The 72,089-nt window shown below is 33.0% G+C and overlaps 3 protein-coding genes, 1 long non-coding RNA gene and 1 pseudogene across 4 annotated transcripts; all 5 read left to right on the forward strand.

Moving 5' to 3' along the window:
- The first annotated feature begins 10,311 nt into the window (after window positions 1–10,311).
- On the forward strand, window positions 10,312–14,034 carry LOC120180868 (annotated as a pseudogene).
- A 6,641-nt stretch (window positions 14,035–20,675) lies between these two features.
- On the forward strand, window positions 20,676–33,334 carry LOC120180926. Its single transcript, XR_005521720.1, has 3 exons — window positions 20,676–20,781; window positions 32,847–32,852; window positions 33,323–33,334. It is a non-coding gene; the product is annotated as an uncharacterized LOC120180926 (long non-coding RNA).
- LOC120180923 (probable glycosyltransferase At5g03795) lies at window positions 20,866–24,302 on the forward strand. The gene is made up of 4 exons (XM_039186195.1): window positions 20,866–21,229; window positions 21,517–21,818; window positions 23,109–23,457; window positions 23,540–24,302. Exons 1-4 carry the CDS (start codon window positions 20,915–20,917, stop codon window positions 24,218–24,220), a joined length of 1,647 nt encoding a protein of 548 aa, XP_039042126.1. The 5' UTR covers window positions 20,866–20,914; the 3' UTR covers window positions 24,221–24,302.
- LOC120180925 (embryonic protein DC-8-like) lies at window positions 27,046–28,601 on the forward strand. Its single transcript, XM_039186197.1, has 3 exons — window positions 27,046–27,195; window positions 27,280–28,251; window positions 28,321–28,601. Exons 1-3 carry the CDS (start codon window positions 27,094–27,096, stop codon window positions 28,588–28,590), a joined length of 1,344 nt encoding a protein of 447 aa, XP_039042128.1. The 5' UTR covers window positions 27,046–27,093; the 3' UTR covers window positions 28,591–28,601.
- On the forward strand, window positions 29,668–31,405 carry LOC120180924 (60S ribosomal protein L24-like). Its single transcript, XM_039186196.1, has 5 exons — window positions 29,668–29,812; window positions 30,304–30,379; window positions 30,466–30,567; window positions 30,817–30,965; window positions 31,068–31,405. Exons 1-5 carry the CDS (start codon window positions 29,802–29,804, stop codon window positions 31,222–31,224), a joined length of 495 nt encoding a protein of 164 aa, XP_039042127.1. The 5' UTR covers window positions 29,668–29,801; the 3' UTR covers window positions 31,225–31,405.
- Window positions 33,335–72,089: the final 38,755 nt, after the last annotated feature.

Here is a 72,089-nt window from a genome sequence, read left to right on the forward strand (position 1 = left end):
AACATTATTGGAATGATAGGGTAGGCTAAATAAACAAGTGGAAGTTGTTATCTACCACTATAGTACTTTTCTATTTTCAGCATCCTGTTTAAACTTGTTTTTTGTTCCTTTCTCCGCCTTTTGTGCAATAAATAAATTTGTGTTGCTTATTAAGGTTATGAGCATTCAGTCAATTTTTCAATCTTGCAGTTCTTTGAATATTAACTGGATTAAAAATCTCTTCATGATTAGAGTTATAATCTTTGACAGAATATCAGGATTGAAAACCAAAAAAACAAGGACCATTGACCTTACCTCAGAAGAAATACACCCAAACACTATCCTATTACAAATATGAGATAGCCTACTCCTATTGAAAGGAATTACAAAAAGGCTTGGTATTTATATATAGGAGCGTACAACATGGGGCATCATTGGTGTATTACATTACAAAACTGACTAGAGTATTTTTCTATTGATGACGTTCAATGATGAACATAATCTTCACAAATAGGTAAATCTAGTTTAAGTCAGTTGCTTGAGAATTGAACTCTAACGAAGAGATTTTCTGAATTCCACCAAAACACCTAGACTATAACAGGTTCTTCTTAACAAGCTTAAGAAATTGGACTTGGATACCCATGTTATATTATTATATACAATAAAGCTTGAGTTGTCCCACTAGAGCAAATGGTTAATCGCCCTGGCTTTATGGATAATATTCAGCTAGTCTATTATACTATTATATGCAATAAAACTGTCCCTCTAGAGCAATTGGTTAATCGCCCCGGCTTTATGGATAAGTTTCAATTAACCTGATAAAGGTGATTATTATATACAATAAAGCTGAATTCAGCTAGCCAAAGTGGCAAATGTGTTAACAAATGGACTAAGGGAGTTACGAAACACATGTTATAGTTAACTTCACACAAGCACTCAGAAATTTCATTTTTAGACCGATATTTTTGCACTATTTGATTAGATGAGTCTAAATGAAAGATTCCAGAGAATTGAAATGGAAGGATTCTAGAAGGTCTAGTGATTGGCAATCCTAGTTGCGTCATTTTGTACACATCCGGTTAAAATACCAAGTCCTCAAAGTGAGACATGTGACAAAGTTCACAAAGAGCGAGAGATGAGTGAAATCTTAAATAGATGTAACCATAGAAAATAGGAAGGCCATCCTGAAACCAAACCAAATCTTGATACTTGTCAAAGAATTATAATTCTCAAACATTACAGAGTTGTTGATTCTTTTTATATTCTTTGAATTCATGCTTATGATTTGATTTTATTGTGAACCTGAGAAGGGCATTACTTTTCAAAATTCTTTCATTCTTCAATAAATAAAGGAGAAAAAACATTTTTAAACATGACAGCCTCAAATGAGAAAGGTCCTTGAAGTAACTATTGCTTATTCTACCTCTGTTGTAGAAAAAGAATGAACGAGGCCAGAATAATGAAGCACTTCACATTTTAAAGGCAAGTGGTCCAAGAAGCCAGAAAATCTGGAGAATTGAACTTGTGACACTCTCTATGATATTATTAGTAGCTCATCAAGAAAGATTATCGTTTATCCCATGCTGAGGACGATAAGCATCACCAGACAGATTATTTTCCCCAACCATCAATTCATGTTCTCTAGAAGATTACATCATAGAGCCATGAACAAGTCACTACCTGCACTCTGGTTATACCATGATGCTGGCTCAAGTCTTGATACAACATTGCTGCCTTTTCCATGCTGATCAATTTCCTTGACAAGATTATATCCATTATGTCCTTCAGAAGATTGCTGAATTTGAATTTGAGGACTTATGGCAAAGAATAAGACATTGGAACAGAATCTACCCTTATAGGTCTTTTATATAGGGTAACATTGGTTACAGAATTCCGAAAGTTGAAGATGACCAGTTTTACTGTTAACTAAACTGTTCCATGATTCAAAAAGAGTGGGATATATTGAAACAGAAGAAGAGACAGTCACTGTAGCAATCATTGCAAGGAAATACACCAACAAAAATCGTCTAGCTCATCTTGATGATGTTTATTTCTTCCAGTAAGGTTGTTACGCTGGATGCCATCGACAACAAGGTCGAATCCACCAAATCTATTCATCAATTGCTCTAATCGATCATCATTCAGTTCTTGCACATCTGTTTTCAAAGATATGCCAAGACAGTAGAAGGCGACCTCTGCATCACTGATTCCAGAGAAAAGAGACAGGACATTGATATCATTGGGGAACTTGTCTCTAGCAGCTCCTCATGTATAGTTTTTAGGGAAACCTAGAAGCATTTCCACCTCATTAGGTTCAAGTGGAGTAACTTTATTCCTTCCAACCCATACTAGATTCCATTTTCAGCACTCATCAAGAACATACTTCTGGACACTCGAATGTAGCTCATCGTCATAAGCTTCAAGAGCCTTACAGATCCTTTCTGTCAATTTGGCACTTCCTGTACATGTTTGTAAACAGTTCAACTTTGTTCTTGGATCCCAGGAATGCCATCATTTCTTTGTCAATGGAAAAATATCACGTATAGTGCGTGGAGAAAACATGATAAGAGAAAATTTGTTCTCAATTGGCAGATTATGAATATAGCCCCTTTTCAGTGTAGTAGCATGAAAATGCTTCGAATCTACAAATTCTGGCTCTACATCGAATAAGTACTGTGATATTCCAGTCCAAACATTAACTGGAGCAAGTACCATGTTCTCGTAGTAGAAATAAGGAGCCCCAATAGCATCTTCTGGAAGTGTTCTTTGAGTTATTTGATCTGGTTTGGTATAAACCCCAAAACCAATCATTGGATTTGAAAGATGAATTTGCTCATAGTAGAAATAAAAAGACCCAATAGCATCTTCTGGAAGTGTTCTTTGAGTTATCTGATCTGGTTTGGTATGAACCCTAAAACCAATCATTAGATTTGAAAGATGAATTTGCTCATAGTAGAAATAAGAAGACCCAATAGCATCTTCTGGAAGTGTTCTTTGAGTTATCTGATTTGATTTGGTATGAACCCTAAAATCAATCATTGGATTTGAAAGATGAATTTGCTCATAGTAGAAATAAGAAGACCCAATAGCATCTTCTGGAAGTATTCTTTGAGTTATCTGATCTGGTTCGGTAGGAACCCCAGAATCAATCATTGGAATTGAAAGATGAACTGCATGATCGTTTTCATTAAGAAGCTTCTTTTCAAGCTTCCTCTGCTTCTTCCTTTTCAAAAATCATAGCCCAAGTTTCGCCTTTGCTTGTAATTGGGATCATTGCATAATGACTTCCTATCTTCTACCATAAGAAGTGCGTCAGTAGCCTTAGCCATTTGAGCAACACATATAAAATCTGTCAACTTTGCAATTGATGAATCCGGACCACATCTCTCCATGGCTATTGAAGCCTCAGCCTCTAAGAATCCCATTTTTTGTCAAGTATAACAGTTTATTCTCCTCATCAGAACCAGAATTCAGGATTTCCTCGGTATCAGAAAGAACTATCAATATCTGTGAAATCATCCTGAAAGATCGCTTCATAATCAGATGAGTTGTTATCAGAATCAACATGTTGCATTGGTGTGGATTTTTCAAGAGCCTGTACCACTGTATGTGTAGTCTTGCCAGTGCATCAGATTACTGTTTGCATAAATTGTTTTCTCCACTACGGAAAAGTATATTTCAGAGATGGCCTTCACTGAAAGATGATAAGCCACTGTGTCAGCCTGGAACGGATTACCAAGCTATTTTTACTGCTCTGTCTGATTAAATCCCTCCAGATACAGAAAATGGTCACCTCATTCAGAAGATACATATCTCAGACGTTTTTGTCAGAATGATTGAGTACTTTTTAAGTTTGTGACAACATGAAGAGAATTTCTCCAGTTACTTGACAAAGCTACTGTTTAGTGACACCAGAATGAGAGTATTCAAGATAAACAAATTTGGGGCACGAATAAAGTTACAAGTACCTACAACAGTTCATTGTCAAAATTGGACCTCGTGGGGATCATGACATTTCAGTCAAACAAACATTGAGAGTGAATCAGACAGATCTAGAGGGATATCTTGAGGGCCCATTTTCAATCAGAAATAGAATATTGGGGCATTTTGAAGGCTCACAACAATATGAATATTTGGGCATTCTTGGAGGCTCATCTCAACAAGAAGTAATGTTAAGCACACTTTTAACATCTGTATCAGCAAAATATTGGGACATTTTAAGGGTTCCTTCAGACAGATCCATGTGGGGCATTTTGAAGGCTCGGATTAACAAGAAGCAAATGACGGGGCATGCTGAAAGCCCATTTCAATCAGAATTAGGACTGTTGATGCATTTTTGAACGATCGTATCAGCAAATGTTGGGGCATGCTGAAGGCCCACATCATCATGTGTTAGAAATCATTGACTTGAGCAGATATTTCCAATGAGACAGAAAAATATGAAGAATGAAAATGGTGAAACAATAACTGTCAATCTGACTACACATAATTGCTTCGTTCATCAGGCAGTTGCATTAGGGTCCTGTTGTTGAACAAATCTTTATTCAGCAAGTATGGTTTCAAATACCCAATCTTCTTAAACCATGTGTCGCATGACAGTGTGTTCTTTGTTAAGCTAAATCATGGTTGCATGAATAAATATGGTCCCTTTATAGACCATTCGATCCAAGGATCAGTTCCTCGAGACCTCGAAATCTGAATTTGGCCTTTTGTGTATCGGTGATAATTGAAAATATTTCTTTGAGATTCCTGTCAGTTAGTTTCAACCATACTGTTGAGGTTACGAAGTTGTTTTTCAGATCAGTTTTGTTTTCTTGATGACATTGAAGAGAGAAGCTCATGTATATTGCTCTTTCCCGATGTTACTGGGGTTATCATTGCCAGCCATGCTGAACTGAATTTTTATCTATTTTGGGTTTTATCATATACGTTTCATCCCCAGCATCAAGAATTCCACGGATATCTTTCTATACATAGATCCTATAGCTGATGTGTTTCTACTTTCTACAATGCTCATTACAGAAGAAAACGTGATCGGTATCACACTTGCCCTTACCTGAGACAATATCAAGATCAATTGGTATCTCTTATTCAATTCATCACTAGCATATCTTGAGAATTTGATCAACTTTTTGGTCACACCAGCATCTCATTTGTATTCCTATTAAGTTTTGTTCTCAAGTGGTCTTGTGACGTCATTCAAAAGCTTTGAACACTAGGCAAAGAGCTTCAATGATTGAGAAATCTTGGCAGAAGCCACAGAGAAGGATGAATGTGTTGTCAAATGTTTTACGAACATCTGAGCTGAAACTACATGAGATGAAGAATATGTTGTCAAATGTTTTACGAACCAGTTATTCTGATGTTGAACCAATGTTGTGATCATATGGTTTCCATTTTTTATCCAAAATGAAGTTTATCTTCTTCAACTTCAAGATTATAAGATGAGATATGATGAAGATTTCTTTCCGCAGATGGAGAGCTGAAATTTTAACCACAATAAACTAGTTAAACGACAGGTTGTGGTTAATCATCTCAACATGATATGGTCCAAGTTGCTTTGTTCGAAAACCAATTAAATGTGGAGACATGAAAGGAATTGAGATAAATTCTCCTTATGATATGTTTCAAGAGTCAAATCAGAACATACTCTACTCTCCTAATTAATCCCTGCTGAGTCAGGCATATCTACATCTACACTCTTCAAAGATGATAGATTCCCTTTTTAAAGATGACAAATTCTCTTTTCAAAGATGAAAGCTTTATCGGATTTCTGCACAAGTCTAAGCAAAGAAAGTTGGTTTTATCCAAGACAAAATGGGGCATCAAGGTCATAGTTCTGACTACGACAAGAGTTCCACAAATGAAACAATTCTTCTGAGACTTTCATGAAGCAAAGAAGACATAAAGATACAAGTTAATCAGATGGTTCTTCAGAAATGCAAGCTTGATAGCATAAGTTACTACACTGATATCCAGAGGTGACCCTGGCAATAAATGATGAAGTGGAGGAAAATCGAGTTCACCATTTTGAAATCAAATGAAGATTGCATCAACATTCATGCATCATATTTAGACATTTGCAAAATAGGAGCATTTTCATTCATTTTATCCATGTTGAATATTTGACAGGAATTTCAAAGATTTTAGCAAAGTTCAAATCTATCATTCAATGGATCAACATTCCAGGTCGAGTTCATAATGAGAAGAACTCATCTGAAGAAGGAAGAATAAGTTCATAATGAGAAGAATTTGTTCAACTTTTCGTTTGAATTCATCATTCGATGGATCAGCATTCCAGGTCGAGTTCATAATGAGAAGAACTCATCTGAAGAAGGAAGAAGAAGTTCATAATGAGAAGAACTTGTTCAACTTTTCACTTGAATTCATCATTCGATGGATCAGCATTGCCAGGTTGAGTTCATAATGAGAAGAACTCATCTGAAGAAGGAAGAAGAAGTTCATAATGAGAAGAACTTGTTCAACTGTTTGCTCGAATTCATCACTCGATGGATCAACTTTTCCAGAGAGAGTTCATAATGAGAAGAACTCATCTGAAGAAGGAAGAAGAAGTTCATAATGAGAAGAACTTGTTCAATCTTTTGCATGATTCTATCACAGAAGGAGATAGATCAACATCAACATTTCCAGATTACATCACAGAAGGAGATGAATTGTCATCCCCGGTGAAAGAGTTCATAAAGAGAAGAACTTGTTCAACATTGCCATCATAATCAAGTGAAGTCAAATGAGAAAAAAAACTTATTGCCTTTTAATCTTTGCCCTATTCTTGTTAACACAAGAATGAACAAAGAGGGGCAGCTGAAGACACTAGTTATTTATTTCATTTGTTTTATTTATTATTATTTTATTATTATTATTATTAATATTATTATTTATTATTAATTTTATTATATTACAGGCCCAAATTACATAAACAGGAGCCCAATTACAAATGGGTCCAGATGACCCAAACTGCCCCAAACCCATAAAAACCCTAAAACCCAACTAGGGTTTTCTGTCCTAGTGCTGCCGCCGTTTTGCTTCTCCACCGTTGGATCTAGCATTGATCCAACGGTTCAGATGGTCCCAGCAGAAACCCTAGGGTTATGATACCCTAGGGCCACATGGCCGCCGTTCGTCAGCCAGTCGACACCTTCAATGCCAGGTGACCCAACCAGCAGCTGCCGAAGCCTTGCTACCTTGACACCACCTCACCAGAATGCTCCAGAAGCATCCCGAGGTCATACACGTCGCTGCTCTAGAGGTGAGTCACCACTGGAAGTTCGGTGACTCACCGAAAGCCTCCTAAGGGACCGGTCCGACGAAAGCCTCGGTGGTGGCTATAAAAGCCACCACACCTGCAAAATAAAAAAAGAGGGAGGAAGAATCAGAGAAAAACGGAGAGCAAGAACAGAGAACAAAAAAACAGAAAGCAAACCAAAAAACAAAAAGAGAAGAGCGAGAGAAACTTACCGGGGAAGACAACACCTCGATCGGAGTCACCACCGGCCTCCAAGCGTCACCAAAAACCTTCGAAAACCAAAGGTATTTTCCTAGATTTGTTCCGATCGGGAGCTATTTAAGAGAAAGGAACACCAGAACCGTCATTAGGACGGTCCGATCTACGTTTTGGTATAAAAATAAAATTTTTCGGCCACCAGATGCGGTGGCCGGCGGTGGGGGATTACGGCGGCAGACGGCTGCCGGCTGATGACCGGCTTCCCTCTGGTGAGGGAAGCTAGAGAGAGGCGAGAGAGAGTTTTATAACTCTCTCTGCTTGAGAGAGAAGAGAAAGGAATAAATGAGAGGCTAGCCCGTAGGGCCAGCCGGTTTCGGGTATCCCAAACGGCGCCGTTTTGGGGAGGGTATTTCTGTAATTTCATAAAGGGTAAACCCCATCCGCAGTGCTCCAAGTTTGTATACCTTGCAATTTAGTCACTGAAAGCAATTTTTGATTATTTTAATTTAGTCTTCTAATTTTATTTTATTTTAATTTAGTACTTATCAGCATATATATATATATATATTTAGGAAAATATCAAATTTAGTCCCTCATAGTTTATTAATTATTATTTTAATCTCGTATTATGAATTATGGTTAAATTACACTTTTAATGCCCATCTTTTATATATTTCGAATTAGTACTCTAGTCTTATAATTTTATATTTTAATCATTCAAATTTCATTTTTGATTATTTTTTTTTAAATATTTTATATTTTAATACTATATGTTTAATTCCTTTTATTTTAATTATTATTTGCAATGTTATTATTACTTTTATTATTATTCTTATTATTTATATAAATAAATATATATATATATAATAAATAATATTTGTTTATTCATTAAAATCTTATATTTCATAAATTACTTTTAATAATCATATTTTAATATATATTTATTTATTTTTCAATATTAAGAAATGACAGTCTTAAAACAACTGGATGTCCATTTTCTGATATTTTTAAATAAATAAATATCCTATTTTTTAAATCATATATTAATTGTTTTAATTATTTATTTATTTTTAATATCGAAGAAAAGAGCTGTCTTAAGGTACCTAGAAGTTCTTTTCTGATATTTCTAAATAAATAAATATTTATAAATATATAAATTAATATTTTCCATAATTATAATTTTGAAATAATAGGATTATAAATTAAATATATTTTGAATTTTTAAATTTCTAATAATAGAGACAATTTATAATTAAAAAGTACCAATTTTGGGCGTTGTAGGGGTGCTAATCCTTCCCTAAACGTAACCGACCATGAATCCCTTTTTATTTCTAAAAAAAATGAATTTTTGGTTAAAACGCAGATCAGTTTATCTTTTAACTGATGTTTTCTTAAAAACTCTTTTAAAAGATAATTTTTTTAGGTATTCGACCTACCTGACCCAAAAGGCCGATGGCGACTCCCAAATTATTTAAAACCATTTATTTACATCACTTTTCCCGCCAAGTAAAAAATTCGTGCCCGGACGAAAACCGGTTACGACAGCTTCTAGACAACCGTCTTTCCTCAGGATGACCTTCAGCTTCAATTTCCACAATGAGAAATTTCTCCCATTGAATTTTTCAATATCAAATTTCGTTGCCATAGCTTCTTTAACGGATAGCTCCCTTTATTTCACTATCGTGAATAGTTCTCTGGAACCTTCAAAGAATGGGTAATAACTTCTTACTTTCTTATGTTGTAGGATCCACCTTTTGGTGGCAACCACAAAGACAATAAGCAAATATTACACACTCTAATCTGGCTCGAATACCAATTGTTGCGGAAGACGGCTATCGAATAGAGCAAAATCGCAACTGATAATTTGAGAAAATAAAATATGAAGATAAAAGAGACACAAAATTTACGTGGAAAACCTCTAAATAATATTGGGTAAAAACCACGGGCAACGGTAAAATAATTTCATTATGAGAAAATAGGAATTACAACTTCTCTCGATCTACCAAGGAGAAAACAATGATAATTCTCTCTTGATAAAAAGGAGAAAACAACTCTCAAGAAACTCTCTAAATTCTCTCTAGTATTGGAAGAAATCTAGAATGCTTTGGGATGGTTTTGAAGCTAAATGGGTTAGGGTATTTATAGTTAAAGCTTAAGGACTAATCTTAAAAATACCCTAAAGTACAATGACTAAATGTGAAATTTTACCATTACCAAAAAATCAATAATTTTGATGAATCATTATGTCAACTAATGCACTTTATCATTGCTGTCAACCAATACACTTTCGGTGCATTATTGAAACTAATTTAGTGCTTGCATGGCTGGCAACTTTCAATAATAGAGGGCGAACATTGGATCTAGTGTTATTAAGCATAAACAAGTCAATTTAACCAACAAAAATAAGTTTATCAATAGCAATAGCCAAGTTAATTTAACCAATAAAAAAGTTTGCCATATCTCCAACCATTAATCTTTTAACGGAAAATGATTAGTTTACAACATAATGAATAATCGGGTGACCACTTTGAAACTTTTAATAGTCGAGGTACTCAACAAAGCAACTCTTTATAGTTAAGAGATAATTTTATAACTTTTAATAGTTTAGAGATTAAAAAAATAATATCTTATAATCGATGAATCATTTATATTTTTTACCCTAAAAAAGTATTGTTTTTTATCTTTTTACTGGCCACGTAGTGATAGATAATTGGCCCGTTTGTCCAGTCCAAAATTGCACCAAGAAAGAACCCTCTCCTATATAATATAAAGCCCCTCCCAAACACTCTTGTATAAGAAAAGGCAGTTTCGATTTTTACACGACTTGTCTCTCATCTTATCTTACCCTTCCGTTTTTTCATTTTTTTTAAAGAAATCGAAAGACGATGGAGGCTCTACGCTTCAAGTCACCTCAGCCGCTGCTGCTCCGCCACAAAGAGGGAGTCCCACAAACATCCTTTTTTGGCCCACACATTTCAAAGAATAGTAACCTCAACCTGCCTTGGATCAGAGCAACCACGTCAAAACCAACGGCAGAGATCTCTTCTCCGGCCGTTACCTCTCGTGAGAACGTTTCCGTTTCGTCTTCTACGTCGAGTGTTTCGGCCGCTCCTGCCGCGTCGCGAAAGAAGGTGGCTAGTAACTCCCTGCAGTATCCGTCAGGGTACTTAGGTGCGTCACCGGAACGTTCGATGGATGAAGGAAATGACGACGTAATAAATGCGATGGAGTATTTAACAAGTATATTGTCGTCCAAGGTTTACGATGTGGCGGTAGAGTCACCGTTACAGTTGGCGACTAAGCTGTCTGAACGCTTGGGCAATCAAGTTTGGCTCAAGAGAGAAGATTTATAGCCTGTTAGAAAAACTCTTCAATTTTTATAGGATTGAAATTTCCTGGGATAGGTTATTGATTTAAGTGATCTTTTTCATTTAAAACTTGCAGCCTCAAAAGATTGTGTTTTTGGTTTTTAGTTTGTATTTATTCGAACGTGATGAATTTTATTGGCTCTGGTTTTCATTTCTAACGATATTTTTTCTAGGAGTGGTGGTTTTTTTTTTCAGATTAGGACTGTTTATACTCTTTGCGTTTTCTTTCTCTTTACTTACATTGAACTTGATAGATTTTTTTCCCCAGCTTGAATTTAGCTCTTTTGTTTGTGATTCATTTACTCTGAGTTACGTTGTTGTTGTGAGTAAATATTTGCATGATTTTTAGTTTTTCTCATTGGAATTTGTTAATGAGTTGGCAGAACGGAAACCCTTTACTTTTATAGTTGACTATAAACTTGAAAGACGAACACTGACATGTTTTTGGGGCGTATTGTTTTTCATATTCATTCTGATGAAGTGCTTTTCAAATTTTCAGGTTTTCTCTTTTAAGCTTCGTGGAGCTAATAGTATGCTGGCAAAGCTCCCCAAGGAACAATTAGAAAGAGGGGTTATTTGCTCATCAGCAGGAAATCATGCCCAAGGGGTTGTATTGTCTGCCAAGAGACTTGGTTGCAATGCTGTTATTGCTATGCCTGTTACCACGCCAGAAATTAAGGTGTTCCTTTTTTGTGATTTTCTTATATTAATTACATCGCTTGCAAGATTTCTCAATATCAGTGGTGGTTTCTTGTTTGCAGTGGCAATCTGTTGAGAGGTTGGGTGCAACCTTTGTTCTTGTTGGAGATTCATATGATGAGGCACAAGCATATGCTAAGAAAAGGGCTAAAGAGGAAGCTCGCACATTTATACCCCCGTTTGACCACCCAGACGTTATTATTGGACAAGGCACTGTTGGGATGGAGATTGTGCGCCAAAACAAGGCCCATTGCATGCAATCTTTGTACCTGTTGGTGGTGGTGGGCTTATAGCTGGCATTGCTGCTGTTTCTTCTTATAAACATCTGCTATTTCATTATGCTGGAGCTTGGCATAGTTCTTAGTATATGACAAGTGCATGCCACATCATGATCCTTGATTTCTTTCCTTGTTTCACACTTTTTAAGTGCATAACTGAAACCTTATGTTATACTTTGCAAAAAAACGTAGTAATTCACTTTCATATTTCATCCACAGCTCTCTGTTGTATTACTTTACAGGTGAAAATTATTGGAGTGGAGCCTTTTGATGCAAATGCAATGGCATTGTCGCTGCATCATGGTGAAAGGGTGATATTGGACCAGGTTGGAGGCTTTGCAGATGGAGTAGCTGTTAAGGAGGTTGGTGAAGAAACCTTCCGCATGTAGGGAATTGGTGGATGGTGTTATTCTTGTTACCGTGATGCTATTTGTGCCTCTATAAAGGTTTGGATGTTTCAACTTTCAAATTTTGCATTGAGTCACTTGGGCTGATTCTTTTTTATCCTCTCAATTGTTAAAAGACTGGACATCACGAATTCACAATCAAACTTTACTTTGGTTGTACTTTTAGTGTTTTTGACCTTGTAAGCAAACATTCTAAATGGTGTCATGAAGTTACATAAATTCTTAATTTGAAACAAATTGCCTAGTTTCTATTTCAAATATATTGTGCATTTGGTTTGGCTTGGATTCTACAGGTAGTATTTTAGGAATTGGGCTGTGCCTTTGGTTCATATGAAGGTAAACAGGTTCTGGTTTGTCTCTCAATTTTTAGGTGTTGAACTTGAATTTTAGATGCAGTTTGCTGGAGTGCTATTAACTGGAAAAACGAGTGATCTGTCAACTTTATAATTTGTTCTCTGATTATTTATTCTCAACCTTAAAGATGTTAGAAGCCCTTTTTATGTTTTATTTTTTTTCCCTCTCATTTTATCTCTTCAGTATGACTAATGCATTCAATTTTCGTCGGATACCTGATGACTTTCTTATAATTAAGCCACGGCTCTTCCGATGCTTAGGGATCTACAACTGTCCTGTTTTTGTTGCAGGATATGTTTGAAGAGAAGAGGAGCATTCTTGAACCAGCAGGTGCACTAGCCCTTGCAGGTGCTGATTGCTGAAGCATATTGCAAATATTACGGCTTCAAGGGGAAGAATGTTGTTGCAGTAACTAGTGGTGCAAACATGAATTTTGATAAGCTTAGAGTGGTTACTGAACTGGCTAATGTGGGTAGGCAACAGGAGGCGGTGCTTGCAACTGTTTTGCCGGAGGAGCCGGGAAGCTTCAAACAGTTCTGTAAACTGGTGTGGCCTATGAATAAGCTTCAACAGGATATGTTGTAGCAATTATCAATTTTTTTCATTTGTATTGCTAAATAATAAGTAAAAATAATAATTTATCATTGGGATTGACAGGTGGGGACAATGAATTTCACTGAGTTCAAGTATAGATGTAGTTCTGATAAAGAAGCCGTAGTTTTGTACAGGTTATCACTACATTTTAGCTTCTAAAAAAATACAAAAAAATCATACACGTTTACTATTGTTCATTCTCATGGCTATTTTTTATACAAGTTTGGTTATTCAGAAATATGTGAACTGAGAGAACTTCATTATTCATCAATGTTGTTTTCAGTGTTGGTGTTCGCACAGTTTCTGAACTTGAAGCAATGAAGCAGAGGATGGAATCTTCTCAACTTAGAACTTTCAACCTTACAGCAAGTGATTTGGTTAAAGATCACTTGCGGTATTTGGTAATTATCATTATTTTTGCTTCTCAGTTTACCTGAATTTTGCCTTTGTTAATCCTTTCTATTCATCTGTTCCAGATGGGAGGCAGAACGAATGTCGAAAACGAGGTTCTATGCCAGTTTATTTTCCCGGAGAGGCCTGGTGCTTTGATGAAGTTCTTGGACACTTTTAGTCCACGCTGGAATATTAGTTTGTTCCATTATCGTGGTCAGGTTAGCATCTGAAGACTCTTTTCATAGTGTTTCTTGATTTAAACAAATCCCAACCCTTATTTATTCCATCCAACAGGGCGAAACAGGAGCGAATGTTTTGGTCGGAATTCAAGTCTCGAAGAGTGAGGAGGAGGAGTTTGTCCGCCGTGCCGATGGTCTCGGATATGACTACGTAGTGGTAAATGATGACAAGAATTTTCAGCTCCTGATGCATTGATTATATTTAGTTCCAACATTATAGCGAGGGGTCAATGCACATGTTAAAGAAAAGCCATCCCGAGGGGCTTCCAATCCTCTTGACCACTACTGGAATAGCATGTTAAAAAGTCAACATACAAACAAAAGAACATATAAATAAACGCTAAATGGATATGTTTGTGAACATATAAGCGAGCATGTTCGGGACTTTTGAATATGAACACATTCAAAAATAAATAAACGAACATGAACATGACATTAAAAATTTAAACGAACAGGAATCGAACATGAACAATTTCAAAAACAAACAAACAAATACGAATACAATTTTATTCGTTCAAGTTCGATTTATTTACGACCCTATATACTATGAGTTATCTTTAATTAATTTGATAAGAGTTTCCCGGTGATATTGATTTCCTTCACGTTTTAAGTGAAGCCTTTTGGTAAGAGTTCATGGCTAGAGGCAGGCATAGCGGTGATGGTGCTTGTTTGTGTCCACTAAAAAATTGAAAAAAAATAAGAATGAGATTGATTTTTGTAGAATGTAAGTAACACGTGAAGAAAAAAAATGAAGTTTGTGTTTTAGTAAAATAATTAAAAACTATTATTTAAAATTCAATTATAAGATAATTGAATCCATATATAAACTATTTATATTAATTCACTTGCAACCATTTAAAAAAATATACATTTCCTTTCTATTACGTTATTGATGTTGCTTATTTTCTTTCAATCTTCTATAAATGAAGTGATAGACGATGCCATGTTTATAGTGTTAAAAGATATATATATATATATATATATATATATATATATATATATATATATATATTATTCGAGTTCTAATAATTTTATTCGTATTATATATGAGTTTATTTGTCAATAAGTGTTGGTACAAGTGGTTGCGATTCAGGAATTTGAGTTTGTAAGATCAAGTTCGAATCCTAACTTCGTCACTCTTAGTGAACAATCTGTAAATTTTTATATAATCTCAATTTAATCTTAAGTATGTCTTGGTCCTGGCGTGGAGATACCCTGACCTAAACTTTCTCTTACAAAAAAAAATGTATATATATATATATTTGAGTTTATTTGAATAAAAAATAAGATAAATATTATCTTTACAACTCGTTTGGTGAGGCTTTTAAAAGTGTTTTTTGGCTTCAAAAAGCACTTTTGGAGCCATAAACAATGCTAAACATGAAGAAAAAATGTGTTTGAAAAGTGTTTTTTCACCCACGAAAAAATTAGAAATTTTAATTTTCACGTTTGAATAGTACTTTTGGAATCAAATAATAATTTTAACCTTTCTTTATTATTATATTGGTGTGTTTATTTTATAATTTATAAACTTATAATTCTTTTATCAAGACAGAATTATATAATTAATAAGTTGTTTATTAATTTAAAATTTGTATATTTTTCCATGTCAAAATTTTTAAATAAAAAATATTTTAAAATTTATATATTTTTATAAATCACGTACAACTATTAAAAAAATATTTGATTTCAATAAATTATATATATTAATTACAATTTAAATGGATATACTTTATAAATTATGACATTAGAAAGTATAAAGATCATTTTTTTAGTACGAACGAAGATATATTAATAGTTAAAAGATGGTTATTGTATTTAAGAGTTTCAAGTTCAAATACCAAAGATTACGATGGTGTTTGAACTTTCAATTGTCAAATGATTATGAATAAAATATGTGAGTTTATTTGAATAAAATTTTAAATTAAGCCTTAATTATAATAAATTAAAAAAAAAAGATTGACGCAACTATGTAATCACGTGGAAGAATGTTCAAAACTGTGGTGGCCCTTTGAATGATTTCAGTATTCCACGACAAATGCCATTTACTATTTACACAAATATTAATAAATTATTTTATTCAAAAGAAGAGAGGAAACTCAAAATGATTTCCTTTTAGAAAAATAAAGTGTTTCATGAAAATATGGAGAGCAATGTAAATATATTCAATTAATTGTTATTTTATATTTAAAAATTATATTTTCCATATTCATATATAATATAAATAAAAGAATCAGAATTAAAAGTGTTAAACAAAGCTAGTATCTATTCAATGGAATTCAAGGCCGGATGCTGTGAATGCGGTGACCGTCCATTTAATTCAATTGAATTTCATTCTCAATATCATTTACATGGTCCTGGTGCATTCATAAATGATCGGTTGTTGGAGGCAATACGAGTTAATAATATCAAAATACTTTGTCCAACTAAGGGAATGGATATATTTGTTTACACCGTAAATTATGTATCTAATTCGAGAAATTTATTAAGGTGAAAATATAGGCCTTGTATTTGAGTGACCGTATTCGATTGAAAATTGAGTTAGTCGAGTTTACGAAAATCATTTAAATTTTATTTTAATTTTTTGAGTAAATCAATTCAAGTTTTTTTAAAGTTCAACTGTAATCATTTATTATATTGATATACTGATTGATTCCAATTAAACGATTCTCTATAATTATATACGATGTATAAATATATTTTCATTTTCTTTGGCATGTGCAAGTAAAATATATAGTGTTATTTGAGGGGTTGTTGAGAATTTAAGAATTTTATGAAGGTATGTTTTAGAAAACTAATGATTTGTTTTTTTAAAAAAAAAAGAAAAGAAAAGAAAAAAATCGAGTGGCTTAAGAAAGTAATAAATCATCGTAATAGCTATTTAGTTGTGAAGAGACAACATGCATTAATTGGAAACATGATATTCCTCCGGTTCATTAGTAGCTGCCTCAAGTGCTGTCCAATTTATATTTGTTATTTACAACACTGGACTTATAGATATAAGGATGATCAAAATATCCAAAACCAACATGGATTGATATAATCCGATCTTATTGAATATGAAAGGTAGGTGGGTAGAGAGAGTCGTCTTCTGAAACTTTAAATTTTTTATATTGATAATATGTTTTAAATTCGCATGTCTAATATAAAATTATACGTCTATTTTTATCCATTTTTAAAAACAAATGTCTAAGCGCAATTTATTCACTCGTTCCAAGTCCTGGGCAATTGAAATTGCAAAATCAAATCTTATTTTTGTATTGAAATTCAAAGCATATAGGAATAAAAAAACATAACATGTGATTTGGGTTCAGAGTATAATTTGGTGCAAAATTAAGTAAGAAATAGCAAAACTTTCAACTTATAAGTAATTAAAGTAATTAGTAGATTGATTTTTAAGTTCAAGTTGAATCTTTTATCTCTAGACTGATATATATATATATATACACACACACGTTGCATATGAAAAATATGAAGAAATATCTATTTATATCATATATGATTAAAAAATTTAAATTGGAATTAAATAATACTATAAATTATAAATATTTAGAATTAAATTTGAATAAAAATTCGAACAATTCAACTCGACTCGAATTTCATAAACTCAAATCAAATCGTAAAATTTTTAATCAAGTTTGAGTTATAAAATAAGAAACGTCTATTTGGACAACTTAAACATTTTTTTATTTAATTCAACTCGATTCGATTGAGTGTTATCGTAATTATAAGTAAAAACCTACATTATCGTGTGGATTTGGCATTGAAGCAGCAGCCACCGAAATTTGCATTTAAAATATTTGGGCGAGCATAAGCTAATTTGTAGCCACTTACCCGTTACCAGATATTCCAAAAACATTCCCAATATACTTTAAACAAATCCCTTAAATAACTCATGTGTTTCAAATAACTCTATTTTCTTCATAAGTGGTAAGCAAACCGAACCTTCATAATCAACTCCATAAACATTCCCAATATACTTTAAACAAAGGGATTTTTATGGGAACAATATCGTTTCTAAAAAAATTATTTAGAGAAATGATTTATATTTTAGTTACGTAAGAATGACTTTCCAAAAACATGTAATTCGTACATTCGTAATCATTCAACTTTCAATGTAATTGCAATTGTCATGTTCGTTGGTACTAGGAGTGTAAACGAGCCGAGTTGAGCTCGAGTATTGCTGAGCTCGACTCGACTCGAAAACTCTGAAATGGAGTTCGACTCGACTCGAAAACTCACGAGTTTAAAATTTTTAAGCTCGACTCGAACTCGAAATCCTGAACTGAAGCTCGTTAGCAGCTCGAAAAGGCTCGAAATGAAAAAAAAAATCTTAAACTTAACAAGATTGAATCCTCAAATTCAAACTCGAACCGGAACCTTAAATACATGAAAGCCTTATTGTATTTTTTAAAAAAATCAACACATAAATGTTAATATTATTAATAATTTATTTTTTAAAAAATAAAATCTTAATATATTATATTTTCGAGTTACTCATGAGCTTTTCGAGTCGAGTATCAAGTAGCTCGTTTCGGCTCGTTAAGAATTCGAGTCGAGATCGAGTTCGAGTCGAGTCCATTCGATCCGAATATTTATCGAGCCTTGACCGAGTCGAGCTCGAGTAGCTCGTGATCTGTCTCGTCTCATTTACAGCCCTAGTTGATACCCCATTTTTAACAATTTGTTCTTCGGGTTAAGCATTAAATTGCGAGTCTGGTTATATGTATTTTTTTCATCCATTTAAGACTAGAGAGATTTTAATTAAGCATACAATTGGATAAGATTTATTCGATTATTCTAATAAAATCATCTTGCAGAGCAAAAAAAAAATGCAAACCTACTAATGCTTTGGTTGCAAGAGCACGCCTTGCCTAACTAAATATAAACAGCCAAGGGATCTAAATCCTACAATAAAAGGGGCTGCTTTAACCTTCAATGGAACATTGATCATACTATACTACATGTATATATAGTTGTTGGGTCGTTTGAGGGAGTGAAGTTCTTCCGGATAAGTAAAGAGTATAGAAAATTTTGTAAATTATCAACTTTGTATGTGATGATAGTCGTGAACATTGCACTCTAAGCTTTCATTTTTTTCATACCTTAATTCTTTTCATGAGTCATTTTATTTTCAAGTGTTTTCATAATTTGTTTGACCACCCAAATAATTTTTTTATAGATTTGATTATGATATAATTTTTAATTTTTAATGTATTTATTTTTAAAAATATTAATAATAAATTTATTATAATGGTTTATTTTAAAGGATTCAAATAGTTATAGATTAAATTTGTGGAGTCTAGGTATTTTTCATGAAACATATTAAATTTGCATTTAAGATGTCAAAAATGAGTGAATTAGGAATTTTGAGGTCCAACTGTTGTCAATGAAGACATCGATGGTGGTCGATGTGATCGACGATGGTGGTGAGAGACGATCGTCGGAAGAGTTTGGTTTAATACATGGTTCAAATTGATATTTTATCTAAAGTTTAACGAATAATATTTTATCTAAAGTTTAAGATTAACTTAAAATTAATCACTTTAATAACGTGTCATGTCATGAAACTAACAAGAATTAACGAATCAATAATTAAAATAAGATAAATCAAAAATAAAAATTATCAAAATATAATTTTTTTTTGAAAACCAATAATAAAAATGAGACATGAAAACATAAATGGTCATCATATAATTTATTGTTTTTAAAATATTACAATAATATCAACTACTAATTAAACTAAGACTTAAAAGTAAAATGTTTTAATTTTTATTTTTTTAATAATCTAGAATGATTATAAGAGACTATCTGTTTTAAAAAAAATAACCATTAATAATATATATATATATACCTTATAAATATAACTACTTAAACTTAAGATGATATCTAAAAATAATTTTTTATTACCTAGATTACTTAATAAATTCTTTAATTAAACTTAAGTTTATCCCAAATAGGGATGCTTTAATGAGTTGAGCATCTAGAACTCGACTTGATTAAAGCTCAACTCAGGTTGACTTGATTCAAACTCGAGTTCGATTCGAGATCTTAACGAGTTGAGTCGATTCTATTTTTAAAAAATTACTAATTTACTAATAGATAATAAAAAATACTAATCTATTAATTTTATAATAATTAATAATTATTATTTTATTACACTCAAAATCAAACCCTAATTATCATTTTAATGTATTTGTGGATTGTTGCTTTATAGTTTAGACTTTAAAATTGTTTCATACACTCTTTTGAATTTTTTGATTAAATCTATTAAATTAAGCTCCATATAATATTAGTATATTTTATCTATAATAAAAGAAACAAGGTAAATTTTTTTATAAGTTTAACGAGCAACGAGCTTAATGAGAAATGAGTTGAGCAATAAGTTTTTTGAACGAGCACGAGTCAAAATTTTTTAATAAATTTAACAAGTAACGATCTAAATCGAATAAAAAAATTTGTTAACAAGTACGAATCAAACATAATCAAAATTAAGTTAGACTCATTCGATAAATACCCTAATCCCAAATTTCCCAACCGTTACCGAAATAAATGAGAGAGGTGAGCTTGCACGCGAAGCTAGTAAATTAATAGCTAAAATACGAAACTACCCTCCGGTCTCCATGAACAGAGGAATAAACAAGCGCTCAACTCAAATTTATCCTGTTGTTGAGGCTCAAGCTCAACTCAAATTTATCTATGGATCTAATTTATCTTAATTAATAATATTTGCGAAGGAAATAAATTAGATTATTAAAATTATTCTTATTTATATAGTATTTGAATTAAATTAATGGATTAATAAATAAAATATCGATTATATATATATATATATATAATATAAGTAGTAAGTTATAACAGACGCAGAGGATCATGTCAAAGTGAAAATAAGAAGGGAAGAAAGAGGCGAATTAAATATAGAATCGGTGATTGGAGAGGGGTGGAATGGGAAGAATGAAAAATTGCATGAAGGAAGGTAGAATAAAGAGGACGCTTGGCAATCGGCATGTCTTGTGTCCACCTGTTTCTTCACCAACACAAAACAACAAACCACCCTCCCCCCCCAAATCAACCCATTTTTCCAGTCATTCTGATGCAAACTGTTAACGCATCGTAAAATCCCTTTGGAGAAACTCGGAAGATGGCCACAACTTGGTTTGCTTGTTGTTTTTCAACACCCCCAACGCCATCTTCTTCATCAAAAATCAAGCTTTTGTTCTTTGCAGTCCCGTTGATCCTGGCATCACTCGTTGTTTTTGTTCTGCTCCCAACAAACTCAACCTGGGATCTCATCTCTACCCTCCCTTCTTCCACCTCTAATAGCAGCGAGAAACTTGCTGCAGCCGCGCCTGCTGAAGAACCAATGGATGTTGGAAGCCGCCCGGGAGAAGCAGCACCGTCGGAAGAGGCTTCGCCGCCACATGCTTTTAAAGCAGTGACGAAAATTCAAGAACTAGTGAGTGATAAATTTATTCTCTTTTCCATTTTCTTTAAAATTGTCATTGTCAGCATATTATACTGCCTGCTGCTGTCTTTGGGATTAATTATAAAACAAATTACTGTTGAAAACTCCGTAGTCATAAAGCTTGCTCCTTTTGGTTGCATGTCTCATATGAGAAAGTAAAGTATTTTATATTATTTTTTTTAAGAAAGAGTTTTAAATCCATTTTGAAGTCTTGGAAATTGTGCCGGCTGGTCATTAGAGTCAAACTTAGCCCATTATTCTGGTCTAATTGTGTGCAGAATGAAACAAAGGAAGAGGGCTTAAATACTACCACTTATTGGGCAGCAAATGGTACGATATTATGCGTACATGAAACCATAGCTCTGCCCTTGAAACGAAATGGTACGATATTATGCGTAAATGAAACCATAGCTCTCCCCTTGAAACGAAGCAGAGGAGTTAGAAGCAAATTAGATAGAGTTGAAGCAGGTTTACAAAGAGCTCGATCGGCCATAAAAGAAGCAAAGAATGGGAGCCAATTACAAGATCCTGACTATGTACCAAATGGTCCTATGTATTGGGATGCCAAGGCCTTCCACAGGTATCTTCTTTTTGTCTATTACTCTAACTGTACTAGACAAAGAAAATGACTTGATGTTGATCAACATAAAGAAGATAATAAAATAGAGAAAAGTAGAAGGACAGGTCATTTAAGAAATTAATGAAGATTTTAGCATGTTGGTGTTGGATTTGCCCTTGTGAATGGGGTGATTAAAAATCAAGCCAACCAGAGTGATTTGCTTAAGATTTTGGGTCTCTGTTATGGAAAAAAATAAATAAAACCAAAACTCCTAAACAGTGTTGAAAGGCGGGCGTACTACTTTGACAAACGACAAGACGTTTGTTTAAGTCCCCCATCAAAAACAACACAAAGCTGAGAGTGAAAAGGACAGGACATATATGAAAGAGTTAATTGTATATCTGATCATGTAATTATAGTTTTATTGATTATTTTAATTTTTAAAATTTATAAAATAATTATCTGATTATTTTAATTTTTTAAATTTATAAAATAATTATTTGATTATTTATATATTTTAAATTTATATTTTTTTATTAAAAATTTGTCAGTCGTTTGAATTGAGATTTAACATTTTTACTGGGATATAATAAAATATCTGATTTCAGAATCGTTTAAGTTGTATTTATGAATCAATTTTCTGTTTATAATATATCGTTAAGCTAATGCTTAAAATATTATGTCGTAGAGTTAATGTTTGAAAACAACGACAATATTAATAGATATCATTAAAATATGAATTATCATATTTCTATCAATATATTAACGTCTAACTCAAATAAGCTTTAACTTTTTAATGGAAAAGGACACTATTAGAACAAATGAATAGTCAAATGATTATTTTATAATTTTTAATAATGTAATACTCAACAAAATAACATCTTATAGTTGAGAATTATTTTATACCTTTTAATAGTCGATGATTCAATTAGTCAGTTCCTAGTTCCCTATAATTAGGAATTATTTGTATACTTTAGTAACTTTACTCCTAATAAAATTGTTAATTATTACATAAATACATGATATGATGTGTTATGAAATGAGAAATATTGTACGAGGTTCCATGAACTCATTATTTAGAATAGAATTAACTGATTATTTGATTTTTTTTATTTTGTTTAAAATTTACATTATTATGTTCCTAATTCTAAAAGTTCGGACCCGAACAGGCCCGGTTAAAGTATGCTTTTATTTAAAAATAATAAAATATAATTCCATATCATATTGATATGTTTATATAATTAGATTTTAAAAATACATTTCTTAAATTATATATAGACTGGGTTTAACTCAAATCTTCGTAATTTATAGGAGCTACCTGGAGATGGAGAAACAATTCAAGGTCTTCGTTTACAAAGAAGGGGAGCCTCCGGTGTTTCATGATGGTCCTTGCAAGAGCATCTATTCCATGGAAGGAAATTTCATTTATCAGATGGATGTTGATTCCAAATTCCAAACCAATGATCCCCTCAAAGCTCATGTTTTTTACCTCCCATTTAGTGTGGCAAAGATGGTCCGATTCGTTTATTCGCGTGACACCCGTGATTTTGGTCCCATACGAAGGACCGTCATTGACTACATCAATCTCGTTGCGCAGAAATACCCTTACTGGAATCGGAGCCACGGTGCTGATCATTTCATGGTCGCCTGTCATGATTGGGTTAGTTTTTTTTATCGTTTCAGCGTCATGACCATAGTTGATGTAGATTCGAGTTTGAGGTTTTTTATGGTTTTATACGCAGGGGCCAGAAGCTAGCTTTTCACTTCCTTACCTAGAAAGGAACTCCATTCGAGCTCTATGCAATGCAAACACATCCGAAAGATTCAACCCGGTCAAGGATGTCTCGATTCCGGAAATCAATCTCCTAACCGATAAATTAACTGGTTTGATCGGTGGACCATCGGCTTCTCGGCGTAGTATCTTGGCATTCTTCGCAGGAGGGGTTCATGGTCCGATAAGACCAATCCTACTCGAGCATTGGGAAGGAAAGGATGAAGACATTAAGGTACATAAATACCTTCCAAGAGGTGGTAATTACCATGAAATGATGAGAAATAGCAAGTATTGCATTTGTCCTAGTGGGTACGAAGTTGCGAGTCCGAGGATCGTCGAGGCATTGTACAACGGATGCGTTCCGGTGCTTATTTCAAAGAGCTATGTGCCACCATTTAGTGATGTTTTGAGATGGAAATCGTTTTCTGTGGTGGTTTCGGTCGACGAGATCCCGAAACTGAAGGAGATATTAACGAGCATATCGACAAGGCAGTATATAAGAATGCAGAGGAGAGTGTTGCAAGTAAGAAGGCATTTTGTGTTCAATTCGCCGCCGAAGCGATTCGATGTGTTTCACATGATACTTCACTCGGTTTGGCTTAGAAGACTCAACGTTAGGATCAGTGAGGATGATTGGAGTCGTGGGTAATTGATGGCAGATTTTAGAAGTAATTAATCATTTCTACTGAATTCGAATTTGGTTGTAGATTTACATGTGTTTTCTGTGTACGGTTTGTAAGGAAATAAAATAATATTTGATAGCCATAAATGGAAATTAATCAAAACTTTATAAATAACTTAGTGTTATTTAATTGACTTAGTGTTATTTAATTGATTTTCGACAATATATATATATATATATTATGATATATTGTTACTCTAATCACAAATTGATTTTATTGGATTCGATTAGTCACGTCTGCAGGGTACATCATCAATAATTCTTTTGTGTTGTATATAGGGTATGTACATTATCAATGGTTCTTTTGTGTTGTATATAGGGTATTATCAATGGTTCTTTTGTGTTGTATAATGGTTCTTTTGTGTTGTATATAGGGTATGTACATTATCAATGGTTCTTTTGTGTTGTATAGATGAAGTCTTACTGGTTGTTTGTTTTTTGTATTGGTTTGGGTATAGCAGTGGGGTATATAGTTATTTGTAATCTGTGAGTATTGTTGGGGTAATGAAATTTATTATTTATTTAAATTATTATATTAATATTATAAATCATTGTATTAATACTATAACTGTCAATAATAACATTAGTTGAGCAAACTATAACATTGATATTTTTTAGATGTAAAAATTGTATTCAACATGCATAAATCAAATGATCTTAAAAGTTAAAAAAATTATTATTATTTTTTGAAATTTTGAATTCGAACACTACGTATGCATAGATATATGAGTATCTAAAAAAAATATAAGAGTCGCATTTTATTTTTTTCTCCAAACTTGAGAATCATTAATCTATAAATAACAAATTAATCCTATATAATTTATATGGAATAAAGTAGCCTCCTCTTTTAAATTTATGTAACTATCATCATTAAACGTTAACTTAAAAAAGCATGAACCAACTGACTCTAATATTTAAAGGACTTATTATTCTCTCTAGAGGTCATGGATTCAAGTATCAGTAGGAGTATGAATATTCATTTTCAATTGATTGATAATTTTTAAATATATATTGTCTTGTATTTACTCACAAGATGTATATAAAAAAAAGTTAACTTAAAAGTTCAATTATTAGATTGATTTATTTGTTTGTTTTTTCTCTTAAAGTTACATTTTATTTGTTTTTGAATTACCTCTCAAGTATTCTAAATATTTTTAAATAATGCAGTAAAATTATAAAAAAAATTATAGGACTCGAAGAGTACGCTGAGCGTCACTAACAATAATTATCATTAATTTAATTTAATAAAAATTTAAAATTATAAAGAACTCAACATATAATTAAAAATTAATTAAAAATCTATAGGTAAATTATTTAAAATAAAAATATTTATTACATTATTTTTCATAATTTTTTAACAATAAAAAATCTAAAAGTAAATTATTTAAAATAAAAAATTAAAATTCTGTGGCGCCTGCCGATGATGGCGTGGACGACCGCCCAAGTTTGAAACAAAATAAAAAAAAACTTACCTTATCGGATTAGCTGCGCGAACAGAGGGAACTGACAGTCAGACTCAAATGGAGGCCAGTAGGGAGGGAGGAACGATGGTGCCTATCTCACCGATGGAAGAGGCTAATGGCAATTTCGATTTCACTGATAAAGAAAAATATTTAAGGTTTTTAATTTAGGGGTTGATATTTGATCCAATTATTATTAAAAAATTTATGGAAAATAATGTAATTAATATTTTATTTTAAATAAGAGTTAATTGTATCATATGTCCTCAAAGTATGATCCTCATTTTAAATTGGTCCATAAACTTTTAAATGTTCCAATTTCATCCCTAAACTATGACTATGATTCTAAATTAGTCCTCAATCTTTAAACATGACAATTTCATCTCCAAACTATGACCTTCATTCTAAATTGGTCCCCAAAGTTTTTGAATATTCCAATTTCATCCCAAACTAAATGTATACACTAATCACATCCCTTGTTAATAAAAGCATTAGGCCAAGTTATATTATTATATGTTTGAAAAAAACAAAATTTAGGTTAAATTATGGTTGAAACTAATTACATATTTGGATAAATTTGGGGATGAAATTGGAATATTCAAAAGTTTGGGGATCAATTTTGAAAAAGAGACATAGTTTAGGGATTAAATTATAATATTCAAAAGTTTAAGGACTAATTTAGAATGTTTGAGGATGAAATTAAAATATTCAAAAGTTTAGAGATAAATTTAAAATGAAGATCATAGTTTGAGAACATATAATATAATTAACTCTTTAAATAATTTATTTTTAAATTTTTAACTAATTTATAATTATAAGTTTAGTTATAAAATTTTAAAATTTTATAAATTAAATCAATAGTATTAATTGAGAGTGATATTCAACGGTACTCGTTTGACAAACTCGTACTAAAAAAAATACGCACATCATTCGATTTTCTTCTTCATATGTATCTAAGGCTTTGCTTTTTCTTTTCCAACACAGAAGGCTTTGCATCTAATTTTAATTATAAAAGTACACGTGGCAAATTATTGGACAGGTGGAAAGATACGGTAATGAAAAACGAAGTTGGCTAAGTTAATGTGAACACACCGACACAGTACACCAATCCATTCCACCGCTCGATGACATTAACACGTCATCCTTTCAAAAGCCTGGAGGGCGCCACTTGTCATCCATAATCTCATGGTTAACACGTGGCAATTAAGCATAGAGAGCACTCTGCCTTGTACGTGTGATGCTCGCAAGACTGCAGCAAATCCTATATATAGATCCATCGCATGCATTTCTCCTTCACCAGCCTAAAGAAAAATATACGAAGATCGAGCCGAGGTTCATTAAACAAATTGTTCCGGTGAGTTCGTGTTTGAGATTTGAACCATGTCGACTAGGCAAGAGAAGGAGCGCAAGGCGGAGGCGGCGGCGACACAAGCGGCTGATGATCTTAAGGATATTAACCGTGGAAGAGAATATGAGGAGAGAGTTGTTTACAAGGAAGAATGGGATCAATCGTCGCCGCCGCAACAACAACAAAGGAGGCCCGAGGAACGTGTTGTGTATAAGGAGGAAAGGGAAACAACACCGCGGCAACAGCAACAGAGCCCTGGAGTTATCGGGACGGTGTTGAGGGCGGTGCAAGGAACATACGAGCATGCCAAAGAAGCCGTCGTGGGTAAAAACCACGAGGCGGCGGAAGTCACGACGGAGAAAGAAAACGAGGGTGCGGAGAAGGCGAAACAGGCAAAGGATGCTACAAAAGAGAAGGCCGGTGAATATACAGATTACGCCTCCCGGAAAACCAAGGAGACGGGAGACTCGGCGGCAGATAAAGCTTCCGAGTATACAGATTATGCATCTCAGAAGGCAAAGGAGGCGAGAGACACTACAGCCCAAAAGACCAAAGAAACCAAAGATTCAGTCACCGGTAAAGCTTCTGAATATACAGATTATACAGCACAGAAATCTAAGGATGCGAAGGATGCTACAATGGGGAAAGCGGCTGAATATAAGGATTACACAGCTGATAAAGCCAAGCAGGCAAGAGATGCCACAGGGCAAAAGGCTTCCTATTATGCAGATTATGCAGCACAGAAAGCTAAGGATACAAAGGATACTACAATGGAGAAAGCGGCTGCATATAAGGACTATGCTGCGGAGAAAGCTAAGGATGCAAAAGATACAACCGCGCAAAAGGCTTCCGAATATACAGATTATGCAGCACAGAAAGCTAAGGATGCAAAGGATGCTACAATAGAGAAAGCGACTGAATATAAGGACTATGCAGCGGAGAAAGGCAAGGAAGCCAAGGACGCGACGGCTGAGAAGACAAAACAAGGTACAGAATATGCAGCAGAGAAAACTAGAGAAGGTAAATATTATACCGCAGAAAAAGCAAAGGAAGGTAAGGATGTTACTGTTAGTAAACTTGGGGAGTTGAAAGATTCTGCTGCTGATGCTGCTAAGAGAGCTATGGATTTCCTCACCGGGAAAACCGAAGAAACACAGCACAAGGCCGCAGAGAATGCAGACAAGACCAAGGTGACGACCGATACACCTTTATTTGTTTCATATTGAAATTGTACTCAAATTTTGCTTAACTTTTTATAGGAGAAGTTGAGTGAAACAACCGAGTCAACAAGACAGAAAATGGAAGAAATGAAGCTGAGAGGTGATGAAGGTGGACGGAAGACTCACAGTGGTGCTGGGAAACGCCAAGGCCGTGAAGGGTTGACGGAGACGATAGTGGTTAAAGTTGAAGAATCCCCAGCAGGAGCCATTGATGCTACCTTGAAATCATCGGATCAAACTTTCAACGATGTCGGGCGTGTTGACGAGGAAGGATTTATACGTGATCGCTCGAGCAAAACCAAAATGTGAAATGGGATCGGACGAGCTATGCATATACCCTTGGTATAGGGTGGCATATTTATGTTACTTTTCATTGTTTTGATTCTGTTTGTTTATGGTTTTGTAATGGAAGTACCTTTTTGTGGGCTGTTCTAAATAAAAAATGGGTATGTATTCCAGAACTACATGTGGGTGCTTTAATCTTGTTATAACCTACAAAAATTTCCAATATGTATTTATTACAAATATTAATATAATAAATAATATAATGATATTGTAGGAAGAGATACGTAATATAATAGAGAAAAATCAATTTTGGGCCCCAACATTGCCACATTTCTATGTCCAAGACCTTTTTCCATTTTTAATATCTAAACAAACAATAATTTGAAACAAAATAGTGTCTATCAGATTAAGATTTGATTAATTTATTTAAAAACCATTGAATGTTTTATAGCACGTTCCAATCTAATGATGTAATGACAATAATACATGTAGAATCTATTCTTAATTTTAAACAAAATGTTGTTTATCGAAATAACCGGGCAAAAAATATTTAATATTCAATTGTTGGAATCATATTCAATAAATTAATGAGAGAAAATAAATGATAAAGGTATTTTGTTGAGTCATTGGATTATTAGAAGTTAGTTTTTTTGAGTAAAATTATAAAATAATCATCCAATTATTCATATGTTTTAAATTTATTTTTTTAATAAAAAATGATGACCGTCTTATATGTTATGAACTCGTGTGAAAAATAATGATCGTCTAAGTTGAATATTATCTATAGTTTGAGATTTTGAGATAATATTTTAGAATCTTTCAGTCAGCAGTTAACGTTCAGCTCAGATTGTAATCAATTTTTTAATGAAAAAAGTAAATTTATTATATGAATAGTCGAATGATTAATCAAGGTACTCAACAAACCAAAATCTTTATAAAGTCATTTTATATCTTTTAATAATTAAAGTATTCAACAATATAACAACGTAATCATTTTGTAATTTTTAATAATAAGAACTAAAAAAATACCGGATTATATATAAATTTTAAATTATTTTTATTTAGGCTTGGTTACAGTTCATTCAGTGACGGGCCAGTCAGAGCTGGTAATTTTGTGAATTTGACACAATATAAGGGTCGTTTTCCATAAACCCTTGATATACATTAGCAACGCCGCTAGGATTTGCAGGGATTCCACAGCCGAGGTCAGATCAACAACCACCGCAGTCGCAGCCATGGTTCTCAAGTAAGTTCTTCATCTCCTCCTCTCTTTGTCGTTATCATCATCTCGAAATGGAATTTCTTTTTATTTTATTTTATTTTATTTCAGCTTGATTGAAATATGACTGTTAATTTTGTGCCAGGAATTGAATTTTCAGCTATCTTTTTTTCAACAATGATGAGATATATATTTTAAATGCCCATTTCCTTGTTATCCAGTGTTGTTCGGAGGAACTCTCTCCGTTGGAAGTTTTGCAAATTTGATTTGTTTAATTTGTAGCATGCATTTTAACTTGCTCACTTCCCCGTATTGGCGCAAATTGCATAAAGAATTATGTGATGTTAATGATGCAATCGTCTGATTGAATGGTTAGATTGATGTATGAACATCTATTGAGTCCGTCAGTTTGAATTCCCTTTGGGAAATTGATATTATCTATTGGGTTTCTTATTTTGTGCTGAAAGTTAGTAGAATTTCTAGACCTTTTACTTGACTGTGTTCTGTTGATGTGTTAGGACGGAGCTTTGCCGGTTTAGTGGTGCCAAGATATACCCAGGGAAAGGCATCAGATTTGTTCGTTCCGATTCTCAGGTGAATTTCCGTCGAATTCTGATTTGAGGTGGTTGATATTATATTGTTCTAGTGGCAATAAAGCTGTGATCTTCATCGATTTTTAGGTCTTCCTATTTTCCAATTCAAAATGCAAGAGGTACTTCCACAACCGTCTGAAGCCATCCAAACTTACATGGACAGCCATGTATAGGAAGCAACACAAGAAGGTGAGTGTGAGGATTGTTACATCAATTTTCTCGTATAAATCCGACATAAAAATCCATCAGTCAGCCGTGTTTTTTGGGGATTGGCTTCTATTACTAAAGATTTTAATGTTTAGCATCTCATTTTATCTTATAAAAGATTTTCCAGATAAGGTGATTAACATGATGGGACTAAAGTAACTATTTTCTATAATTTTGTTGTTCTCATGCCCATTCTCGTATTTGCTTGGTACTGGATGCATATATATTTAGGACATTGCCCAAGAGGCCGTGAAGAAGAGGAGACGTGCCACGAAGAAGCCTTACTCCAGATCAATTGTGGGTGCCACCTTAGAGGTTATCCAGAAGAAGAGGAGTGAGAAACCCGAAGTTCGTGATGCTGCAAGGGAAGCTGCTCTCCGGTGTGTGGCCTTTTCGTTTGACATACAAGTTTGTACTTGCTGATTTTGACATGTAATAGGTTGTGTATTTATGGATATCTTTTTTCTGTTGTATGTTTTCAGAGAAATCAAGGAAAGGATCAAGAAAACGAAGGATGAAAAGAAGGCAAAGAAAGCAGAAGTAGCAGCAAAGCAACAGAAAACACAGGGCAAGAGTAACATCCCGAAGGGTGGTGCGCCGAAAGGTCCCAAGCTCGGTGGGGGTGGCGGAAAGCGATGAGCATGTTCTTACCTAGCCAGCTAAATAGGTAGTATGTTCATTTTGAAGGCATTCGTGTCGACTGAATGACCACTTTGGCCTTATGGTTCCTGCCTTCATGCTTTTATCATATACCTTGAACTCTGTATTGCATTTTGGTTGTAAAGTAATTTTATGGATTTTGATTTTGTTTTTAAACCTACATTTATAAGGATTTGAACTAAATCAGAGATTTAATATTAAACATTATTAGAAAAATATTTCTGCAATTATTTAGATTTGAGTCCATGTAAAATTTTAAAGCTGGAAATCCTCCATTTTCAACCTTTTCAATTCTAGAAAATATTTTTAGAGGAAACAAAGAAAATATCTTTTAAATTTTATTTTATTTTTCACAAATTTTCAATTTCATTCTTTAATAATTATTTTTTTAAATCAATAAAATATGTTTTATTTTGTTCTTTATTCGCTAATAAAATAAAAATAAAAATGACCTATGTTTCCTGAAACTAAACACAGCCTTATGTTTTAGTCGATATGCACATTGAAAAATGTAATTTTATTCTTTTTGAAAAATTTAAAATCAAATTTAATTAAAAAATTTAAATTAATAAAAATATAATCGTTGATTATCAAATTTATCATCATATCAAATTTAAATATTTTAAAATCATATTTAATTTAATTATTTATTATCTTAATTTCTGTTAATGACCATTGATGAAAAAAAAATAAGAGCATTGCAATAAAAGGAAAAATGAACATTAATGATATCAATGAGATTTTATTAAATATGAACTTGCATATCTAACTTGAAAAATATATTATCTTTAACATGTGCTTACATTTATAGTATAATTTAATAAACTTTAACTTGATAATAATTAAAATAACTTACGAATTTATCATTTTATTATTATTTTGCAATTAAAAGAATTTTAAATAATTTTTTTAGCAGTTTAAGGTGATTACAAAGTATTATCTATTCACAATCTTTCTTAATATTGACATCACTACTTAAATCCAAGATTTCTAGAGAGAATAACATTATCTTTTGTCATTGAATTCGTCTTATAGGATTTGAATAAAAAGTTAGAGATGAACATAACGTTCGGTGAACTGTTCATGAACCGTTCGTATAACGTTCATTAAACTAAATAAATGAGTATGAATACTTTTTTTTATGTTCATTTAATAAACAAACGAATTCGAGCAAAGGTGTGTTCGGTTCATTTATGTTCACGAACAAACTCGTTTATGAGCTCATTTATCGACTCGTTCATTTATGTTCATGAACAAGCTCGTTTACCCAGTTCTCCTTTCCGTTTTATTTTTTTTACATTTTAAATATTAGTGAAATCTTGATCAGAGCTAAACCTATATAAGAAATTACCAGCTTGATCAGAGCTGAACCTGCAGAGTCTTCATACCAGATCCCACAGTACCCCGAAGAAATTAGTTTTCAGACAGTATATTACGGTAGCAAAGAAATCAGAGTTCAGACATATCAATTTAGTAGAAACAATATCCAGAGATCATGAATCAGACAAACATGCTTAAAACTTTAGTAACTTAGAAATCTCGGTACAACACATTTCAAAATAGATAAAACAATCATATAACACATAGGGAACACACTAGAGGATCTAGTTATTTTTCAAAAGTAATTGGTAATTATCCAGCGAGGTAAACATGAAACTTCTTCAACTGATCGAACTTGAGGAATAAGATCCATTTTTAAAAAGTTGGATTACTAACAGACTAATCAATCATTAGGAAAGTGATACATTAGTATCGTATATAATATTCGGATATAACCTTAGGATGTGTCATAAACAACTACATTAGAATTATTTAAGATTCATATATTCTCATGGTGATTACGTACATCATATTCACGTAAAGACATTATAGTCATTTAAATTCCTGAGAAATTTTGGTAATTTAGTTTAATAAAGGTAAACAGTGATTTACAATATTTCATATTTCAAGAGTCTTATCCAGTTTCCAAATCCAATCGAACTGATCAGATCCCAATAATGCGGTACTTATCAAGTTTGTGGGTAGAGTAGTCTCACGAATATTCACTTCTTAGTACTAATTGCGCCATAGAGTTGAGTTGAGCTATGCTGAGCACTTTCAAAATTATCATTGAACGAACCTCGAAGAGATGAACAAGTATTTAGTCATTCCATGACTTGGGGGTATCTTAGGTCATTTACACTCCAGAGGCATTTTACAGTTCAAGGGTATTCCAATCCTTTCTTTCCGTCCAGTCTTTCCATTTAATTCAATTTTTTTGAATAATTCAAACATGAATAGTACTTCTGATGTTTTCATCTTTAGGTGCTTATTGATTAATCAATAATTATAGGTCTTGTACATTCTCGAATGTTAGGATCTGATTATCAGCGACTATCCGAGCAAATCAGGAATTTAACAGGTAAATCAGTAGTTTATCGAATTAATTATGAATTCTCAGGGTACTTTCACTATTAGGGTCAGTCCAGACCATTTTTACCTTATAGGGGTAATTTGTAATTTCATAACTAGATAATTTCGGTATTAAAGTTTTTAACGTGACAATTTTTTTTATAGATTCTGAGGTTATTTCCTTTTCTGGATAATCACTGAACTTGAAATCATTTCTTATCAGTCTTCTTCTGTCTATGCATGTAGTCTGAGCCTTATTAAGTTTAATTTACTTTATTTCACATTCAGGTCGAGTTTAGAAATTTTAGCTACACACAAGTAACTATATATATATATATATTCAACCATGCATTTACCAATACCAATATGTTCAATTAAGCATGCATAAGGTAGTAATTTATTACCTCGATTTCCATGCTCCACCGATCTAACATTTAAATTTCATTCGATCACTCTCGAACTTGAATCCAACATACAATAATATCTCAGATATATATATATATATATATATAGAAATTACATCAGAAATGAGGCTTAATTATGATAAACAGATCGAATCGGAAGGTAAAATGCTAAAAAAAGCTTATCGGGTTTGAATTTGGAGAAACAAACTTTGGATTCGGACTCAGAACGTCGAAAAATATAAAATAGACTATTCAGAAAATTTGACTTTTTAGTCAAAGTCAATGGGTTGACTCGGACAAGTTGACTCAGGTAAGTTGAATAAGACAAGTTGACTTACCAAGTTGACTCAGCGGGTTGACTCAGCTTCCAGAATACTCAGTTAACTCGACTGAAACGAAGCCCACGCGCACTAGAGGCGCATGGTAGCGTGTGCAGCGAGCGATAGGGATAGGGGCAACGACCTAATAATCGAAAATCAACTAAACACCAAAAACAAACCACATTCAATCAAAAATTAACCAAGAACCGCAATAAATAACTGAATAAAAGCATTGGAGGCTTACCCATGGCGAGGCGATCAGATTTCGCGAAAAATAGAACTAAGGGGCTAGTGATTTGATGGAATTTGGAGAGCTCCCCATGGTGAACAGAGGCAGATAGCATCGATCGGCCTTAGGGATTTTGGTTGGGCTAGTGAGGTGCATCGATTGGGGTGGTCGATGTCTTTCATTGACGATCAGAGATAGATGAGCAGCGAGGGAGGGGTTCGAATGACTTTGCTCTTGATTTAGGCTTAAATGATAGTCGATTCAGGGAGTTTTCAATTGGGGATGGTTCACCGGAGGACGCTGGATCGACTGGTAATGGCGGTGTACTCAACCGCTATTCGGAGGTAGTTGGCCAGAGGGGCGACGGGAATAGCTTGGGGTGGGTTGCTTTTAGGGGTTCTATTCCTCGACCGGGGGGTTTGGAATAAAAAGGTTATCACCCAACCCAAAAATAATAAAACGTATATTTATTATTATTAAACTAAAACAATGACCTAAGGTAGATAGTATCGGGATGGCTGGCCATACACTAGGTCCTGGGTTTAAACCTGCCCAGTCTCTTATGTCCCATATGTTTTTTCCACTAACCAATAATTTGGGTAAATTCAGGGCTAAGTCCCTTAACTTCTAAACTTTTGAAATTAGCTCGAAAGTTTCATAAACTTACAATTTAATCCCTAAAATCAATTAATTTATTTAATAAATTTTAATTTGAAAATTGGGGGTGTGACAATTCTCCTCCCCTTAAAAGAATTTCGTCCTCGAAATTCACTCAAGTCACTGAAATGCAGGAGTTAAGCTTTCATCAATTCTTCAATACCTTCAGGTAGCTTTTACAGAAGTACGTGTCATCTAGTAATTCTTAACCACTTGAATATACATTCTCGTTATAACTCTCCCTCATCCTAATAAAAGAATCTGAATAGAATTATCCTTGTGGAAACAATTCTACCTTGGCTACAAGGTTAGGTTCATGCAACTGTAACATATTCAATTTCATTTCTGGGGTCAGGTCAGAATTTCTCGGATAAGTAATGTTCGGATTGATGAAACTCAAAGAACAACCGAAAATATTGCCAAAACGGGGAGAATTGGCTTTTTGATAATTTTAGAGAGTAAGGAGATTTAAAGGGATAAAAAATGATGCACAAGGATTTATAGTGGTTCGACTTTCTCAACCAAAGTCTACATCCTCTACCTAAGCTCCTCACTTAGGATTTTCCAACAAATCCACTAATTTGTTTTTTCTTTTTCAAGGACAAAAAGATAACCTTTACAAACTCCTAGCTTTTCAAAGGCTTAGCGAGAACCAAAAACCCTCTTTACAAAAGGAAAAAGGTGTAAACAAAGAAACCTTTAAAAAAGGATGTGTTTACAAATTAAAGCTCATAAAAACACAACTATTTACAAGAGAAAGAAAATAAAGAGTAAAAAAATGTTTCTATTGTGTTTAAATGCTTATATAGGTGTTCTAAACCTTCTTCAACTGTCTTGATCTTGTATTTATATGTTGAAATATGATTGTGACCATTTCTAGCCGTTGGGAGTGATTTAGAGCCGTTGGGGATGTTTTCCCTGCAAAATAAAACTGCCCAGGACAGGGAGTATCGGTACTTCATTAATGAGTATCGATACTTCCTTTAATATATTTAAATAAAACTAGTCGTTACTAGTCGTTGGGCCTGACGATATCGATACTGCGAACATGATATCGATATTACTATGTAAAGTAGTATCGATACCTATTATTTAATTTTGGAATTTGAGCAAGATGGTGGTATCAATACTTCTCTTACCTTTGGTATCGGCACCACAAAAACAATATCGGTACTTTTCATGCAATATCGATATTGTAAGAACAGTATCGGTACTATGTACCCAGAAAAACATTTTGTGCCCAAAATTCAGTTTTAATGGACTTTGAATTATTTTTGAAAACTTTGAAAAAAATTCAATTCAAGTCCAAAAACATTTTGCCTTAATTTGTTATATCAAAATATTATAAAATATGGTTCAATAATCTCCCCCTTTTTGATATAACAAAACATTTAAAAAAAATTGTTTTTGGCAAAACTCCCATTTAATAAAACATTTAATAAAAAAAGACATATTTTGGAAAATGTTAAAGCTCCACCATTTTCATTCTTGAAATTGAATTTTTCAAACCCATACTTCTCCCCCTTTTTGTTATATCAAAAAATAATACAACTTTAAAGTTAAAAAAATAACAATGGAGAGTAAGTGGTAAATTTTATCAGAAAATCATTTGAAAAATCAAAGCTCCCCTCAATAAAAGCATTCCAAACAAAAATTTGACTTTAAAAATCATGACACTTAAAAAAATTGAATTTCAACAAAGATGGACAAACATGTTAGTAGCACATGAAATTAAATATATCTAAGTCTAATAAGCTTTATGCAATACCAATTGTTGAAATTAAGTTCAAGTGCATAAAGTTATCCAAAAATGTTATGCATTTGAAAAATTGATATTAATTGTTAGAGATATATCATTTGCAATAAACCACATGTATAAACATTTAAATTAAGGTCAAAAATAAAAAAAATTGCAAAATCAAAGCATTTAAAAAATTAATATCAATTGTTAGAGAGATATCATTTGCATTTAAAAACAATTTTGACCAAAATTCATTATGATGAACTAAAAATATAAAAAATCATTAAAACTTTAAAATGTTCATCATAACATATTTTCAACATACATGAGATGAAAAATATAAAATTATTTAAAAATCAAAGCTCATGCATGTTTAAACCTAAATGTGCAACCAAATAATAAAAAACAAAAGCATTAAGCTTAAAGGTTACCTATTCCTTTTCAAGTGTGGCTAGAGCATTTGAATATATTCACTTTCATCACCATTGCTCCCACACACCTACAAGAGACATTCATTTGGATTTTGGTATCCAAATTGCTTTGGATCCTTGAACGTTAGTTTCAATGCCTCTTGTTCCCATAGAAACCCATACTTGTTTAATTTTAAAATGTTTTCCTTTCTTTAAAGGACAAGTATGTTCCAAATGACCCTAAAAATGACAATATGAGCATTTTTCCATTTTTAAACATAATGAGTTATTTTTAGAAATTAATTCTTTTTCTTTTATTAAGCTCTCAACCTTAACTTTCAAATCAAAATTTTATTTTTCTAAATCATTGATTTTAACCTTTGAAAACTCTAAATCATTTTTTAAAGATTCATTTTGTTTTTCAAAATCAACATTTTGCTTTCAAAACCAAATCATTTTCAACTTTAAGTTTTGAAATTAATTTCTTATATTTAGAATCCATGGTCTCAAATCCCAAATACAACTCATTATAAGCATCTTGTAACTCATCAAAATAATATGAATTTAGTTCATTTGAGTTAGAAGATGCCTTTGAATCTTCTTCGATGGCCATGAGGCATAGGTTAGCTACTTCATCTTCATCACTTCAAGCTGCAACAAATACCTTCTTCTTACTTGATCCCTTCTTCTTTAGGAGGGGACAATCATATTTTACATGCCTTGTTCTTTGACATTCGAAGCACATCAGGGACCTTTTTTTTTTGCTTAATTCATACCTCACTTCTTTGGAAGTCATGAATCTCATGAATCTTTTGAATAGCTTGGCCATATTTTCTTCTTCATCATCATCTTCATCCACCTCTTCATTTGTAACTTGATTGTTCTCATTTGAGGATTTGAAGGAAATGCCTACCTCCTTTTTCTTGTTATTATTTTCTTCATCAACTTCTTCTTCCTTTACCATCAACTCATGAGTGAGAAGATAACCGATAATCTCATCAAGAGTGAGTGACTTAAGGTTCTTAGTTTCGATAATTATATTCTTCTTTGATTGCCAAGACTTTGGAAGAGAGTATATCATCTTCCTCACAAGCTTCTCATTAGGGATTACTTATCAAAATTCTTTGAGACCATTGACAATCATGAAAAATCTATCCATCATAGCTTTGATGTCTTCATCTGTTTTCATCTTGAAATTCTCATAGTTATGGTTGATAATATTGATTTTGGTTTCTCCCACTTCATTGGTTCCTTTATGAGTGACTTGGAGCTTGTCCCAAATCTCATTGACATTAGAACAAGATGAGACTCTTTCATATTCATCCGGGCCTAATGTATAAAAGAGGATGTGCATAGTCTTAGTATTGAGTTGAAACGTCTTCTTCTCTTCATCACTCCAATCATCCATCTTATCAGTTGAAATGAAATATCCTCTCATGATAGAGTTCCAATATTCTAGATCGTTGGATTGAATGAAGAGCATCATCATATTCTTCAAATGTGCATAATTTTCTCCATTGAAATAAAGTGGTTTGTTAACCGATTGAGAGTCTTCAATGTAGTAAGAGTCGGGGTCGTAGCCATTTTCTTATCAGTTGTGTCGAAAATTGCCAGAGCTTCTTCAAGGATCATCTCAAGGTGGTTAAACCTTCTAATGAGTCAGACTATGATACCAATTATTAGGATTGATGAAGCTCAAAGATCAACCAAAATATTACCAAGAGGGGGTGAAATGGCTTTTTGATAATTTTAGGGAGTAAGGAGATCTAAATGGATAGAAAAATGATGCACAAGGATTTATAGTGGTTCAACTTTCTTAACCAAAGTCTACATCCACTACCTAAGCTCCTCACTTAGGATTTTCCAACAAATCTACTAATTTGTTCTTTTTTTTCAAGGGCAAAGAGATAGCCTTTAAAAACTCCCTAGATTTTCAAAGGCTTAGCTAGAACCAAAAACACTTTTACAAAAGGAAAAAGGTGTAAACAAAGAAACCTCTAAAAAGGAATGTGTTTACAAATTAAAGCTCACAAAACACAACTTTTTACAAGAGAAAGAAAATAAAGAGTACAAAATGTTTCTCTTGTGTTTGAATGCTTAGATAGGTGTTCTAACCCTTTTTCAAGTGTTTTGATCTTGTATTTATATGTTGGAATGTGTTTGTGGTTGTTTCTATCCGTTGAGAGTGATTTGGAGCCGTTGGGGATGTTTTCTCTGCAAAATAAAACTGCTTAGGACAGGGAGTATCGATACTTCACTAATGAGTATCGGTACTTCCTTTAATATATTTAAATAAAACTAGTTATTACTAGTCGTTGGGCCTCACGATATCGATATGTGACCATGGTATCAATATTACTATGTAAAGTAGTATCAATACTCCTTTATGTATTGAAACTTATTTTTTATTCTGAAATTTTAGTAAGCTGGTAGTATCGATACTACCTAGATAGTATCGATACTTATATTACCTTTGGTATCGGTACCACAGGAACAGTATCGTTAATGTTCATGCAATATCGATACAGTCAGTATCGATACTAGGTACCTAGAATAATATTTTATGCTTAAATTCAGTTTTAATGGACTTTGAATTATTTTTGAAAACTTTGAAGAAATTCAATTCAAGTCCAAAATATTTTGCCTTAATTTTTTATATCAAAATATAATAAAAAGTGGTTCAAAAAGTAACTCTCGCATTACTCATGATGCACTGTATAGAATTTGGATAAACATTATTGGTATTCCTTTTATACATAGGTCGAGCCCTAACAGATAGAAAACTTAGATTAGCTTATTACAAAGATAAACTCGACCTTGGAGTTTCAGTTTAGAGAAATATGATTATAGTCTAGAGGTATGTACTGACCAGACATCCTATGACAGTCGATCGACCGATCTACCTAGAAGACTCTACTCAACCTAAGCTTTGATACTACTAAATGTAACACCCTTAGACTGATGCAGGTGACCCAATCAGATCTGAGGTGTCACATTAGGGCCACCGAAGCAACCCACAATAAAAAACAGGAAAAATTAAAGTATATGTTAAAAAGAGTAAAAAAGAGTAAAATCATAAAACAATTTATAATTAAAATACAAGTTCAGAAAACCATTCATATATTACAAACATAATTAAAATCATACAAATTTCATACTCAGTATAAAAATCAAATGTGACCTACATGCCCCTAATTACACTTGTACCACACTCTTCAACTCAAGCCAAAATAACTCCTATTTCAAATGTTGATAGTTGCACTGGATCAATTATTTTAACCTAAAATGGTGAGTAAAAGAGTGATTTTTGGGAAGCTAAGTAATACAAAACTATCAAGTGATGCTGAAGGACATACAAATAAATGGAAAAGCATACAATTTTCTTTATTGATTCAGACGTCTACAAGTTTTCGGGATGAGCTGAGGTTCCACTGATATTTCTTCGAGTAGATGACAGGAAGCTTAAAGTTCAGACAAAAAGTTCAGAGGACCAGGTTTAGGAGATCAGAATAGGATATCTTGTGTGTTCCAACCAAAACAGTGAAAATATACATATCTTTTTAAAAATAATAATAATTTTAAACATATTTTTAAGACTATATTAAAACCTTCAATTGAACACTAGTATGCAGTTCCCCAGAACTACATCCATAAGAACTTACCGTAGGCCCATTGGACATAGGTGCCAATCTAAAGGAACACATTGGGTCCATAAGGTCTAACCCTAGCTAAATCATAGGTGCCCACCTGAGGGGTATGCCCTCAAGTTTATAAAGACTTACCCAAAGCACATAGCAAAGGTTCCACTCTAAGGAGTACCTTAGGGTCCATAAGGTCTTACCATTAGGCCTATTGGGCCTAGGATCCAACTCAAGGTTTGCTTAGATCCAAAAGAAATTACCAGCTTATAAGTATTGAACCTATATAAGGAATTACCAACCGATTGGTGCTGAAACTGTATAAGGATTTACCAGCTTGATCAGAGTTAAACCTGTAGAGACTTCATACCAGACCCTAGAGTACCATGAAGAAATTAGTTTTCAAAAAATATGTTACGGTAGCAGATAAATCAGAGTTCAGACATATCAATTCAGTAGAAACAATATCAGAGATCATGAATCGGATAGGTAGGCTTAAAACTTTAGTAACTCAGAAATCTCGATAAAACACACTAGAGGATCCATTTATTTTTTTTAAAGTACTTGGTAATTATCCAGCGACGTAAACATGAAACTTCTTCAACTTATCGAACTTGAAGAATGAGATCCCTTTTTAAAAAGTTGGTTTACTAACAGACTAATCAATCTTTAGGAAAATGATACATTAGTATTGTATAATATTCGGATATAACCTTAGGATGTGTCAGAAACTATGACATTAAAATTATTTAAGATTTGGATATTCTCGTGGTGATTTCGTAAATCATACTCACATAAGGGCATTATAGTCATTTAAATTCTTGAGAAATTTTGGTAATTCAGTTTAACAAAGGCAAACAGTGATTTACAATATTTCATAGTTCAAGTGTTTTATCCAGTTTGCAAATCCAGTCGAACTGATCAGATCCCAATAATGTAGTACTTACCAAGTTTGCGGGTAGAGTAATCTCACGAATATTCACTTTTTAGTACTAATTGCATCATAGAGTTAAGTTGAGCTAAGCTGAGCTGAGCACTTTCAGAATTATCATTGAACGAACCTCGAAGAGACGAACATGTATTCATTAATTCCATGACTTGGGGGTGTCTTAGGTCATTTACACTCTAGGGATATTTTACAGTTCAATGGTATTCCAATCCTTTCCATCCATCCAGTTTTTCTGTTTAATTCAATTTTTTCGAATAATTCAAACGTGAATAGTACTTCTGATGTTTTAGTCTTTAGGTGCTTACTGATAAATCAATAATTATAGGTCTTGTACCTTCTCGAATCTTAGGATATGATTATCAGTGACTATCCGAACAGATCAGGAATTTAACAGGTAAATTTGTAGTTTATCGAATTAATTATGAATTTTCAGGGTACTTCACCATCTGGGTCAGTCCACGCCATTTTTACCTTTATAAGGGTAATTTCATAATTTCATAACCATATAATTTCATTATTAAAGTTTTTAACAATGACAAAAAGAATTTAGAGATTATGAGGTTATTTCATTTTCCAGATAATCGCCAAACTTGAAATCATTTCTTATCAGTCTTCTTGTGTCTATGTATGTAGTCTGAGCCTTATTAAGTTTAATTTACTTTATTTCACAGTCGGATCGAGTTTAGAAATTTTAATTACACACAAGTAACTATATATATATATTATATATATATATATATATATATATATATATATATATATATATATATTATATATATATATATATATATATATCAACCATGCATTTATCAATGCCTACATTTCCATTAAGCATGCATAAGGTAGTAATGTTTGATCTTGATTTCTGTGCTACACCGATCGAACATTTAAACTCAATTTGATCACTCTCAAACTTGAATGCAATATCCAATAATATCTCAGATACATATTGTAACACCCATCTTCCGTATACCTTTCCATACACGAGATATGGATGTCACATCACTTTTAAAACTTTATTTTTTCATTTGAAAACCCGTAAAATTTCGTTTCAAAATTTAAAGTAAAACATTTTAGCGTAATTATAAAACAATCATTGAAATATACTACCAAATTTCCACTTTATAAACATTCCAGAGGATTTTTCTTTAAATTCGATTACATGCCAATAATTGTTCAAAATAAACAGGATTGTCCTACCGTTACTGATGAGAGTCAACCTTAACAAATGAAAGCTGTTGCTACTGCTACACTTCTTACGAAACTAATCTTTGCCTTTACCTACGCATGAAATAAACACAGGTTAATTATTTACTTAGTGAGACATAATAATGCAAGGATATATAATTATACGACAATCTTTAAATACTGAAATAATTTACTTTCATCATTTATAAGAACCAGTTAAGCCATCCTTAGTTAAACCATAATTCTTTCATACCATCATGGAAATTATTCTTAGTATGTCCATCATACTTATCCTTATGTATATTTTCCCCCTTTATTCTTTATTTACCGTATGTACAGTAAATGTGAAAGTACTATACATATATTGCACCAATGTGCTGATTGGTCATGTATCTTTTATAATCATTATAGTGGCCTCTTAAATACTATTAATACACCATTTTGTATTTTCATTTAGGTATCATTTCATGCCCATTATGTTCTGTTTACGTTTTCCTTTATAACATCCCTTCATACTAGTTATGCTTTATTGTACATTATATATATATATATATATCATCCCTTCTTATCACTTATATACCATTCATATCACATTACATTATAATTCCTTTATTCTTTTACCCAAAGGTATTTATCTTTTCACTTAACTTGCATATTTGACACTTTTATGTCAAATGCACAACTAGTCCATTATTCTTTTACTCAACAATGATTAACCGTTCCTCTCTTACTTAATAGTGTTTAACAGTTCATCTAACTGGCATAATTGGCACATTTCTTCCAATTGCACAGTTAGGCCTCAAAGGCACTTAGCCTTTCATCTAACTGACATAAATGACATATTTCTGTCAAATGCATAGTTAGGCCGATTAATATTTTATTTTAGAGCAGTTCCTACTATAATAATCATTGATAATATCATTTGACCTTTTTAATCATTACACATTCTATCTTTTACGTTACTAGTGCTATTACCATAATTTCTCAACCATTACTAAAACTTGTGTGGTTCGCATACTCATTATCAATATAAAATCCACTTCTTTATTATAAATTTATTATATTCATACACATATATTTCCCATGTGAAAATTCATACACTTAGTATGAGTTTCTTATCTTTTTGCACATAAAGTGCCCAATACGAAAATTCATGCACCTAGTATGAATTTCTTAACATTTTAGCACACATAGTGCCCAAACAGTTATTCATCCACATATGATGAATTCTGTGAAATACATACTTAGTGTCGAAACAGTTATTCATCCACATAGGATGAATTCTGTGAAATGCACACTTAGTGTCGAAACGGTTATTCACCCACATAAGATGAATTTCGTGAAATGCACACTTAGTGCCAAAACGGTTATTCATCCACATACGATGAATTCCGTGAAATGTACACTTAGTGCTTATTTGGTAATCACCATACATATATCAATCAATCAATCATACATCTATGACTACCGTAATATATACGCACATAATTAAATGCACTCACATATCCAAAACGCAAAGTTGATCACTCCGATACTTTGCTTTTAACTTTAGTTTTGCTTGACACGAGAGCTTGGTTTCGATCTACTAAAGCACACATTAAAACATGTACCATACCCAATGTTAGTATATTTCCTAACCATTATACTTAAACCATACTCAAAATGACATATCATTAACTTTCTATACCAATATCAGCCTATTTTTAACATTTCTGGCTCCTTAGTATCGATACTACTACCCTGGTACCGATACCTCTATACTATGGTACCGATACCCCCTTCCGGTATCGATACCAATTTTAGGTTCGATGTTGCTTGGTATCGATACCCTTACCATGGTATCGATACCCTTACCATGGTATCGATACTACCTCTTTGGTATCAATACTGATTGAATCACTATCGATACTACTTAGTTAATTCATTCTATTTTAGTCTATAGTATCAGTATTGTTCTATCAATACCGATACCCTTGCCCAGATTTTCTAGTTTTTAACCCGATTATTAGCCAAATGGGGACAAATTTCTTTATATTGACACCCAACAATGCTATTTAACTCTTCTCTACTTATTCCTACTAACTTTCTTTTATTTAGCTTCTTAAAACATCTAAAATCTCTTAACCTTACTTGAGTCTAAGAATCACACCATATTTTCTAACTTGTTTTTAAATTCATCCAATACTTCTAATCTCTCATTTACTACTTTGACAAGTCAAATCTACCAATAAACATCAATAAACACTCATATATTAACATATCATTCAAAAACCCGTTTTCTTAAATCTAAAATATTTCACTAATTACTTAGTTTTAAACATCCTTGAACTTTCCTTAAGCCTCTATATTATTTAAGGTTTCAAAACTTGTCCATAAACTAAAGAATAAACTAACTTAAAGGAAACTTACCTTGGTTATGGGGAGTACATGACGGGAAGAATGAGAAGAAGAATAGATAATTTTCCCCTTTTTTTTTCTTAATTCTCTAATAATGAAATAATTTTAAGTTCATTTCTTCTTAAAGGACCAAAATGCCCTCTTTATTCATCCATTGTTACTAATTGGTCTTAAATACTATTCCAAATTATTTCTTATCTTTTATCATTTATTCAAATAGATCCTCAAATTCTAAATCTTTCCAATAATGTCACTGACTTGATATTTGGGGTATTACACATATAAACAGAAATTACTTCAGAACGTGGCTTAATTAAGAAAAACAGATCAAATCATAAAGTAAAATGCTGAAAAACAACTTATCGAGTTTGAACTTGGGGAAATGGACTTCGAACTCGGACTCAGAATGTCGAAAAACATAACATATGACTTTTGGGGAAATTTAACTTTTTGGTCAAAGTCGACGGTCAAAGTCAACGGGTCAAAGCTAATGGGTTGACTTGGACGAGTTGACTTATCGAGTTGCCTCAGCAGGTTGACTTAGCTTTCAGAATGCTAGGTAAACTCGGCTGAAATGAATCCTATACGTACTAGAGGGGTGTGGTAGCACGTGCGATGAGAAACGAGGACAGGGGCAACAACCAAATTACCGGAAAGCAACCAAACACCAAAAACAAGCCACAATCAATCAAAAATCAGCCAAGAATTGTCATAAATAACCGAATAAAAGCGTTTGGAAATGTAGCCACGGTGGACGGTGAGAACGGAGATGACGACTCAACCCACCGGTTGGGTTTTGAGCAGACGATAACGAGGAGTTTATTTGTGCAACGTGAGCGAGAGCAGCAATGGAGGGGTTTGAACAGATTTTCTCTTGATTTAGGCTCAAACAATGGTCGTTTTGGGGCGTTTTTGGATGGGGATGGGTCATTGGAGGATGCTGGATCGACTGGTAATGATGATGTACTCAACTGGCGTTCGGAGGTCGCTGGCTGGAGGGGCGACGGGAATAGCTTGGGGTGGGTTGATTTTGGGGGTTTATTCCTCGATCGGGGGGTATAACACTCCCAACCCGTATCTAACCCGGATACAAATCCGAGGTGTCACATTGACTTTTCAAATCATTTGTTTTTACAAAAGAGTTGAAAAGTTTAAACTTTTATTGGTATAAAAGTGATGAAACCCTTGATCAAAATAAATAAGAAGATTCAAACTTATATTGAAAATAAAACTTAATAATTTACATAATTAAATTACAGTTTATCACAAAATCGATCAAAGCATATGCGATTTAAACCTTTAAATTACATGTCAACATATTTAATACAACAAAATAACATACTGGTAAATAACTTCTGATCTGATCTTCTTGTATAGATATGTTGTCTTGTAGGAACCTAGCTTTGCTCTTCCAGCTTCTTTCTACCTACATGTGAAACACTCACACGCTAAGTGATTGACTTAGTGAGGCATATATACATAAATGAGACCTTAAAACATGCAATCATATACTTAATTTCTATAAACAACATCATATACAGAAACCATTATGCATTTCATCAAACAAGACATATATAACACCATGCACTATTCATTAATGTGATTTCTTTTGATAGCCCATGGTACATCATTGAGAACTTAAGGTATGTGAGTGCATTGAGGTTGTGCACTAATGTTGTCACCACAGATCATATAAATTTCACCGAAGTGCCGCATAGAATATACATCGTAGTGCCACATAAAAATGTCCCGAAGAACCACATAGTATTATCCTAAATGACCGCATAGAAATGTTCTGAAGGTCCAAGTAAAATTGTCCCGAAGGATCGCGTAGAACCCTCGACTCTTGGCATGCCAATTATACCTTTAGCTCTCACATCACATACTTTTAGACTTTATCATTTATACCAGTTCACATAGGTTATCACGTAGACATGTATTCACATAGATCATTCTCATTTAACTTATATCTTATTCTCATATATCCACATAAATCATGTAACACATAGGATGATATGTAACACATAACTCATGTATAACAGTACATGTAACATATATACATATATTTATTCTCATGTACATATAGAAACTATATCAATAATATACTTATATTCATGAACTCACGCAATCAAACATTGGAAATAGACTCATAGCATGTCTTCTTTCCATATGATCATATTTTATAGTAATATACACTCACCTTATCCTAACTTAGTCAAAGCAATACACTTATATCTCTTGAACGCTCTTATAGCTTCGAATCGTCTGGAACTTACCTTCGTTCAATATCTACACAAATATACGATCTATATGAATGTCGGAGTTCGAATCACTATAAATCAATCATCAATAAAATTAGGCTAAAAGAAACACTTAATTCACACTTTCAATCTGAATAGTATCGGTACCTTAGTCCCAGTACCGATACTTCCTCACTATGGTATCGATACTATACTTCAGTATCGATACCCTTTCTATATTCTGGAATTCAATTCTAAAAATGGTATTGATACTTGTACATTGGTATCGATACCCTTGGTATTGATGCTACTCTTTCGGTATCAATATTATTCTTTTAATTCATACAAATTCATCTTATGGTATCGATACTGTTCTTCCAATATCGATACCCAAACCCAGATTTTAACTATTTTGCCTTGAAGTATCGGTACTATCCATCCAGTACCGATACCCTCGCCCAGAAATCACCTATTTCAATTTGAAAATTTATCAAAACTTACTTTAAATCCACTATTCTAACTCCTTTCAGCCCTTTAAACTCCAATATACTTATTAAGACTAACTTATAACACTTTAAATACTTAATTATCAAAATCCCACCCAATCTCTTGAAACTAAAAATCATGCCAACTAATCATCATGCCTCAAATCCATTTCTAACACTTTAGAGTTCTTATTCCAACTTATGACAAGTCAAATTTCACTTCAAAAACCATTTACTAACTCTTTCTCAATAATTCACTCAAAAACCCTTTTTATTCAATCACTCATAAATTCTTCATCTTTTAGTTTCTATTTCTCTTTAAGCTTTCTTAAGCCTTCCTAACACTCTAATAATCAAAACCAACCAAAAATTTCAAGAAATAACAAAGTTGAGCATTCCTTACCTTAGCTATGGAGACTCATGGTGAAGAAGAGGAAGAAAGAAGAACAAAATTTTGGATTTCATTTTTCCATTCTTTTCTCTTCCACGTGAATATATAATACACAAGGAATGAATTTTAAATTCATTTCCTGGACTAAAGACTTTTTTACCCTTTATTCTTTCAATTCTTGTTAGTAAATCCTATACCAAGAAATTCCAATTAAGTCCATTAACTTTTCAATTATTCCAATTTAACCACTAATTTTTAAATTCTTATATTTTGGTCATTAGCCCGAGTTTGGAATATTACAGGGGGTTTGGAATAAAACAAATTATCACCTAACCCAAAAATAATAAAATGTATATTTATTGTTATTAAATTGAAATAGTGACCTAGGGTAGATGGTAGGGGGATAGCCGGCCATACCCCAGGTCCCGAGTTCAAACTTGTCCAGTCCAATCCCCTATTTCCTATATATTTTTCCACTGACCAGTAAATTTGGTAAATTCAGGGATAAGTCCCTAAACTTCCCAAAATTTTAAAATTAGCATAAAAGTTTTAAAAACTCATAATTTAATCCCTAAAATTAATTAATTTATATAATAAATTTTAATTTGAAAATTGGGGGTGTGACAGGGCATGTCAAGGGTCATGTCAATATATTATGGTTTGCCATTGGGTGTTAGGTATATGAGGTTCTTTCCTCGAGATACTTCTCATTTGAGATGCAGATGTACATTTGAGGATACTCCTCTTTTGATATCTTAACCATGGAGGGGATCTCTAAAGGCTTTGAGGTGCGGGGATAATATGTGGATGATATTTGACGAAGGCACAATATTTTTCCCCATTAGTAGAGAAAATATCAGCAAGTGGTTTGACCCGAAACTTACTTCTTGAAACATTACAGGTATTTAATAGGTAGCTTTTTTTGGAAGCATTGCCATTGTTTCTTTTTAAACAGGTTTGTAGACTTAAATGTGTGATCCTTTGTGCCTGATGCAATAAAATGACATGTTATTTACCTATCGTTTCGTCTGACTATTTAAGAAAGATTTGAAGTTGTCGACAGTCATTTTCGTCTGAGTTTGCATATATTATTATTATTATAGTATTATACTATTACTATTATTTATTATTACTATTATTATTATATATTAATATATTTATTATTACAAATAATACAACGCGAAGGTCCATTTTACAAAATCAACCCAATTCAAGCCCAAGAAGCCCAAAACCCGATTAGGGTTTTCATATCTCATCACAGCTGCCAGCATCTACAACCGTTGGATCTGGAGAGATCCAACGGTCCAGATCTAATCTAGCAAAGCCCTAGAGCTATTCCGGCCGCCGCCATCAGGTGCTCAAACCAGATGCTGCCACGACGTCGCCGCCTCCAACAGAAGGATCTAGAAGAAGCGAAGATAGCCGCATACTTCATCAACTATATGGTGAGTCACCATCGTAGATCCGGTGACACACAGAACGAATAGTTGTTTTGAGGGCTATAAAAAGCCTCGATTTCCCTGCAAAGAAAAAACATTGGCAAGAACGAGAACAGAGCAAGCAACACCAACGAGCAGCAAACAAACGGAAAGGATAAGAAATGAGAGGACATACTACCTTCGTCGAAGCCCAAACGTCGTCGGAAAAGTTGTTTTACCAAAGGTAAAATCATATATCTAGGCCGTTTTTAAGTTTTTTAAGAAAAAATGAGGGTGGTTTCGGGTGTTTCGATCTACGATTTGAGCTATTTTGATTTTTTTTTCTGGTCGTGAATAGTGACTGGAATAGTAACCGGTGGAAGTGAATAGTGACCGGAGCTCCCTCCGGTGAGGGAGTTTAGAGAGAAGTGATCTCCTTAGAGAGATAAGCAAAATTGAGAAAATGAGAAGAATTGGCCATTTTGAGCGAAATTTGAGGTATTTATGCACTCTTCAAAACTACGTCGTTTTGGGGAGGGTGTCTGTGTTCAATTTCAATATTGATAAATCACGTCCATGGTCCCTATATTCTATAATCTTCTATTATAATCACTGAAATCAGGTTTCTATATCTTTTAATTTTGTCGTCACATTTTATTTATTTTTATTTAGTCACTACCGTATATTTACATATATTTAAATAAATTTTAGGATTATTTACACTTTTAACATATATATTTATAATATTTCGAATATGACAAATAATTTTATATGTAATTTAATCCTATATTATTATTTTGGTTATATTTAATTGCAACTTTATTTTATTTTTATTATTACTTTTATGTTTAATATTTTAAATCTAGTACTTATATTACTTTTTATTTTAGTCACATATATATAATATATACTAGTGTTTAAAATAAAATAAAATAATGAATAATTAAAAATAGTATTAAAGTCACAAAGTGCTACCATTATTATATAATAAAAAAATTAAAAAAGTAGAGCATTATAATTATGGATGCTCCACTTTAAAAATTTTGTTTAATATAAGGTAGAGCACTAACTTTGTCCATAAATATGGCCATTTTAATACTAATCCCACGTTTTTTTTGTCTTAATTTTAATGTTTCACTTTATTTATTTTCTTGAATATGATTTATTCTCTTAATTTTATATTTTTATATTTTCATATTATTAGAGGATTATTTACAACTATAGTACTTTGCATATTAAGTAGTTTAATAGTAACCATTTTTATATTTTCTTGAAATCATTAAATTTTTATATTCCCTTAATTGGGGTGAATCATTCCCCACACGTAACCGAATCCCGAAACTCATTTTGGTAAGCTACCCTTTTTGTTATTTTAATATTTTATAAATTTTATTAAAATAACATAACATTTTTTGTGACCAATCACACCTCGATAAAATGATTGGTGACGACTCCACAAATTGTGTTTTATCTTATACTAGAAGAAAAACACTTACTTTTTCGAGACGAGATTTAGAAAGCAACGACACGTGTTTTCGCCGGGCGGACTATCGACTCGACAACTTGGCGACTCCACTGGGACCTTTTTTAAAGAGAGTCAAGCCATCAATTTATTAATTAATTATCTTTGCAATAAATTTAAATTTGTTTTTATTTTTTTCCTTGATTATTTTAATAACCATTTTCTGTATAAAGAGTTGTACTAATTGGTTTGTTAATGTCTTCAGATTAATGGTGTGGTTTTTAGATTTAAAGATTATATTTGTGGTTGTACATTTATTTTTTTTTTTGTTTTCCTCACATACTGAGCACTGCATTCATGACATGAGCTAAACCCCGCTCTTATCCTATTTGCTTGAATGAGAAACTACTCCCTCGTGTGGTTTTCACCTCCGTATGGACATAAGGAAGTGTGTTCCTTCGAATTGAACTGAGTCTGAAAGTATGTAATGGACCAGGATTGAGGGCTTGGCAGTCCAAGGGGCACCAACAAAGGATAATTCGTTGATCCTTTTTACCCTAGAGCCAAAACCCAGCATGTAATAAAGCCTAGAACTGGAGTCTAGGTGGAGCCTAACCTGATTGAGTTTGTAAGATTAAGTACATAGGAAAAAACATGTTGTCTTTTATTTATGCATTGTTACTTTATTTTATGAATAAATGCATGCGAACTAGAAATCATGCGGTTTAGGTTATTTTTCCAGACAAAGCATGTAACTAGAAAGCATGAGGTTAGGATGTGATTTTTTTACTAACCAATTTTTTTATATTTTGAAAATGCATATTAATTGTTCTTTTGCATTTGCATAATCATGACATATTCAAGGGTGTTGATTCAAGAGTGGTTATCAGAATTAAAGGTTTTCATTATGAACAAAAAGTTTCATGATCAAATAAACTGTGAAGCAGCCAAAGAAGGATATCTTGAAGAAGCTTTTAAAATCATGGAGGGGTATGCACATAAAAATACTGTTAGATTGGTACCGAAAGCTTTTTATGATAAAAGCATCAATAGGAGCAGTCACAAGGGAGAGAATTTTTATGAAACTCAAGCCCGTTTTTGGAAAACAAAAGCAAGAAATTGAGCACAGAGGTCAAAGTCATGCTTGACGATTTCTGAAAAGTCAGTCAAACCTTTAAAGATGTTGGACTAGGAAATACTCCTGAAGAATGGATGACATAAATCATTAAACTAAAGCGTGATACAAAGTATTGGAAAAAGATATAAAAAGATCAAGCAAAGAAATTCTCCTATGATTTTCATTTTCTTAAGAAATGTACAACGCAACCATCACCATTTGGAAAGATGTCAAGCTGAAAACCAGATATGAAGAAGGATGTAGCCAACATGGAAACTTCATATCTAATTCGTCAAAGCAAGATTGATGCTGAACTAAAAGTTATTAGAACTCAAAACCACACATTACTGAAAATAGTGGATGATTATGGATATCTGGTACAAAAACTTATTGAACATAAAGGTTTCTTGATAAAGGAAAATGAGCAATATTGTCTACAAATCCAGGAAATAGCAAGTAAGATTCAAGAAAAAGAAGTAGACATGAAGAAAGTTACTGCTTAAGCAAGCAAAATGGCCCACAAGCTGGTGGATTTTAGTTGGTTTTACAAAGGAACTTAAGCGGAATGACGATTTGATCTGGAGCATAAATGATTTAACATGGCTTTTTAAGGAGATAAAGAAATTAGGAGGAAAAGTTATCCCTTATATATAATAGTTTTTTGAATGCATTGAAAAACTTTTTGTGTTCAATAGAAGTTGTTTTAAGATAATCACTCTTGAATTACACCTTTCATACATTTACATTTGCATATACATTCATGTTCTTCATAGCATGATAACATATGTTAATCATGAAAGCATGGGAGTAATCAGTAAAGGATTTTGGAATCAGGAATTCTGAAAGTATATTCAAGGATCAGGGCAGGTCTTAAAAAAAGATTGAAAGCAATTAACGGAATATTAGCTCGAGTTTGAAGGATTGAAAAAGTCCAAGAACAACTTGTAGAAATCCAACAAATAATGCTTGAAGAAACAAGAAGGTTCTAAGTTGAGTCCTGGGAACAGATGGCTAAGATGATGGATATGATGGTTACTCTGCCGTATGGGGAGAAGATGTTAGAAGACCCTATGGAGCATGAAAGGAATGAAGTCTCGGGAAAAAGTTTGAATTTCAGTGATATGATGACAAATGACCAAGAGCCTATTATGGAATGTAAAAATCCAACTCAGCTTCATGAATTGGAAAATATGACAGGAATCATGGACATTGAAGTTGGTTCAAGAAAGAGAAACATGGAACAAGTCCCGTTGAAAATGGATAAAAAGGCAAGAAGGAAAAGAGGATGACACATCTCATTCCAATTCCAATTTCGTATTTAGAGTTATTACTCTTTCTCTTTGAAAGTAGTCTTGTAACACCCATCACTCATAGTACTTATTTACATCCAAATTGGAAAAATGTCAAGAATCCATGAAATTATCATTCTGAGGATTTTGGTCATTCTACAGAAAATTGCATAATGCTGAAATAAAAAGTCCAAGACCTTATGATAGAATGGTTATTCTATTTTGAAAATGGGAAACTTAAGCTCCTTAGAAACTCAAAGCTGGTTGAGAAGGAGAATTTTCCAAGTCAAAACGATGGTTAAAAGTCAGATATTCAAAGCAAACATTTTCATGAAGGCAATAATAAAATGGTCATGTCAAGGGAATCTCTACCCTGTTTTCCTTTGGTCTCATGAAGCAAGTTATATGCAAAATTACACAAAGCCCAGCTTATTGCTCCATGTCTGGCTAAACCTTTGGTACCTCCTTACCCAAGATGGTATAATAAAAAGGTCTTTTGTGAATATCATGCTAGAATACGAGGACACTCCATTGAAAATTGTGACAACTTTAAACGACGAATTCAAGATCTTCTGACTCATGGAGTTATAGAAGTAAATGCCAACAATCAATCTATTTTGATCAAACATCTGGAAGTCAACTCCGAAAATGAAGTTCATAGTGTCAAAACAAATAGAGGACAAGACAGAGTCAAGGAAGATAAAGTATGTATGGAAGATTTAACTCTCGATACTTCTCTCAAATTAAAAGATGATGTAAGAATGAGAAATGATAAAGCAAAAGAAAATGTAATCCGAGACTGGCCTATAGGGTTAAAAAGAAATAAGGTAGATACAACCTTGGAGACACCCATATCAGATCTTTCAAAATCAAGAGAAGCATAGGGTAATTTAGTGAATGCTACTCCAAGTACAGTTGCAAAGAGTATCAAGAATCAGGACTCAACCATCGTCACCAAAGAGATGAGTTCTGAAATTCAAACTGAGCCTAATTATCAATTGGGAACGATGATAATAGGATTTGATCAAGAGATAGCTCAAGAAAAAGCAGAGATTTTTGTATCTAAAAGCTCATCCAAAGAAGCTACCCAAGAAATGATGGGCAAATATAAACAAAGACCCTGGTCCGATTACACATCCAACATTCAATAAGTAATGAGACAACTAGATAAATAAGTGGAAGTTGTTATTTACTACTGTTGTACTTTTCATTTTGTAACATCTTGTTTGAATATGTTTTTGTTCCTTTCTCCGATTCTTTTGTAATAAAAAAATGTGTTGCTTTTAAGGTTATAAGCATTGAATCAATTTTGTAATGTTTTGTTTCTTTGAGTATCACTAGATTAAAAGCTCTTTACAATTAGAGTTATACATCTTTAACAAAAGTATCAAGATTGAATACCAGAAAAAAGGACACTGGCCTTACCTCAGAAGAAATGCATCCCAAACACTACCCTTTCCACAAAAATGAGAGAGCTTCTCCAATGTAAGGATAGCAAAAGGCTTGGTATTTACATATAAAAGTGTACATGGGGGCATCTGTGTAACATTGCAAAGCTGACTAGATTGTTTTTCTATTGATGAAGTTCGACGATGAAACTTGACAAATCTAGTCTAAAGTCAGTGCTTGGGAATTGAATTTGATAATGATTTCTTGAATTCTACCAGACACATAGGCTATAAAATGTCTCCTAAAAAAAGTAGTTATATTCAAACATGACCTTGATCGGGTATTTGGCAGTTCGGTGTTTGTTTCACTGTGATTGTTAAGTCAAAGACATTGTGATGAGTTGAACCCTTTAATTAGTCCAATAAAGGCTAATGTCAATACAGTTGAATTTAGCTAGCCAAAATGGAAAAATAAGTTTTTGAAAAAGAAGACCTGTTATAGTCTATTTCACACACGTACACATATAAATCTGGTTATTAGATCGATGTTTTCACACTGCTTTATCATGGATTTCAGAGAATTGAAATGGAAGTATTCTAGAAGGTCTAGTAACAGTTATGCTAGATTGTGTCATTTTGTCGCATCTAGTTAAAGATATCAAGTCAAAGAAAGTGAGGTATGTGACAATGTTCACACAAGAGTGAGAAGGAGGATGACATCTTCACTGAGATGTAACCATAGAAAATAGGGAAGCTAACCTAAACCTAACCTCTCAATCTTGATACTTGTCAAAGAACTATAACTCTGAAATAGTGAAAGTTGTTGATTCTTTTGATATTCTTTAAATTCGTGCTTATGATTTGATCAATTGTGAACCTATAAGGGACAATTTTACTAAATTCTTCATTCTTGATAAGAAAGGAGAAAGAAAATTTTCAAACAAGATTGTCTCAAAAAAAGAAAAGATCTTGAAACAAGTTGATGCCTATTCTACCCTATTGGAGAAAAAGAATAAACAAGGCCATAATGATGAAGAAGTTGTTGATTCTTTTGATATTCTTTAAATTCGTGCTTATGATTTGATTCATTGTGAACCTATAAGGGACAATATTTTACTAAATTCTTCATTCTTGATAAGAAAGGAGAAAGAAAATTTTCAAACAAGATTGTCTCAAAAAAAGAAAAGATCTTGAAACAAGTTGATGCCTATTCTACCCTTATTGGAGAAAAAGAATAAACAAGGCCATAATGATGAAACATTTCACATTCTTGAAAGCAAGTTGCCCGAGAAATCAAAAGTCGGGAATTGGACTACTGAACATTCCTGTCAGAAGGATTGATCACTTCTTAAGTTTGTGACAACATGAAGATAATCCCTCAAGTTACTTGACAATACTGTTTTTAGTAACACTAAAATGAGAGCATTTAAGATTAAGAGATTTGGGCATGAAGAGAGCCATAATGATCCACAAATGAGGCATTATCAAAGTTGTACCTCGTGGGAATCATGAGATTCAAATTCAATGGACATTGAGAGTGAACCTTTTGACTTGAAGGTTGGATGTATTTTTGAAAGTCTATATTATCCATCTGGGCCATCTTGAAGGCTCACATCAGCATTAAAAAAAGAGTCAGAAGTTATCCATGTGGGTATCTTGAAGGCTCACATCAGCATGAAAAGATAGAAGTAATCAATCTGGGGCATCTTGAAGGCTCACATCAGCATAAAAAAGATATAAGTTATCCATGTGGGTATAAAGGCTCACATCAGCATGAAAAGACAGAAAGGCTCACATCAACATGAAAAAGAAAGAAGTAATCCATGTGAGGCATCTTGAAGGCTCACACCAGCATAAAAATGTTGGGATATTTTGAAAGTCCATTTCAACCAAAAATAGAATGTTGGGACATTTTGAAGGCCCATTCCAATCAATCAGAAATGATTCACGAGGGGCATTTTTGAAGGCTCATATCAACAAAAAGCAAACATTGGGGCATGCTAAAAGCCCATATCATCCTTCAGAAAGATTATTGATTTGAACAAATATTTCCAATGATACAAAAAGGTATGAAGAATGAAAATAGTGAAATAGTGACAATGGAGATGACCATATATGATCATTTTGTTCATCATACGATTGCATTATACTGGTAATTTCACCTACATTGATGTTTACAAGTTAAGGCATCCCACTTGTATTCCCAATGAGCTTTGTTCTTAAGTGATGTTCTACAAAAACTCCAGATGCTATGCAAAGAGTTTCACTGACAAAAAAATATGGGCAGAAGTCACAAGAAAGAATAAATGTGTTGTCAAATGTTACGAACCAGTGATGAACCAATGTTGCGATCGTATGGTGTTTCCATTTGTTGACCCGAGATGAAGGTTGTTTGCTACAACTCCCAAGGTTAAAAGTGAGATATGATGAAGATTTCTTTCCACAAAAAAATGCTAAAATTTTAACAACAAGAAACTAATGGAGCCAACTAAGGTTGAACGATAGGTTGTTGTTAAACATCTCGACATGATATGGTCTGAATGGCTTGTTCGAGATCCGATTAAAAGTGGACAAAGAATTAGGATAAATCTTCCTTGTGATGTATTTCAAGAGTCAAATCAAAACAGATGATGCTCTCTTAATTAATCTCTGTGGAGTTTGGAATATCTACATCTACAAAGATGATAGATTCTCTTTTCAAATATGAAAAATTTTATTGGATTTCTACACAAGTTCAGGCAAACAAAGTCAGTTTTATCACAGAAAAAAGAAGCAATAAGGTCATAATTCTGACTGCAGCAAGAGCTTCGTAAATGAAACATTTCTTCTGAGACTTTAATATAAATTGAGACAAAGAAGACACAAAGATACAAGTTGATCAGATGTTTCTTAAGAAATGCAAGTCTGATAGAATAAGTTGTTACACTGATATTTGGAGGAAACCATGGAAAGGAATTATTAGGTGGAAGAAGATTGAATTCGTCACTATGAAGTCAAACGAAGATTCAATCGACATTTTGCATTCATAATAACATTATTTGCATAAAATATCATGCATTACATTTGATTGCATTTGCATAAATACATTTTTCACATGAAGATGCAGGGACAAAATACCTTACAAATGTAAGGTAGAATTCAAATCCCAAATACATGAACATGTTAGGAGAGACAAAAATCTGAAGAATAGATGAACGCAATCCACAAATGAAGCATTATTTTGAATTGGGGCATGGTACCCAACCAACAAGTTTCTCATTTAATCTTTTTTAGAAAATGAAATTCTTGAAAAGTAAGAAGTTTCTTACCCGGTAAAGTATTTCCCACAAATTTGTAAATCCTTTGGGTCATCTGTTAGTCTTTCGAGCATGATGCTTAAATCTTTCGGGTCATATGTTAGTATTTCGAGCAAGATGATAAGTCCTTAGGGCCATCCGTAAAGCCTTTGGGTATGATGTTCACATATGATTTTCGCATGCAAATGAGATAGCGATTTTCAAAGTTTCTCATTTAATGTTCTAGAAAATCAAATTTTTGAAAAGTAAGAAGTTTCTTACCTAGTAAAGTATTTCCCACAAATTTTTAAATCCTTCGGGTCATTTGTTAGTCTTTCGAGCATGAAAATTAAATCCTCCGGGTAATTTGTAAATCCTCCGGGTCATCTATAAAACCTCAAGGTAGGATGTTTTCGCATGAAAATGAGAAAACAATTTTCAAAGTTTCTCATTTAATGTTCTCAAAAATTAAAACCTCCGGGTAATTTATAAATCCTCTGGGTCATTTATAAAACCTCAGGGTATGATGTTTTCGCATGAAAATGAGAAAGCGATTACCAAAGTTTCTCATTTATTGTTCTAGAAAATTAAAACCTCCGGGTAATTTGTAAAACCTCCGGGTCATCTATAAAACCTCAGGGTAGGATGTTTTCGCATGAAAATGAGAAAGCAATTTTTAAAGTTTCTTATTTAATGCTCTAGAAAATTAAAACCTCTGGGTAATTGTAAATCCTCGGGTCTATAAAACCTTAGGTAGGATGTTTTCTCATGAAAATTAAATCCTCCGGGTAATTTGTAAATCCTACGGGTCATCTGTAAAACCTCAGGGTATGATGTTTTCTCATGAAAATTAAATCCTCCGGGTTGTCTGTAAAACCTCTCAGTAGGACGGAAATTTCTTGTCTTTTTATCTTTGCTCTATTCTTGTTAAAACAAAAATAAGCAATGAGGGGCAACTGTCGATAGTTATTTTCGTCCGAGTTTGCATATATTATTATTACTATATTATTATAGTATTATTATTATTTATTATTACTATTATTATTATATATTAATATATTTATTATTACAAATAATACAACACGAAGGCCCATTTTACATAATCAACCTGATTCAAGCCCCAACCTGATTCAGGCCCAAGAAGCCCAAAACTCGATTAGGGTTTTCAAATCTCATCACAACCGCCAGTATCTATAACCGTTGGATCTGGAGAGATCCAACGGTCAAGATATAATCTAGCAGAAACTCTAGGGTTCACCAACCTTAGAGCTATACCGGCTGCCGCCTCCAGATGCCGCCACGCCGCCGTAGCCTCCAACAGAAGGATCCAGAAGAAACGAGGATAGTCGCACACTTCATCAGCTATATGGTGAGTCGTCGTCGTATATCCGGTGACTCTCCGAATGAACAGTTGTTTTGAGGGCTATAAAAAGCCTCGATTTCCTTGTAAAGAAAAAACAACGGCAAGAACGGGAAGAGAGCAAGCAATACCAACGAGCAGTAAACAAACCGAAAGAAGAAATGAAAGGAGATCTTACCTTTGTCAAAGTCCAAACGTCGTCGGAAAAGTTGTGTTACCGAAGGTAAAATCTTAGATCTAGGTCGTTTTGAAGTTTTTTAGGAAAAAATAAGGGTGATTTTGGGTTTAGGGTGTTTCAATCTACGATTTGAGCTATTTTGATTTTTTTTCGGTCGTAAATAGTGACCAGAATAGTAACCAGTGGCAGTGAATAGTGACCAGCGGTGGCCGGAATAGTGACCGGCCGATGACCGGAGCTCCCTCCGGTGAGGGAGTTTAGAGAGAAGTGAGAGCTTCTCTCTCCTTAGAGAGAGAAGCAAAATTGAGAAAAAGAGAAGAATTGGCCATTTTGAGCCAAATTTAGAGTATTTATACACTCCTCAAAACTACGTCGTTTTGGGGAAGGAGTGTGTGCAATTTAAAGATTGATAAATCACGTCCATGGTCCTGTATTCTGTAATCTTCTATTATAGTCACCGAATCAGGTTTCTATATCTTTTAATTTTGTCTTCACATTTTATTTATTTTTATTTTAGTCACTACCCGTATATTTACATATATTTAAATAATATTTTAGGATTATTTACACTTTTAATATATATATTTTATAATATTTCGAATATTGACCAATAATTTATATTTTTTTAATTTAATCCTATATTATTATTTTGGTTATTATTTAATTGCAACTTTATTTTATTTTATTACCTTTTATGTTTAAATATTTTAAATCTAGTACTTATCTATTACTTTTATTTTAGTCACATATATATAATAATATATACTAGTGTTTAAAATAAAATAAATAATGAATAATTAAAAATAGTAAAAGACACAAAGTGCTACCATTATTAATAGTAATAAAAAAAAATTAAAAAGGTAGAGTATTATAATTATGGATGCTCCACTTTAAAAATTTTGTTTTAATAAGGTAACACTAACTTTTGTCCATAAATTTGGCCATATTTAATACTAATCCCACGTTTTTTGTCTTAATTTTAATAAAAAATTAGCTAACCCTTATTCCCATATGTAATGGGGTAAGGGGGAGGTAGGATAGTAGGCTGCCCCCAATGTCATATTGAGAGCAGCTTCCGTAAGAGACCTCCGAATTATGAAATGCCCTCCGTGGGACTTGATCCCACGACTCCAATGATAAGAGCCTTGTGCTCTACCAACTGAGCTGGATGGTCATTTCTTTTGTCTTAATTTTAATGTTTCACTTTATTTATTTTTCTTGAAATATGTATTATTCTCTTAATTTTAATATTTGTATATTTTCATATTATTATAGGATTATTACAACTATAGTACTTTGCATATTAAGTAGTTATGGTAACCTTAATTTTATATTTTCTTGATTAAATCATTAAAATTATTATATGTAATTGGGTTATATTTTATACAATAAGTCATAAATATTTTCTCAACTGATTAGGAAAATATTTTAAATGATTGTTGGTATAAAAATATCCTTACTATTTTATGGGATCATAAAGTGAAATTAAATACAAATTTGTTTATTTATTGCAAATACATTAATTAATAAACAAATGTACTAATTTTGGGCGTTGTGGGGTATTAATTCTTCCCCACGCGTAACTGACTCCCGAATTCATTTTTCTGGTAAGCATACCCTTTTGTGTTATTTTAATATTTTTTATAAATTTTATTAAAACATAATATTTTTGTGACCATCACACCTCGATAAAATGATTGGTGAACGACTCCACAAATTTGTATTTATACCAGAAGAAAAATACTTACTTTTTCGATATGATATTTAGAAAGCAACGACACTTGTTTTTGCCGGGCGAAATACCGTCTCGACAAAAGTAGCAGTGGTAATACTTTATTCTTGCCCTTGCATTGTTTTCGTCTCTTTGTGAAGTTTTTTTTTTTACTTTAACTTTAATTTCTTCATGATGACGAAGAGTATTGTGAAAGCTGTTAGGAGAATAGAAGAAATGTAGAGGTGGGTCTCTAAGTCCTGATGGTTGGTGGTACCTACGAATGTAAACTTGTCACTCAAGGCCAGGAATCTGTTACTGAATCATGATGTATTATGGGAGAACTACGAGTTTGAATTTATAATTCGTTTAGTTCACATTGTATGAGCGACTATGGTAACACCTTTCTTTGTTTTAGAAGTTGAGTTTCATCTTCACGCATGATTTTCTTAGTAAATATTAAATACTATGAAAATATCGTCAGGTCAAACGATCGGAGCCTCTTGGTTGATTATTATATTATATTATTTTTCAGGAAAAGAAATGAGTGCCTTCTGTGGACGTGCGCAATCTTTTACCCTCAGTAGTGTGTCTCAGCTGGGTTGTCTGAGGCTTTATGCTTCACAAAGGCATGTGAAGACATTTAAATTGGGGAGCCTATTATAGGTTAGACTAGTAGGCTAGGATTAAGTCTGGATCATTCTTGATTTGTGAATGTGACTCAAAATTTAATTAAACAGTTGAACTTCCTTTCTAATGGAGCATACCCGATTAAAAGACGAGGGCATCTGTTATAGGATTGGGAATGGGAGCAAAAATAACTATATGTAGTAGAACTAAGACATCTTGTCATGGTGTTACCAGAAAAATGCATTTCAACTATAGCAGATGCATCTCGACCCCTCTGGCTATTCTGTGCTCGTAAGCTAAAGTAACGTAACTCAACATCTACGTAGGTAACTCAAGGTTAGCATGTACGAAGGTAACTCAATGTCTATAGCTAATGGGTGGAGGCTTTTCTCACGTTTAGAGGCATCTCTCTTTTGGTGAGTGGATGCATCTTCACTAATAGGAGAGGTAATTTGATGTTCTTTTAACCAAAGATTTGAGGAATTCCATTATGGCAGCACAATGAAGGCAACTCAATGCCATGACAACATGACTGAGAATAAGAGGAGATTTAGGGGCCCAATCAAAGATATCAAAATACGTGTACACATTGATTGTCTAAAACTTTACATGATATTTTTAAATACTTGGGTTAGGCAAGACACGATGATGCCCGTGAGGCATTGGGGTATGTAACATCCCAAAAACTAAGTTAGTGACTAAATTGTAAGATTTTGAAATTTTGGGTCTAATTTCGAAAAAAAATTAGAAAAGTTCAGGGACTTAGATTGGAATATCTTGGTATTGGATTAAATAACAAAGAGGGAATGAATGAAGGGTATTATGGTATTTTCATTTTAAAGGATATTTTATCTCCTTTATTAAGAGATGAGCACGCGGAATTTGGGAGAGATATCTAGAAACACATTTCCTCTTGTCTTCTTCTTTTTCACGTGTGCTACATTACAAAGGTAAAATTCTGAATTTTGTTGATTTCTTCAACTTTTGGGGTTATGTTGAAGGCTTGGGTGTTATACAAGCTTAAGGAAAGCTTGTATAGGATTAAAACACCAAGATGAGAGAATTAGAAAGAAATTTGTAAAAAGGGTGTAGAAGTGAATTGTTGATATGATGTAGTTTTTGGAGTTTGGTTGATAAATTTGACTTGTCATAAGTAGGAATAAGAAATCTAAAGTATTAGAAATGAGTTTAGAACATGTTGAAAGTTTAGTAAAATTCTTAATTCCAAGAGTTATGGTGAGATATTAAAGATGATGATGTGTTATAGTTATAAAAGATGGTTTAAGTATGTATAGTTGATTTTAATGGCATGAAGGGAGTTCTAAAAGTGGAGTTTAGGTGAAGTGTTGGTAATTTTATGGTTAAAGAAGTATAATCTGGGTTAGTGGTATCGGTACTGGATGAGCAGTATCGATACTACAAGGTAATAATATGTGATAATTATGTGTAGGTATCGATACTGCATGAACAATATCGATACCATAAGGAAAATGTTGGCAAATTCTTCATGGGGTATCAATACCGAAGTGGTAGTATCGGTACCATGGGTATCAATACCAAGGTAGAAGTATCGGTACCATTCTTACAATGAAATTTCAGAATCAAGAATAGGTATCGATACCGTGTGATGGTATCAATACTATAAGGATAGAGGTATCGGTAATGTACTTGTAGTACCGAAACTACTTAAGTTGAAATTTAGAAATTAATTCTTTGTTTAGTTTGCATTGGAAAGAATCTTTTAGAGTAATTCAAATTTTGATATTTTTATGGATTGTATATTCGTGTAGATATCGAGCGAAAGTATAGTCCGAACAAGTCGACAAAATAAGTTTTACCGGGAGAGAGTTAAGATACTGGTATTGACTAGTGAGACCAAGGTAAGTACAAGGTATTATGTATAGGTTATTTTATGGAATTAAGACTTGCGATGAGTCTAATTCCTATATTAGATTATATGAGTACATGAATACAAGTATTTTATTGATATGATACTTATGTGTACATGACTATATGCATATGTCTAGATGTTAAGTGTCTTTCTATACATGATTTATGTAAATGCATGTATGTGTGATAAACTATGTGAACTGATATAATTGAATTATGTGATTAAAAGTAAATGAGATAAGCTATGTGACTATGAAAATGTAACATGAGCTATGCGATAATAAGTATGGGATACATGTATGTGAGATCCTATGATAGCTATGTATGACAATGAGCTATGAGAATATACGAGAATGTTATATGATCTACATGATAATAAGTTATAAGACTACATGTGAAATGATATAAGTTATGTGATGATTTGTGTGAATATGTGATAAACATAAATGATAATATCCATGCTATGTGATATAAGAGCTAGGGGTATAGTTGGCATGCAACAGTCGAGGGTTCTACGCGGTCCTTCGGGACATATATGTGATCCTTTGGAACATATATGTGGTCCTTCGGGACATATATTTGGTCCTTTGGAACATATATATGGTCCTTAGGGACACTTTTATGTGGTTCTGCGGGACATTTCTATGTGGTCATTCGGGACATAAATGTGGTCCTTCGGGATAACTCTACGAGGTCCTTCAGGAGAATTTTATATGGCACTCTATGCAAATTATACGAGCTGTGGTGACAACATTAGTGCATAACCTCAATGTACTCATATATCTTTAGTTATCAGAAGTGTACATGGGCTAATAAAGAGATAAAAACAAATACAGTGTATGTGATGTATATGCTTTGATATGTGAAATGTATTACATGATTTATGTAATGTTGTGTGTTTTGCTTGGTTAAATATATTATATGATGGTTACAAATGTAAAGTATAAGAATATATGATTATAATGACTAATGATAAGAATGTTAATGATGGTATATGTGGATATAAGCATTTTATGATATGAAATGTTATATGATTTTGTATGATATTATCGTATGAAATGTACATGCATTATTAAGTAGTTAAAGTTTTCATTATTCGTTTACATGTCTCATTAAGTCTGTGACTTAGCGTGTGAGTGTTTCACATGTAGGATCTAAGAAGTCTGAAAAGTAAGGATAAGCAGCAGAGACAGCATAACATCATCGGAGATCATATCAGAAACAATTTAACAGTAGGTTCCTTGTTGTAGTAAATAGCATTGGCATATACCTAAAAGTTTAAATTGTATAAGCTATGATCAGCTTTTGTAAACTTTTTGATTTAATGTATGTAAATTATTCAGTTTATTTAAATTTAGTCTAAATTTCTCCTTTATTTTATATAAGTAAATTATTTAAAATGTCAATGCGACACCTCGGACTTGTATCCGGGTCGGATACGGGTTGGGGTGTTGCATTTAATGGTATCAGAGCTAAGGTTTAGCTGATTCTAGGCTTAAACCGAAGTTAAAAGTGTTTTAAAAAGTATATATGCCAATAAAAAGTGAAAACTTCTCATCTAATAGAGTAATGAGTATGTTGTGTTCTAATAGAGGTATATGGCTATGTCTTAGATGTCTGATCGCAAGAGCTCCCGAAGTGAAGGGAGAAATGATAGACTTGAAGGTGGTAGCAATGCACCTGCCCTGGCAAAACAGGGTGAAGAGCAAACAACTCCTATAGTATCTGTGCAAGATCAAGGGTTGTTTTCCAGGACGTTGAACGTTATTCTAATGCGTTTTCAACCTCCTGCTCCCTCAACTCCTAGAATAAATGTAGGAAAAAGAATTAAAAGGGTTATGAGCACCCGAATTCAAGGGTGAAGTTGAGGAAGGTCATATTGTTGCGGACCTTTGGTTAAACGATGTTAAGATAATGCTAAACAGACTTTAGTGCTCTGAAGTGGGGAAATTAGATGGAATAGTTTCGTTGTTGCATAGTCAAGCTAGAGTGTGGTGGATAAATGTCACCATGAGATTGAGAAGTGATCAAGTGACATGGTCATTATTCTTCGAAGAATTCAAGCACAAGTATATTGGTGACCAGTTTTATTAGACAAATGAAGCAAGAATTTCTGAACTTGAAGCAAGGGAACTACTCTGTGTATGAATATGAATGTAAGTTTAATAAGTTAAGTCATTTTACTACCGAGCTTATTCCGACTGAAAAGGATGTATGTGATGGTTTGTAGAGGGCTTACGCACTAGATTAAAAGAGTTGTTGTTAGCTTTGAATCTGTCATCGTTTTAAGAGGTGGTCAATCATGCTAAAGCTCTAGAGAGAGCTCATAATGAGAGGTTGGGAGAGTAGAAAGTTAAGACGTCTAAGAGAATTGGTGCTTCGTCGAGTTCAATACCATCAAAAAGAAGTAGAGATTTTGATTTTCAACCTCAGAATATGTCTGAGTCAGTTGCATTTTCTGCTAAAAGATCAAATCTAAGTCAATCAAGACAATGTTCGTATTGAGTGAAGAATCGTATTAAAGTATGTCAAAAGGTTCCGGAGCCTGTTTTAGATGTGGTGAAATTGGACATTTTATTCGAGATTGTCCATTCATGACTGATGAGACTGCACAAATTGAGCGATCTAATACGGAATGTCAGAGAAGTAGAGGTAGAGGTAGAGGTAGAGAAAGAAATCAGTCTCAGTCATCTACCCAACATGAGATTCGTTCACTGCCGGGTTTACAATTAATGACTGACGAGATTTGAGGATCAGAGATCATTGCAGGTACTTTTAATAATGTGGTAAAGTAGTTATCATTTTGATAGATTAGAGATCAACATAGTTATACACTAGTAACAATTAGAGGGAGAATTGAAAATTTTGATTTGAAGCAATAAGTAATGAGGTGATAGAGACTAAACCAGTAGGGTATGGTTCTCGGGTGAATAAGTTGTGTTGAAATTGTTTGAGGTATGAGAAATTTATTCTGAAAAATAAGGAGTCTAGATGGTTATTAATAGTAGAAGTACAGAACAAGATTTTGTGCAAGTAATGGTGATTATCAAGGTTATAGGTATTGAACTTCGAATGAGGACTGTAAGAGTAAAAGTTTGCTTATGTTGTAAGCAATTAGAGAATGATGAAAGAAATCAATTAAATTATAGGGAAATGAAAGACAAGTTTATAAAAGGTAGTTATGACGAAGTTTAGTAGTGAGAGTGACTTAGGATTGGAAGGGTGTTAGATTTCTCCATCTCTTTGTGAAGTGAAAATTCAAGGATGAATTTTCTTAAATGGGGAGATTTGTAACATTCCAAAAATTAAGTTAGTGACTAAATTGTAAGATTTTAAAATTTCAAGTCTAATTTCAAAAAAAAATAGAAAAGTTCGGGGCCTTAGATTGGAATATCTTGGTATTGGATTAAATAGCAAAGAATGAATGAATGAAGGGTATTATGGTCTTTTCAATTTAAAGGATATTTATCTCCTTTATTAAGAGATAGAATGTGGGATTTGGGAGAGATATATTTCCTCTTGTCTTCTTCTTTTTCTCGTGTGCTTCACTTCAAAGGTAAGATTCTGAATTTTGTTGATTTCTTAAACTTTTAGGGTTGTATTGAAGGCTTGGGTATTATACAAGCTTAAGGAAAGCTTGTATAAGATTAAAACAACAAGAGAAGAGAATTAGAAAGGAATTTGTAAAAAGGGTGTAGAAGTGAATTGTTGATATGATGTAGTTTTTGGATTTTGGTTGATAAATTTGACTTGTCATAAGTAGGAATAAGAAATCTAAAGTATTAGAAATGAGTTTAGAATATGTTGAAAGTTTAGTAAAATTCTTAATTCCAAGAGTTATGGTGAGATATTGAAGATGATGATGTGTTATAGTTATAAAAGATGGTTTAAGTATGTATAGTTGATTTTAATGGCATGAAGGGAGTTCTATAAGTGGAGTTTAGGTGAAGTGTTGGTAATTTTATGGTTAAAGAAGTATAATCTGGGTTAGTGGTATCGGTACTGGATGAGCAGTATCGATACTACAAGGTAATAATATGTGATAATTATGTGTAGGTATCGATACTGCATGAACAATATCGATACCATAAGGCAAATGTTGGCAAATTCTTCATGGGGTATCAATACCGAAGTGGTAGTATCGGTACCATGGGTATCAATACCAAGGTAGAAGTATCGGTACCATTCTTACAATGAAATTTCAGAATCAAGAATAGGTATCGATACCGTGTGATGGTATCAATACTATAAGGATAGAGGTATCGGTAATGTACTTGTAGTACTGAAACTACTTAAGTTGAAATTTAGAAATTAATTCTTTGTTTAGTTTGCATTGGAAAGAATCTTTTAGAGTAATTCAAATTTTGATATTTTTATGGATTGTATATTCGTGTAGATATCGAGCGAAAGTATAGTCCGAACAAGTCGACAAAGTAAGTTTTACCGGGAGAGAGTTAAGATACTGGTATTGACTAGTGAGACCAAGGTGAGTACAAGGTATTATGTATAGGTTATTTTATGGAATTAAGACTTGCGATGAGTCTAATTCCTATATTAGATTATATGAGTACATGAATACAAGTATTTTATTGATATAATGCTTATGTGTACATGAGTATATGCATATTTCTAGATGTTAAGTGCCTTTCTATGCATGTATGTGTGATAAACTATGTGAACTGATATAATTGAATTATGTGATTAAAAGGAAATGAGATAAGCTATGTGACTATATGAAAATGTAACATGAGCTATGAGATAATAAGTATGGGATTACATGTTATGTGAGATGATCCTATGTGATATGCTATATATGACAATGAGCTATGAGAATATATGAGAATGTTATATGATCTACGTGATAATAAGTTATACGATTACATGTGAAATGATATAAGTTATGTGATGATTTGTGTGACTATGTGAATATGTGACAAACATAAATGATAATGCCCATGTTATGTGATATGAGAGATAGGGGTATAGTTGGCATGCCAAGAGTCGAGGGTTCTACGCGGTCCTTCGGGACATATATGTGATCCTTTGGAACATATATGTGGTCCTTCGGGACATATATTTGGTCCTTTGGAACATATATGTGGTCCTTAGGGACAATTCTATGTGGTCCTTCACGACATTTCTATGTGGTCCTTCGGGACATATATGTGGTCCTTCGGGACAATTCTACTAGGTCCTTCAGGAAAATTTTATATGCCACTCAGTGCAAATTATACGAGTTGTGGTGACAGTATTAGTGCACAACCTCAATGTACTCACATATCTTTAGTTCTCAGAAGTATATATAGGCTAATAAAGAGATAAAAACAAATACATTGTATGTGATGTATATGCTTTGATATGTGAATTGTATTACAGGATTTATGTGATATTGTGTGTATTACTTGGTTAAATGTATTATATGATGGTTACGAATGTTAAGTATAAGAATATATGATTATAAGGATTAATGATAAGAATGTTAATGATGCTATGTGTATATAAGCATTTTGTGATATGAAATGTTATATGATTTTGTATGATATTATCGTATGAAATGTACATGCATTGTTAAGTAGTTAAAGTTTTCATTTTTTTGTTTAAATGTCCCGCTAAGTCACTAAGTTTGTGACTTAGCGTGTGAGTGTTTCTCACGTAGGATCCAAGAAGTTTGAAAAGTAAGGATAAGCAACATAGACAACATAACATCATCGGAGATCAGATCAGAAGCAATTTAACAGTAGGTTCCTTGTTGTAGTAAATAACGTTTGCATATACCTAAAAGTTTAATTTGTGTATGCTCTGATATGCTTTTGTAAACTTTTTGATTTAATGTATGTAAATTATTCAATTTATTTAAATTAAGTATGAATTTCTCCTCTATTTTATATAAGTAAATTATTTGAAATGTCAAAGCGACACCTCGAATTTGTATCCGGGTCGGATACGGGTTAGGGGTGTTACAGGGTAGTTGTTTTGTTAACGTTGTCCCTGGTGCGATTCCTCGTAGCTCACAAGATATTTCTTCCAACATATGGCTAGGCTTGTTGAGTGCAGCGATGCTAGATGGAATGGTTGACAATAGTTGGGCCCAAAACGATGTCTCTCACACATTTCCCAACATGCGTGAAGAAGGATCCTCATTGAGAAGATAGGTAGTGTTGGTTGCGCTATCCTCATTCTTGCTTCCCTCTCTCCATCATGAGCCCTTTTGACATCTTTATCGATCAGAGGGGGTAGAACATGCTTTGGTGGATTTGGGAGATAAAAGGAGGAGGTGATGATGATTGTTTTGGTTTTGGTTTTGAGGTGATATTTCGACTAATTTATATCATGAAGTTTTCCCATTCTCACTGCACCAATTGTTAACATGAACAAAGGGTTTCATTAATCGTGTGTGGTTCACCCTTTTGGTTTGGGCAAAAAGCAGTGATTGGTGAGAGAACGATCGTTGACCGATGTTTTTGCGTAACGATAAAGCAATGAGGAGATGAGAAAGGAGAGAAGTGGTTATAAGTGTCAGCCCCCTTATCAACTTGCTTGGGAATTTTATAATGGTCCTTAATGCATGTGTCAGTCGTAAGGTCATCATTACTATTAATAAGCTAGCGAACTAGACGGATATGGAGAGCCTTCCGAGAGCTTATCTATGCGGGCCTAACAAAATTGTAACTTAAATTGATTTCTATTGTTAGACTTGGTGGGTGACAACGATCACTACTCAACTCATGTCATGTGTTAAAGCTAAATTGCATTTAAATCTACCCATATTATTCTTTACCGAGGAGTGTGAAAAAAATTAAGACGTGTGTAATCTAAGCTGGATCTACAAATAAATTGAACACTATATGATAGTTGATAGAATCAATTTTACTTTATTAACATCAATTATGTCCTAAGCTTAGCCATGCATCCAAAAAGTTTACCCAAACATCATTAAACCACGCCGACCCACTTGTGGACCTAATGTCCCCCTTAATTCCATAAAAAATTATGGTTTCGATTTAGTACACATTTTTCGCAAGGGAAAAGAAAAAAATGTGTGTAATGACAAAACACCTATCCTTTTAGAAATGTAAATACGTACTTGATGAAAGGATCTTGACCTTTGCAATGCAAATACCCTATTAGCTCTACGCACTAATCTTAGCTATATAACTCTTCGATAATTAGATTTGGAACTGTTTTTGTATAAATATTACACTATTTTTTAAAACTAATCAAGTGATTCTAGTGATAAAATAAATTATTATTTTTCTTAGAAGTCGCATATTTGAGCAGTTGCGTTAAGATATGTATAAGATGTCAATGGCTACGAAAATTCTAAACAAATATTATACTGTAATCCCGCATACTATTAAAAATAATATTACACAATATTATTTCATTTTAATATTTTTTCTTATACATATATATTGCAAAAGCAGATTGGGATAAATTACCCTAAATATAGGTGGAGGTGGAAGGAAGAGGACCAAACGGCCAAACCCTGAGAAAATATAAAAAAAACATAAATAAAAAGAACGACAAACGATCGAGAAAGAAGATGAAAAATTAGTCACAAAGATAAAGAAAAACGTGTCACAGAGGCAGAACTATTCTTATTAAAAAAATAAAAAATAAACAAAGAAAAAGATAATCGATGGTCGACCATCAACATCAAAATTCGTGTTGTCGTCAGTTAAACAA

The sequence above is a fragment of the Hibiscus syriacus genome, unplaced genomic scaffold, assembly GCF_006381635.1.
Source record: "Hibiscus syriacus cultivar Baekdansim isolate YM2019G1 unplaced genomic scaffold, ASM638163v2 tig00112503_pilon, whole genome shotgun sequence".
Lineage (NCBI taxonomy): Eukaryota > Viridiplantae > Streptophyta > Magnoliopsida > Malvales > Malvaceae > Hibiscus > Hibiscus syriacus.

What these genes read in the sequence shown, in the direction of transcription:
- LOC120180923 (XM_039186195.1), top strand. Translation starts at nt 20,915, where the DNA reads ATGGCCACAACTTGGTTTGCTTGTTGTTTTTCAACACCCCCAACGCCA. An exon ending in TGACGAAAATTCAAGAACTA is followed by an intron (nt 21,230 to 21,516) that starts GTGAGTGATAAA and finishes AATTGTGTGCAG; the next exon opens with AATGAAACAAAGGAAGAGGG. An exon ending in GATGCCAAGGCCTTCCACAG is followed by an intron (nt 21,819 to 23,108) that starts GTATCTTCTTTT and finishes CGTAATTTATAG; the next exon opens with GAGCTACCTGGAGATGGAGA.
- LOC120180925 (XM_039186197.1), top strand. Translation starts at nt 27,094, where the DNA reads ATGTCGACTAGGCAAGAGAAGGAGCGCAAGGCGGAGGCGGCGGCGACA. An exon ending in GAAGAGAATATGAGGAGAGA is followed by an intron (nt 27,196 to 27,279) that starts GTTGTTTACAAG and finishes GTGTATAAGGAG; the next exon opens with GAAAGGGAAACAACACCGCG. An exon ending in AGAATGCAGACAAGACCAAG is followed by an intron (nt 28,252 to 28,320) that starts GTGACGACCGAT and finishes AACTTTTTATAG; the next exon opens with GAGAAGTTGAGTGAAACAAC.
- LOC120180924 (XM_039186196.1), top strand. An exon ending in TTGTTCGTTCCGATTCTCAG is followed by an intron (nt 30,380 to 30,465) that starts GTGAATTTCCGT and finishes ATCGATTTTTAG; the next exon opens with GTCTTCCTATTTTCCAATTC. An exon ending in ATAGGAAGCAACACAAGAAG is followed by an intron (nt 30,568 to 30,816) that starts GTGAGTGTGAGG and finishes ATATATATTTAG; the next exon opens with GACATTGCCCAAGAGGCCGT.